This window comes from Loxodonta africana, chromosome X (assembly GCF_030014295.1).
Source record: "Loxodonta africana isolate mLoxAfr1 chromosome X, mLoxAfr1.hap2, whole genome shotgun sequence".
Taxonomy (NCBI): domain Eukaryota; kingdom Metazoa; phylum Chordata; class Mammalia; order Proboscidea; family Elephantidae; genus Loxodonta; species Loxodonta africana.
Window position 1 is genome coordinate 46740450 of NC_087369.1, and position 72089 is coordinate 46812538.

Here is a 72089-nt window from a genome sequence, read left to right on the forward strand (position 1 = left end):
GAGACTGAGCATCAAAATGAGTAAGTACTCCAGCTGATTGATAAACGTAAATTTTTTTTAATTCATGACTTCATAATAATACTAAAAATATTAAAACCAAAACTTCATTGGTCACTCTTGGAAGTTGTTTGAGTACCAATTCATTGTTCTGACAACTAGTTTAAAAAAGAGAGAAAGAAGTAAACATTTATCTTTATGGGAATTGGAGAAATTTGAATGTAGCCTGGGACTAGATTATATTAGGAAACTGTTGTTCATTTATATTATTTTCAGTGCCCAACATTTGTGGATAAAATGATATGATCTGGGTTTTGCTTTAAAATATTCTAGCAAAAAAAAAAAAGTTGGGTAGTGGATAAATAGAGCAGGATTTGCAAAATGTTGATAATTGTTGAAGCTGAGCGATGAGTACATGGAGGTATATTATACTCTTCTTTCTACATATGTAGATGTTGAATCTTTAAAATTTTCCATGATAAAAAAATTTGTAAATGAATGTTCCTTAAAGACAAGGAAAGACCAAGAAACATTCACAGAATAGAGGAGACAAAGGAGGCCTGATGACTAAATGCAATGTGGTGTCCTGGATTGGATCCTAGAAGAGAAAGGAAGGAAATCCAAAGTCTGTAGTTTAAATTTTTTTTTCACCAATTTTAATTTCTAGGTTTTGATAATTTTACCATGGTTATATAAGATGTTAACATTAGAGAAAGTTGGGTGAAGAGTATATGGGAATTCTTTGTACTCTCTTTGCAACTGTTCTGTAAATCTAAGATTACTTAAAAAACAAAATGTTAAAAATAAATATATATTCTTTACTCTCTACACATAAGTTTCTTTTTTTTTTACACATAAGTTTCCTAAAGTGAACTTATACCTTCACAGAAAATATTTATGCTTCTATTATTGAGTTATAGGTTTTAAATAATTCCTGAAAGATGAGTAAACTGGCCTGCTTATACTACTTTCCTTGTTTTTTCCTCTCAATCTCAGAATTGGACTATGATTTCTATCTATACTATCATGGTATGTATAACATTTACATGCTATTTTTGTCTATAATTACTCTAGCCTTTAATGGACCTCAATCATTTTCATTATTTGTTGGCTGAAGTTGATCAGATAGTTGTGTCTTCCAGAAAGACTCTTGGGAACTATAAAAGCATCTGTTTGTGCCATGAGAGTTGGATGGTGGTCTGGCTTGGCATATATTCTCTCTCCCTGAAGATTTGGTAGGCATTGCTGCTCCATCTTCTAATGTTAGATATTATTATGGAGAGGTTGGATGTCAGACAAATTTTTTTACCCTTCACAAATGGTTTATTTACAAGGTATGATGGTTAACGCTATGTGTCAACTTGGCTAAGCTATGATTCTCAGTGGTTTGGTAAACACTATATAACCATCTTATATTTTGTGATCTGATGTGAGCAGCCAATCAGTTGAAAGGGGAGTTTCCTTGGGGGTGGAGTCTGCCTCCAGTATATCAGTGAATGTTCTGGAAAAGCTTGCTCACTTTCAATCCTGCACTCTTGTTGTGACTTGACCTCCAGTTCTTTGGACTCGAGAAGCCTTCAGCCTGCCACTTCACCTGTAGGTTTTGTATTTGCCAGCCCCTGTAACCACATGAACCAGCAGAAGCGTTCTGCCTCTGCCAGGAGCCTTCAGCTTGCCGCCTGATGCACAGATTTGGGACTTGCCAGCCCTCACAAATGTGTGAATCGTTTCCTCACAATTATGTGAACCATTTCCTTAAAGTAAATTTCTATGTATCTATATGTGCTTCACTGGTTTTGCTCCTCTAGAGAACGCAGATTAAGACACAAGTATTCCCGTAGGGTTGTTTCTTTACATCTGAAGTCCAGTATCTTCACCAGGATATGTGTTGAAGTTAGTTGTTTTATGTTGATTTTTCCCTACGAAAAGTTTGCCCTTTCAAGCTGTAGATTCAAGTCTTATTTCTGGAAGCATTCTTGGATTATGTATTTGAACATTTTTGTTGAGGTGTTTCCATTTAATCTGTTCTTTTATTCAAAGACACCAATCATGCATATGATGGGTCTTTATTCTCTATACATGTCATTTTCTCCTTAACATTTTAAAACTCTTTGAAATCGTTTGTTATATTCCTATTCACTTTGCTCACTTTTCTTCAACCTACCTTCCTTGACCATGGCTGTTTTTTTAGCAATATTTATTTTCCTTTTTGCTGCTTTTAATATGGGCTTCATTTCTAGTCTCCTTAATTTCTGTGTGTCCTCCATTTCTTTCTTAAACTCCACCAGTTCATTTTTTTATCTCATCTTTTCTTGAGCTATTGTATCTTTGTTTAAGCTCCTGATTCACAGATTTTTATTAAGTTTTTTTTTTTATTCCTGTATAAACATTTGGTCATGATTTTCATTTGTTCCATGGCAAAATATTTCTGGTATATGTCCTTTGGCTTTCTCTTTGCCATGCTTGTTTATTCTTGAGTATATTTTTTGCATAGTTACTCTATTGGCTCCTTCTGTTATTACTAGTCTTTCAAAGATGATGGGTTTTCCTTGTAAGGTGGAGGGGACAGGGTTGAGCTCTAAGCAGCAAAGAGTATCCCTGATTCAGAATGTGAAGCACCTCAAGACACAAGATAATGTGTGAGAGTGCATTGGTTAAGTCTTTTCTTCTCCTCAATCAATAATGATAGACAGGTGCCAGGCCATTCACCAGTCTCAATCTCTTTTCCACCCTACCACAGCAACAGACTGCTTCCTGCAAAGATGGCTTATCATCAATTCCTGACCCAGTCTCACTTCTGAAACCACTCCTGGGTAGCACACTGGGGCAAGTCAAATGTTATCAATTTTTGCCCGCAATGGTACGCCACATACCCTAGAGAACAATGCCCTGCCAGGTGTGTCTGGGATCAGAAGGGCAAGCGTCAGGTAGAGTCCTTCCTGACCCTTATCGCATCCTCATTGTACTAAGCAGCCCTTCCACATGCATTGTTATTTGAGATTACAACTGCCTCCTTTTGTTGAAGGTGTAAGTTTCTGTTTTTCATTCTCCTTTTTGCATTTGGTTGTTTACATCACAATGATGATAATTACGAATATATTCTCTGGAGTAGGGCAGACCTGTATTTGAATCCAGGCTCTGCCACTCACTAGCTGTGTGAATTTAGACAAGTTTTGAAGCCACTTTAGACCTCAGTCATACTAACATAAACAATCAAACTGCTGAAAACTAAAGAAATAAAAAATCCTTATAGCAAACATAGAAAAACAATGCATTGCCTATAGGGGAACAACACTTTGAATGACTTCAGATTTCTTGGCAAAAACCATGTAGATAAGGAAATGGCACAAAAATTTTAAGTGTTGAAAGAAAAGAATAGTCAACATAGAATTCTATATCCAGAGAAACATCTTTCAGGAAACAAAGTGAAACAATGACATTCTCAGGCAAAGAAAACTAAGAGAATTGTTACCAACAGAACTGCTCTGAAAGAATTCAGAAGGAAGTTCTTCAGACAGAGGGAAAATGATAACAGAAGGAAACTTGGATCATCAGGAGTGAAGAAAACATAACAGAAAAGTAAATATCTGGGTAAATATAATAGTCTAATCTTCTCTCAAATTATTTAAAGTATGCTTGGCAATGGAAAGAAAAAAAATCTTGTTTGATAGGGTTTTAATGAATGTAAGTATATGATATAACACAACTATGACACAATGGGAGGAGACTAACGAGACCTATATGGTGGTAAGATATCTACATTCCACTTGAAGTGGTAAAGTATTGGTTCAAAGTAGACTGTGAAAAGTATGTATGTTGTCATCCCTACAGCAAGAAAAAAAAACTATACAAAGAGATACAGTCAAAGATATAATGGATAAAATAAAATTTTTAAATGTTAAATAATGCAAAAGAAGACAGGGAATAGAAACAGAACAAAAAACAGAGGGGAAAAAAATAAAATAGCAGACCTAAATGCAAACATATCAATCATTACATTAAATGCAAATAGTATACACATACCAATAAAAAGGTAAATTTTCAAAATGTATTAAGCAAAAATTGAGAGAACTAAAAGAAAAAAGTTACAATTATAGTTGGAGACTTCAATGTTTTGCTTTCAGTAATCAATACAAAGAAAATCAGCAAGGATGTATAAGAACTGAACAACACCATAAATCAACAAGTTCTAATTGACATTTGTGGAACCATCCCCCAAACAAGGACGGAACACACTTGTTTCAAATGCGTATGGAACAATCATCCAGATAGAGTGCATCTTGGGTCATAAAATAAACCTTAACAAATTTAAAGAATTGAAATCTTACAGAGTATGTTCTCTGACCATAATGGAATGAAACTAAAAATCAATAACAAAGATAACCAAAAAGTCTCCAATCAGAAATTAAACAACACATTCTTAAATATCAATGGATCTCAAAGGAAACTAGAAAATATTTTGACTGGAATGAAAACAAAAACACGTTTCAAAAATTTGTGGGATGCAGTTAAAGCAGTGCTTAGATGGAAATTTGTTGTATTAGATGTTGATAGTAAAAAAGAAGAAAGATCTCAAATCAATAAACTGATCTTCCACCTTAAGACTAGAAAAAAAAACAAAAGAAACCAAAGCAAGCAGAAGGAAGAAAATAGTAAAAATAAGAGCAGAAATAAATGAAACAGAAAGTGGAAAAAACAATAGAAAAAAATCAATGAAACAAAAAATTGGTTCTTTGGAAAGATCGATATAATTGATTAACCTCTAGCAAGACAAGGAAAACAAGAGAAGACACAAATTACCAATATCAGGAATGAAAGAGAATATCACTACGGACTTTGTAGACATTAAAATGTTGATAAGGAGATACAATGAATAGATCTATGGACATAAATTTGACAACTCAGATGAAATGGACCAATTCCTCAAAAAGCAAAGACTATCAAATATCACTCAAGATGAAACAGGTAATCTGAATAGTCCAGTAACTATTAAAGAAATTAAATTTATAGTTAAAAACATTCCAAAAGGAAAGCTATAGGTTCAGATATTTTCACTGGCAAATTCTACCAAATATTTAAAGAATAAATAATGCCAATTCTACAGATCTGTTCTGTAGAAGAGGAAGAAACACTTTCTAATTCATTTTATGAGGCCAGCATTACCATGACACAATAGCCAGACAAAGACATTACAAGGGAAAAAAACAACAACACTACAGACTACTATGCCTTATGACCATAAATGCAAACATCATCAACAAAGTGTTAGTAAATCAAGTCCAGAAACATATAAAGAGAATAATACACCACAATCAAGTGGGATTTATCCCAGATATTCAAGGTTGATTCAATATTCAAATATCAATATAATCCATCATACCAACAAGCTATGAAGAAAACCCACATGATCATATCAACTGATGCAGAGAAAGTATTTGATGAAAGTCAACATCCATTCATGAGTATAAAAAAAATTTTTTTTTCAGCAAACTAGGAATAAAAAGAAACTTTCAATCTGATGAAAGCCATCTACCAAAAAACCTACAGGGGCAGTGGTGGTTCAGTGGTAGGAATCTCATCTTCCGTGCAGGAGACCCAGGTTCAATTTTTGGCCAATGCACATCATGTGCAGCCACCGCCTATCTATCAGTGGGGGATTTCCTGTTGCTATGATGTTGGACAGGTTTCAGCAGAGCTTCCAGACTAAGACGAACTGGGTAGGAAGTCCTGGTGACCCACTTTCGAAGGTCAGCCAGTGAAAACTCTATAGATCACAACAGTCTAATCTGCAACAGATTGTGGCAATGACACAGGACCAGCTAGCATTTTGTTCCATTGTGCATGGGGTCTCCATGAGTTTGGGGCCAACTAAATGGCAGCTAGCAACAACAACACACACACGCACACAAAAAAACCTACGCAAACATCACTGTTAATGGTGAAAAGTTGGAAACAAAGGAAGCGGAAATACATTCCCACCACTCCTATTCAATTTCTGTCATGGATTGAATTATGTCCCCCCAAAAATATGTGTCAACTTGGTTAGGCCACGATTCCCAGTATTGTGTGGTTGTCCTCCATTTTGTGATTATAATATATGTTAAGAGGATTAGAGTGGAATTGTAACATCCCCCTTGCTCAGGTCACCTCGCTGATGCAGTGTAAAGAGAGTTTCCCTGGGATGTGGCCTGTACCGCCTTTTATCTATCAAGAGATAAAAGGAAAAGGAAGCAAGCAGAGAGTTGGGAACCACATACCCCCAAGAAAGCAGTGCCAGGAGCAGAGTGTGTCCTTTGGACTTGGGGTTGCTGCTCAAAGAAGCTCCTAGTCTAGGGGAAGATTGATGAGAAAGACCTTCCTCCAAAGCCCACAGAGAAAGAAAGCCTTCCCCCGGAGCTGATGCCCTGACTTTGAACTTTTAGCCAACTTTACTGTGAGAAAATAGACTTCTCTTTGTTAAAGCCATCCACTTGTGGTATTTCTGTGATAGCAGCACCAGATGACTTAAGACAATATCATAATAGAAGTCCTAGCCAATGCAATAAGGCAAGAAAGAGAAATAGACGTATACATAGTGAAAAACTGTTCCTATTCACAGGCAACATGATTATCTATGGAGAAAACCCCAAGGAATCCACACACTAAAAAATTCTAGAGCTACTAAGAGCATTTAGCAAGGCCGCGGGATTCAAGGTTGACGCACAACATTTCTATATACCGACAATTTGGCAATTGTGTTTTATATACTAGCAATCTAGAAAACAAAACAATTCTTGAATACCATTTACATAGCTCCAAAAAACCAAACCAATTACATAGCTCCAAAAAATGAAATATCTACGTATAAATCTAACAAATTTGCATTTGAAAAGACATGTAGAACCACCCTGAACTGCTGAAAGAACAGGAGATTTGCATTTGAAGGAAGGATCTGGGTGGGAGGGGAGAGTGACTGTTTTGCTTTTTGAATTTCGAGCAAGCGGTTTGCTGTTGGATACATTGAGGCAGGAAAAAGTCAGTGTCCATCCAAAAGAGTCCCCTTCCAGGACTGGAAGCTAAAGGGAGCCTGTGAGTAGACAGCTTAGTCTGCTCACTCGTGGTGACCACTTGGGTCTACTCAATGAGTGGAAGTGGGCAAGTACACACTCCACTTCCGGATCTGCTTTCTTGGCGGTGTCCCCTATCTCTCTGCTCACTTCTCTCTCCTTTGATCTCTTGTAAGATAAAAGGTGATACAAGTCACACCCCAGGGAAACTCCCTTTACATTGGATCAGGGATGAGACCTGAGTAAGGGTGTTACCTCCCATCCTAATCCTCTTTAACATAATCTGATCTTGCCTCATTAACCACAGGCAGAGATTAGGATTTACAATGCATAGGAAAATTACATCAATCACAAAATGGAGGACAACCACACAATACTGGAAATCATGGCCTAACCAAGTTGACACGTATTTTAGGGGGACACAATTCAATCCATGATAGTAGTTTAATAGTGTGTCATGTAATTTCCATATGTGTAGTTTCCAGGGTTTTTTCTGTTATTGATTTCTAGCTTCACTCTATCGTGGGCAGAGAAAATACTTTGTACAATTTCAATCTTTTAAAATTTATCAAGACTTGCTTTATGACTTAAAATGTAGCTATACGGGAGAATGATCCATGTGCACTGGAATAAAATGTATATTGTGCTGTTTTGGGGTGGAGTGTTCTATACATGTCTCTTAATTAAGTCTAGTTGGTCTATATAGTGTCACTCAGGTCCTCTGTTTCCTTGTTTATCTTCTTTCTAGATATTCTGCCCAATATTGAAAATGGTGTATTGAAGTCTCCAACTATTATTGTAGTATAATCTATTTCTCCTTTCAATTTTATCAGTGTTTGCTTTATATATTTAGGTGCCCGATGTTGGGTGCATATATATTTATGATTGTTAAATCTTCTTAATTAACTGACCCTTTTTTCACTATATAACATCCATTTTATCTCTTCTGACAGATTTTGTCTTAAAGTCTACTTTGTCTGATATTAAGATTGCCACCTCCGCTGTCTTTTGGTTATTATTTATATGGAATATTTTTTTTCCATCCTTCCACTTTCAACTTATTAGTGTCCTTGGGTTTAAGGTGTGTCTCTTATAAACAGCATATAGTTGGATTATGTTTTTTACCCATCCTGCCACTCTCTGCCTTTTGATTGGAGCGTGTAGTCCATTTACATTCACTGTAATTACTGATAAGAAGTGACTTACTTTGCCATTTTTTAATTTGTTTTTTTGTGTGTCTTAAGCCTTCTTTTTTTTTTTTGTCCTTTACTACTGCTTACTTTTGTGTTTTGTTGGTTTATTTGTAGTGAGCCTTTTTCATTCCCTTCCTCCTTTTTGTGTATGTCTTTTTGATACATTTTCTTAGTGGTTACCATGAGTATTACATTTAAGAGCTTGTATTTATAAAATTCTAGGGTAAATTAGTACCAACTTAAACTTCACCAACATACAAGAAATTCTGTATCTATGTCATTCCACTCCCCCCTACTTCTGTTGTTGCTATCATTAATTATGTCCTTATATTTCATGTGCCCTGTAACATTATTTTATCCTTGCCTTTTATATATTTGTTATTAAAAAATATGAAGGACAAAACATTTAGAATTATCAACCATGAATACCTTATTACTAGCTGTGATGGTTAAGATTGTGTGTCAACTTAGCTGGGTCATGATTCTCAGTGTTTTGGCAGTCATATAATGTTGTGATCACTTCCCTGTTGAGATTTGATATGTGATCACCCCCCTGATGTGATCTGCTGTGAGTAGCCAATGAGTTGAAAGGAAGTTTCCTTGGGGGTGTGGCCTGCATCTGAATATAATCAGATGTTCTGGCAAGGCTCAGGGCCTTTTGCTCATTCTGGATCCTGTAGCTGGATCCTGTTCATCTGAACTCTGGTTCCTGGAACTTGAGCTAGTAGCTTACCTGTGGTCTTGCCTTTTGATCTTGGCATTAGTCTTCACAGCCTGTGAGCAAGGTCCTGCTCTTTGACCTGCCAATCTTGGGTTCACCAGCCCCCGCAGCTATGTGAATCAGGAGAAGCCTCTATCCTGAACCACGGACTTGGAACGTTCCAGCCTCTACAACCACATGAGCCATTTTCTTGATATAAATCTCTCTCTAGGTATATATTTATATACTTTACTGGTTTTGCTTCTCTAGAGAACCCAGCCTAAGACACTAGCCCTTATACTTGTCCATTCATTTCCCTTTATTAGGGATCTTTCTTTTTATGCATAGCTTTGAATTACTTTCAAGTGTCTTTTCCCTTCCATATACAGAACTCCCATTGGTATTTTTTGTAGAATCAGTCTGGTGGATATGAACTCTCTCAGCTTCTGTTTTTCTGGGAATGTTTTAATTTCACCCTCATTTTTGAAGGATAGTTTCACTGGGTATAGTATTCTTGGTTGACAGTTTTTTTTGTTTTTTCTTTCAGCACTTTATATGTATCATTGCCTTCTGGCTTCCAATGTTTCTGGGAAAAAATTGGCACTTAATCTTATTTGGAATCCTTTGTATGTGACTGCTTTTCTTTCACTGCTTTCAGGATTCTCTCTTTATCTTTAATTTTTGAGAGCCTAACTCTGATGTGGAAACCCTGGTGGCATAGTGGTTAAGTGCTATGGCTGCTAACCAAAGGGTTGGTCTTGGAAACTCTATGGGGCAGTTTTACTCTGTCCTATAGGGTCGCTATGAGTCCAAATCGACTTGATGGCACTGGGTTTGGTTTGGTTTGAAGTCTGATGTGCCTTCATGTAGATCTCTTTGGATTTATCCTGCTAGGGGTTCTACAAGCTTATTGGATTTGTAGATTCATGTCCTTCATTAAAAAAAAAAATTAGATTAGGGAAATTTTCTGTCATTATTTCTTTGAATATTCTTTTTGTCCCTTTATCTCTCCATCTCCTTCTGGAATTCCCATGATGCACAGATTAGGTCTCTTGTTGTTGTCCCATAATACCATTAAACTGTGTTCAGCCTTCTTGAGCTTTCATTCTTGCTCTTCAGTGTCTGTAGTTTTAACTATCTTATCATCTAATTCGTTTATTCTTTCTTCAGCCTGATTAAACCTGTTAAGCCCTTCTATTGTGTTTCTCATTTCAGTTATTGTCCCTTTCAGTTGCAATATCCCTTTTTCAGATCCTCGTTTTGTTCTTGCATTGTTTTCCTTATTTCTTTTAGCTCTTTGTCTATGTTTTCCCTGAGTTCTTTAATTATGTTTAATGTTGTTGTATTATATTCTTCTTTTTTCTCATTATTTGGTCATCCCTAACATGACTTCCACTCCTTTTGTCATGCTTATTTGAATGGGCCATTGTTTCTCTATTCTTTGTGTGTCTTGTAATTTTTTGTTGGGGCATTGGAATGTTTGAGGGTGTTAACTTTCTCAGTTTTCCCCAGTGTCTTAGGCTGGGTTCTGTAAAGAAGCAACATCAAGTAAGCATATAAATATATATAGAGAGAGAGAGAGATTTATATCAATGAAATGGCTCACACAGTTTTAGAGGCTGGAATGTCCCAAGTCTGTGGGTCAGGCTGATTCATGTGGCAACAGGGGCTGGCAAACCCAATATCAGCAAGTCAGACAGCAGGGCTCTTGCTCACAGGCTGTGAAGACCAATGAATTCCAAGATTGGCAGGCAAGATGGTAGGTAAGGTGCTAGCTCAAGTCTCAAGAACCAGAGGTCAGATGAACGAGGGCCAACTGCAAGACCCAGAGTGAGCAAAAGCCCACAGACTTTGCCGGAAAGTCTATCTATATTGGGTGCAGGCCACACCCCCAAGGAAACTTCCTTTCAACTGATTGGCTACTCAGAGCAGACCCATTATGGAGGTGATCATATTATATCAAATCTCATCATGGAGGTGATTACATCATCACACAACTGCCAAACTACATCATAACTACCAAACCACTGAGAATCATGGCCCTAACAAGTTGACACACAACCTCAATGATCACACACAATATTTGGTGTTTTTGCCCACACTACTTTCTGCAAGAAACTCATGGGCAGGCAGAGCCTGTGGCCTTAGCTTACCATTTCCTCTCCTTCTCTGTAATAGCTCCTTCTCCCTCCCTGGTTTAATTAAGTGGGATTTGAAAGTTCCAGATCTCACTTTTCAACTTTCATTCTCTCCCAAACACATCAGAGAACACCTTGTGGTCAGTCTGTCCACTAGCAGATGCTGCCACTCAGGTGAGTTATCGCATATTAATCAATCTGATCACCAGGGGATGCAGTTCCCTCTCTCTGATTATTACTCCCTTCCCTTCTCTTTTTCTGCAATCGCATGTTTCAGTCAGAAAACCCACACCCAGTGAACCCGCTTCGGGGCTCAGTGTTGTCATCAGTTTTGCCCAAGATTTCCTTCCCTGCTCTGTGGGGCCTTTTTAAATCTGAGCTGGCATTCCGGGGAAGCTTAGGCAGACTTTTCTCCATTTTAGGAGGAGGAGAGGCTGGCATTCCCCATAAGGACCTCCAAGAGATCTGTCTTGGTTTCAGAGCCCCTGTGGCCCTTTAGTGGTTGGGGGAGCAGCCTCCACTTTGGTAATCTACCTCCTGACTCCACTGTATGGAACCTTCTGTAGTAGTTTGTATCAGTCCAGCAGCCAACAGTTACCAGTTGGGGGAGGGGTCGTCACACTCTGAATAGACCCCCAAGGAGGTCAGCTTTGTTGCTATCAGAGCCTACCTTGCAGTATGTTGGCTGTGGGTATAGCCTCCCCTCATGATGCCTGCTTCCTATCACACAGCAGTCTGTCAGAAGCCCTCAGCAACCCAACCCAGTGCCCTCGAGTTAATTCTGACTCATAACGACCCTATAGGGAAGCCCTCAGCACAGACTGTAAAGGCGGACAGACCTAAACTGATCCCCAGGGAGGTCTATTCTGTCAGTTTTATAGGCCTGAGCTAGGGGGTGCACAGGGAGGCAGGTGGAATGTTGACTATGGGAGCAGATCCACTGCGAGGGCCTTCTGTACCAATTTGCAACAGGCTGGCAACCAACAATTACCAGTAGGGGGACAGGGTTTCACACTCTGTTCAGATTCCCATGGAGATCTGCCTTGTTGCTATCAAAGTCCCCCCAGTACATTGTTGGCTGTGAATGCAGCCTCCACTCAAGACTCTTGCTTCCTAACACACAGCAGCCTCGGTCAGCAATTCTCAAAGCCAACTGGAAATGGTGGCAGACTAACCCTAATTGACCCCGAGGGAGGTTTGTCCTGTTTGTTTCAGAGGCCAAAGCTATGGGGTGCATAGGGAGGCAGGTGAGTGCTGACTATGGGAGCAGACTCCGCTGCAGGGCTCTTCTGTAACAATTCATAGCAGGCTTGCAGGTGACAGTGTCCAGGTTGGGGAGGGGCTTCAGGGGCTGTCATGCTCCAAACAGACCCCCAAGGAGGTCTCCCTCGTTGCTATCAGAGCCTTCCCTATAGTATGTTAGCTGTGGGAGTAGCCTCCACTAGAGGTGCCTGCTTAGCACAGAGCAGCCTCAGTACCAACCAAAAAGGGGGAGCAGACAGACCAGAACTGACTCCCCAGGAGGTCTGTCCTGTTGGTTTCAGTAGCTGAGCTATGCCGTGCACAGGGAGGCTGATAGAGTGTTGATTATGAGAGCAAACTCCACTGCATGGGCCTTCTGTAGCAATTTGCAGTAGGCTTGCAACCAACAGTGTCTGTGTGGGGAAGGTGCTGACACATTCCAAACAGACCCCCAGGGAAGTCTGCCTTGTTGATTTTAGGGTAGAAGCTTGGGATCCTGCTCTTTGTATGGGCAGGGGCTGTGGTGGTTAGGGAAGCAGTATCTTTTTCTGGTACCACTACCTCAGTTCACAGTAGCCAGCAGCTTACATGGCTGGGGGAGGGTCAGGGACAGTGGGGCCAGAGGTTTTCCTACAATATACAACTTGTTGATTTGTTGATTCTTGCCTATCTGTAGTTTCCCACTGCTTTCCTCTGCTCTTTAATTCAGAGTCCTTCAAAGCAGAGCACCATTTCCTTGTATTTCTTGTTTCATTTGTTAGCGGAGTTGGAAGAATGGTTTGTTCACCCCACTATCCTCCCAGAATTCCCTCAACAGATTTTTTTAAAAGGTACAAAAGCAATTCAGTGGAAGAATAGACTTTTCAACAAGTGGTGCTGGAGCAATAGGACCTCCATAGGAAAAAAAAAGTCTCAACCTGAGCCTCTTCGTATCTTCTTTTAAAATTGACTAAAATGGAACACAGATTTAAATGGAATTCAATGTAAAGTGCAAAACTATAAAACATTTAGAGTAGGAGAATATCTTTGGGACATAGGGCTTGATGTAGAGTTCTTAGACATGATACCAAAAGCATTATTCATAAAAGGAAAAAGTGATAAAGTGGATCTCATCGAAATTAAAAACTTTTGCTCTGTGAAAGACCCTGTTGAAAGGTTAAAGGGAAAAACTACAGACTGGGAAAAAATATTTGCAAGCCATATATCTGACAAAGAACTTGTATCTAGACTATGTAAGGAACTCTCAAAACTAAACAATGAAAAACAATCAATTAGAAATAGACAAAAAACACAAACATTTCACAAAAGAAGATATAGAGATGACAAATAAGTACATGAAAAGATGCTCACTATCATTAACTATTAGAGAAATCCAATACAAAATCCCAGTGAGATGTTACCACATACCTATTATAATGACTATTAAAAAAAAAAAACAAAACTGACAACCCTGACTAGAATGTCTATGATTTAAAAAAAAAAAATGGTGTTGGTAAGGATGTGGAGAAATTGGAACCCTCATCAACTGCTGGTAGGAATGCAAAATGGTATAGCCCCTGTGGAAAATAGTTTGGTGGTTCCTCAAAAGGTTAAACACAGAACTACCATAAGACCCAGCAATCCCAATCCTAGGTATATTCTCAAAAGAAGTGAAAGCAGGAATGCAAACAGAAACCTGTGTGTACACCGGTGTTCACTGCAGCACTATTCACGATAGTCCAAACATGGAAACAACTGAAATGTACATCAGCGGATGAATGGATAAACAAAATGTGGTATATACATACAATAGAATATTACTCAGCCATAAAGGGAAAGGAAGTCCTGATATATGCTACAACATGGTTGAACCTTGAAACATGCTGTGTGAAATGAGTCAGTGGCAAAACAACAAATATTGTATGATCCCACTTATATGAAATAGGCAAATTTGTAGAGACCAAAGCTTATTAGTGGCTACTAGGGGTGGGCAGGAGGGGAAAAAGGGAGTCGTTGCTTAGGGTGGAATGATGTTGATGATGGTGGAATAATTTGGAAAACAATAGCGGTAATGGTTACACAGCATGATGAACATGATGTCACTGAATTGTGAATGTAACAGTTACTGAATAGGCAATTGTTTTATTATATATATTTTACCACAATAAAAAAAAATACAATACCAAGTACTGACAATGATGTGGAGCAACTGAAACTCTTATACACTGCTGGTGGGAATACAAAATGGTACAGACACTCTGGAAAACAGTGTGGCGATTTCTTACAAAGAAAAGAATAGTTTTTACATTTTTGAAAAGTTGTTTAAAAAAGAATATGTGGCAGAAACTATATATGACGCCCGAAGCTTAAAAATATTTTATGCCTGTCCCTTTATAGAAAAAGTTTGCCAAACACTGCCCTAGGGAAATGAAAACATGTTCACACAAAAAAACTTGCACATAATTTTTATGGCCCCTCTATTCCTTTCGCCCCAAACTGGAGGCAACCCAAATGTCCTTCAATTGGTGAATGGATAAACAAATTGTGTGATACAGCCATAAGAATGGAATTCTACTCGGTAATAAAAAGGAATGCATTATTGATACACACAACAACTTGGGTGAATCTCAAAGGTATTACACTGAGTGATAGAAGCCAGTATCAGGAGTTTACATACTGCATGATTCCACTTTATGACATTCTAAAAAATATAGAGATGACAAATAGATCAATGGTTGCCAGGTGTTGGGGGATGAGTGGGTGTGAATATAAAGAGGCAGCATGAGGGAGTTTTTTGGGCCAATAGAACTGTCTGGTATTCCATTGGTTTAAAATTCATAGAACTGTACACCAAAGAAAAAAAAAGTCAGTTTTACTATATAAAAATATTAAAAGCAAAATAGTTAAAAAAGGGCTTTAAGTGGCCAAACACTTGCCAACAGGTAGCCCATTTTAAAGTGGCTCATGGAAGAAAATGAAATTTTAAATTGAGCTAACAGTGGTAATGATAGTAAAACAAAGGTAAGGGTGCTGATGTCATTCCAGGTAAAATTTAGGTTGGTTATTACCCTCTGTCAGGTTTTCCTTCATTATTGCAGACATTATACTATAGAATGTCGCTTATGCCAGCACAAGGAGATGCTGCAGTGGAAAGGTGGTGAATATCATGGATCTGGGAGAGACGGAGGCTCATTAGACATGCCACCAATACTAACACTGTTCTATAATACCAATGCCTCTGGAATGGCATTGCAAATGTAGGCATTTGAGCTTCATTGAGTATTTGGCACAGCTTATAGCAAAGGGAGGGAGCCCTGGTGGCGAAGCTTTTAAAGCACCTGGCTGCTAACTAAAAGGTTGGTGGTTCGAACCCACCAGCCACTCTTTGGGAGAAAGATGTGGCAATCTGCTTCCTTAATAATTACAGCCTCGGAAACCCTATGGGACAGTTCAACTCTGTCCTATAGAGTTGCTATGAGTCAGAATCAATGGCAACAGGTATGGTTGGTTGGTTTTTTGGTTTTGTTTTGTTTTTTAATAGAAAAGGGATACAAATCATTCCCAGAGAGGGTTAATAATATTTGGGTCAGTCAAATTTCAAAGGCCATAACCAATGTCTAAAGTATCACTGCAGAACTAAAAGTGGCTCAGCATTCGTGGGCAGGTGCCACAGGGAGTTGGGTTTCTCTTGGGTGAGTTTATCACGGACTTCGCAAGCTCAAGTACTTCTGTTAATGGAGCCCTGTGGTAATGAACATTCTAATATTACTTCCAGATGGTGGTGGTGTAGAAGAATAACTCTAATCCTTTCATCTAATTAAAGACTTCCCAGTCATGTCTTGCAAATCAACACGATATTGTCTTTCTTTGCTCTCCAAAGGCATATCTCTCCACCTACACTTTCAGGGTCCCTTTAAAATTTTAATTGAAATTAGACCCTTTCTAGATGAGAAAACGAAGAAAAAGAATACACTGATCACACATCTCAAAGTCCATCATACACTCTTTCCAACATGCCAACTATGGGCATCAAGAGAAGAAATGTATTTACCTTGATATCCACCTAACTGCAAGAGAGGCAAGGAGATATATTCTAGTAACGTGCCCAGGAAGAAGAAGAAAAAGGTTTGGTGAACACCCAGCCAGTCTTTGGGACAAATTTATAGTGGTAGAGGATAAACTAGAGAAACACCACTTGAACAACTTTCATGAAGGGTATTCACTGAGTGATCAATGTCAACACAGAGAGAAGACTATGAGGCCAAGTCACATTTTGATGTTTGTTTTTTTTTATGATCTATTTTATTTACTTTTGTTGTAGTTGTTGAAAATATACACAGCAAAAACATACATCAATTCAACTTCCTACACGTACATTTCAGTGACATTGATTACATTCTCCAAGTTGTGCAACCATTCTCACCCTTCTTCTCTGAGTGGTTCCATCTCCATTAACATAAATTCACTGCCCCCTAAGGTTCCTAGCTAATCTTTTGAGTTGTTATCGATTTGATCCCATATAAATAGTTCTTAAAAGAGCATAATGCTCAAGGCAGACCTTTTTTAGCTAAGCTAAACTATTGTCCAGTTTTAAGATAACTTCAGGGAATATTTTTGGTTTAAGGTTTAAAGATTGCTTTTAGGGTAAAAGTTTCAGGGATTCATTCAGCCTTCATGGCTCCAGAAGTCTGGAGTCCATGAGAATTTGATATTCTATTCTACATTTCCCCCCTTTTGATCAGGATTCTTCTATGGAATCTTTGGTCAAAATGTTTGATAATGGTAGCCAAACACCATCAAGTACTTCTGGTCCCATGGCAAAGGAGACAGTTGTTCATGGAGGCAATTAGCCGCACATTCCATATCCATTGCCATCGAGTCAAATTCTGACTCATAGCAACCCTATAGGACAGAGTAGAACTGCTCCATAGGGTTTTCAAGGAGTGGCTGACAGATTCGAACTGCTGACCTTTTGGTTAGCAGCTGCAGGTCTTAACCACAGCGCCAACAGGGCTCCACATGTTCCATATCTTCCTACTATTCCCGAATCTTCTTCTTTCTTTGTTGCTCCAGGTAAATAGAGACTAATTGTTGTGCCTTGGATGGCTGTTTGCAAGCTTTTAAGACCCTAGGCACTATACAATGAAATAGGAAGTAGAACAGAAGCACTAAACACGTTATTGGGCCAGTTAACTGGGACGTCGCATGAAACTATGACCATAAACCTTCAAACCAAGGAATCAAATCCCATGAGGTTTGTGGTTGTACATAAACAGCCTCAGCAGCTACACTTTTATTTTTGTCATTGTTGTAAATATATAACACAACTTTGCCAATTCAACTTTTGACAGGCGTACAACTTAATGACAGCAATTACATTTACTGGCTGTGCAAGACTACCCTTAATGCAATTTTCCCATCACTGTAAACTGAAACTCCATAAGCAATAACACCCCCTTTCCCCTTCCTCCCACCCCTGGAAACCATTAATAAATATTGTTCTCTATACATTTGCCAGTTCTTGTCTTTTTGTATAAGTGAGGTCATACAATATTTGTCATTTTGTGATTGACTTATGTCTTAGTTATCTAGTATTGCTATAACAGAAATACCACAAGTGGATGGCTTTAACAAAGAAATTTATTTTCTCACAGTCTAGTAGGCTAGAAGTCCAAATTCAGGGTGTCAGCTCCAGGGGAAGTCTTTCTCTCTCTGTCGGCTCTGGAGGAAAGTCCTTCTCATCAATCTTCCCCTGGACTAGGAGATTCTCCTCGAAGGAACCCTGGTCCAAAGGATGCGCTCTGCTCCCAGCACTGCTTTCTTGGTGGTATGAGGTCCCCCTGTCTCTCTGCTCCCTTCTCTCTTTTATATCCCAGAAAAACTGGCTAAAGACACACTACAATCTTTAGATTGAGTCATGCCTCATTAACATAACTGCCACCTATCCCCCCTCATTAACATCATAGAGGCAGTATTTATGACACATAGGAAAATCACATCAGATGACAAAATGGTGGACAATCACACAATACTGGGAATCATGACCCAGCCAAATCGACATATATACTTTGGGGGACACAATTCAGTCCATGACGATTTATTTCACTTAGCACGATGCCTTCAAGCTCCATCATGTATCAAGACCACATTTATCTTACTGGCTGAGTAGTACTCCATTGTATTTATGTACCACATTTTATTTATCCATTCATCTGTTAATGGGCATTTAGGTTGTTTCCATCTTTTGGCTATTGCGAACAGTGCTGCAATAAATATACGTGTGAAGTATCTGTTGAGTCTCTGCCTTCAAGTCTTTTGGATACATACCTAGGAGTGGAGTTGCTGGGTCATATGGTAGTTCTATTTTTAGATTTTTGAGGAACTGCCACACTGTTTTTCACAATGATTGTACCGTTTTTCAATCCCACCAGCAATGGACAAGGGTTCCAATTTTCCCACAACCTTGCCAACATTTGTTGTTTTCTGTTTTTGTTATTATTATTATTAATCTTAGCCATCCTAGCTGGAGTAAAATGGTATCCTACTGTGGCTTTGATTTGCATCTCTCTGATGCCTAATGATATTGAACATCTTTTCATGTGTTTGGTGGCCATTTGGATGTCGTTGTTGGTGAAACGTCTATTCAAGTCCTTTATGCATTTTATAATCGGGTTGTTTGTCTTTTTGTTGTTATGTTGTGGAATTTTTATATACATTTTGGTTGGATTTTTATCAGATGTATGGTTTCCAAAGATATTTGCCTAGTTGGTAGCTTGTCTTTTCACTTTTGTGGTAAAGTCTTTTGATGAACGGTTTTTAATTTTTATGAGGTCCCATTTATCTATTTTGTCTTCTGTTGTTTGTGCTTTGGTTATTGTTTTAGATAATCCATTGTTAAAAGGTAGGCTTGACAACATTGTCCCTTCATTTTCTTCTAAGAATTTTATGATTTTAGTTTAAACATTTAGGTCTTCAATCCATTTTAAATTTCTTTTTGATATGTTGTAAAGCATGAATCCTGTTTAATTTTTCTGCGTGTGGAAATCCAATTTTCCCAGCACCATTTATTGAAGAGATTCTTCTTTCTGCATCAAATGGACTTAGCACCCTTGTCAAAAATCATTTGACCATAGATGTGTGAGTTTATTTCTGCACTCTCAACTCTATTCCATTGGTCTATGTGTCTATCATTATAGCAGTACCAGGCTGTTTTGATTACTGTAAGCTATACGTCTTAAAATCAGGAAGTGTGAATCATCCTACTTTGTTCTTCTCTTTCACCATTGCTTTACCTATTCAGGGCCTCTTGCCATTTCATATAAAGTTGAGCATTGTTTTTTTTTTCATTTCTGTAAAGAAGGCTATTGGAATTTTGATCAGGATTGCATTGAATCTATAGATGACTTTGGAGAGTATTGACATCTTAACAATATTAAGCCTTCCAATCCATGAACATGAAACATCTTTTAATTTATTTAAGTCTTCTTTAATCTCTTTCAGCATTGTTTTATAATTTTCATTGTATAAGTCCTTCATTTCCCTGGTTAGATTTATTCCCAGGTATTTTAGTCTCTTAGATGCTACGGTAAATGGAATCATTTCCCTAATTTCCCTTTCAGATTTCTCATTTTAGGTGTATAGAAACCCAGCTGATTTTTGTTTGTTGACCTTGAACCCTGCAACTTTGCTAAATTCCTCTATTAGCTCTAGAAGTTTTCTTGCAGACTTTTTGGGATTTTCTATATATAGGATCATGTCATCTGGGAATAGAGATAATTTTGATTCTTCTTTTCCAGTCTGGATACCTTTTATTTCTTTTTCTTGTCTTATTGCTCTGGCTATGATTTTGATTCAATATTGAATAGAAGCAGTAAGAGCAGGCACCCTTGTCTTATTCCTGATTTCAAGGAGAAATCTCTCAGTCTTTCTCCCTTAAAGTATAATGTTAGCTTTTCATATATGCCCTGAATCATATTGAGGAATTTCACTTCTCTTCCAATCTTCCTTAGGGTTTCAACAAGAGAGGGTGTTAGATAAGATTTTTATTTTAGCCCTGTGTGTTAGTGAGGTCTTCCAGAAAGCAGATGCTATGACAGGAGTGGAAAGGTTTACTGGTAGGTAAAATCAGTTGCCATCAACTCAATTACTTCCCACGGTGACTCCGTGTGTGTGTCAGAGTAGAACTGTACACCATAGGGTTTTTAATGGCTGATTTTCCAAAAGCAGATTGCCAGGCTTTTCTTTCCAGGTGTCTCTGGGCAGACTCAAACCTTCAACCTTTAGGTTAGTAGCTGAGTGCATTAACTATGAAAGATAAAAAGAGGAGAAAACAGGATTGGGAAGGAAGGGCCTCAGACCTCAATGCAGATCTGACAAAGTCTCAAACAATACAAGAGGTAGCTCCAGAGCAAACACTTCCCATGAGAGTTCCACATTATGCAGTAATAGCCAAAGCCTAGCACCTCCACCACACTCAATTCTTGTCTGGGGGCTACGTAAGAAGAGTATGGCCTTGGTTTAAAAGCTGAGGCAGATGCTAAAGGCACTTACAGCTAAAGACTGTCATTGTAGCTGAATGGTAAGTTCTTTCTTGAAGATCAGAGTGGCACACTCCCATGGCTGCTGCACCTTGTCTTGCTCAACATTTTTACTAGCAGCGACTGAGATGAAGACATCTAATAGTAGATACTGACACAACTACAGATGGCTCACAATGTGAAGATAGCCACTGTGATAGGCCACCAAACTGAGTTTGAAAACTGTTTTGATTGCTAGGACAGGGCTAGACTGGCTCCAACAAGACGATATCCCATGCGGATTAATGAAGGATCTTCCATTTAGGTTCGTGATGACCAATTATATAAGCACTAATGGTAAAAATATTTTTCCATTCATATGCGAGGACTTGAAGGCTTTAATTAACTACAAGACTAAAAATGATGCAAAAATTGTCCTGTGGCTACTTAAAAAGCCAAAGAAGATGATGGCCACATTAATAAAAGCATAGCATCTACAACAAGGAGGAGTTATCCCATCTAAAGTAGGTGTTATCTTCTGTGCATCATATTTAAGAAGGACAAAGACACATTAGATGTCACTCAGAGGAAGAGGACCAGGAATGTTGAGGAACCTTGGTCTCGAGCTCTTTGATCTCAGCCACAAAAGCAAGATGATGAAGGAAATCTCATTGTTTGGGAAACATCACAATAAGACGCACACATTGTGTTGCTGATGTGGCTCTACGGACTAGCACCTTCAGAAGTCAACGTATAGCAAATGTGGCCTACCGCACCAACAGAAAGAGAAAAGGAGAATTGGAAGGCCAAGGCTAAAAGAAAAAATATGAGACATCTAAAAATTGTATACCACAGATTCAGGCAAGGATTCTGTGAAGGAACAACTCCTAAAACCAAGAGGGTAGCTATTGCAGCATGAAGTTCATTTTAAGAATTTAAGCTCTTGTTGTTGTTATTAGCTGTCATCATGTCAGTTCCGACTCATAGCAACCCTATGTACAACAGAACAAAACATTGCCCAGTACAGTGCCAGTCCTGTGTCATCCTCACTATCGTTGCTATGTTTGAGCCCATTGTTGCAGCCACTGTGTCAATCCATCTCATTGAGGGTCTTCCTCTTTTTTGCTGACCTCTGCTTTATCAAACATGATGTCCTTCTCCAAGGACTGGTCCCTCCTGATAACATGTCCAAAGTATGTAAGATGAAGTCTCATCATCCTCTCTTCTAAGGAGAATTCTGCTGTACTTCTTCCAAGACAGATTTGTTCGTTCTTCTGGCAAGTGCATGATATATTCAATATTCTTCATCGACACCACAATTCAAAGGCATCAATCCTTCTTCAGTCTTCTTTATTCATTGTCCAGCTTTTGCATACATATGAGCCAATTGAAAACACCATGGCTTGGATCAGGCACACCATAGTCCTCAAAGTGACACCTTTGCTTTTTAACACTTTCAAATGATCTTTTTGCAGCAGATTTACCCAATGCAATGTGTCGTTTAATTTCTTGACTGCTGCTTCCATGGGTGTTGATTGTGAATCCAAGTAAAATAAAATCCTTGACAGCTTCCAAGTTTTCTCCTTTTATCATGATGTTGCTTATTGGTCCAGTTGTGAGGATTTTCATTTTCTTTATGTCGAGGTGTAATCCATACTAAAGCCTGTGATCTTTCTTCTTCATCAGTAAGTGCTTCAAGTCCTCTTCAGTTTCAGCAAGCAAGGTTGTGTCATCTGCACATTGCAGGTTGTTAATGAGCCTTCTTCCAATTTTGATGCCATGTTCTTCTTCATATAGTCCACTTCTCGGATTATTTGCTTAGTCTACAGATTGAGTAAGTATGGTGAAAGATGCAATGCAGACACACACGTTTCCTGGTTTTAAATCATGCAGAATCCCCTTGTTCTGTTTGAACAGACTACCTCTAGGTCTACATACAGGTTCTGCATGAGCACAATTAAGTGTTTTGGAATTTCCATTCTTCACAATGTTACCCATAATTTGTTGTGATCCACACAGTCAAATGCCTTTGCATAGTCAATAAAACACAGGTAAACATTTTTTAAACATACTTCTGATATTCTCTGCTTTCAACCAGGATCTATCTGTCATCAACAATGATATCCCTTGTTCCACATCCTCTTCTGAATCTGGCTTGAATTTCTGGCAGTTCCATGTTGATGTACTGCTGCAACCATTTTTTAATTATCTTCAGCAAAATTTTACTTACGTGTACCATTAATGTTATTGTTTGATAATTTCCCCATTCTGTTGGATCACCTTTCTTTTGAACGGGTATGAATACGAATCTCTTCCAGTAGGTTAACCAGGTAGCTGTCTTCCAAATTTCTTGGCATAGATGAGTGAGTGCTTCCAGCATTGCATCAGTTTGTTAAAACATCTCAAATTGATATTCTGTCAATTTCTGGAGCCTTGTTTTTCACCAGTGCCTTAAGTACAGCTTGGACTTCTTCCTTCAGTACCATTGATTCTTGACCATATGCTGCCTCCTGAAATGGCTGAATGTTGACCAATTCTTTTTGGTTCAGTGACTCTGCATATTCCCTCCACCTTTTTTTGATGCGTCCTGTGTTGTTCATTACTTTGCCCTTAGAATCCTTCAGTATTGCAACTCAAGGCTTGAAGTCATTCTTCAGTTCCTTCAGCCTGAGAAATGCCAAGCATGTTCTTCCTTTTTGGTTTGCTAACTCCAGATCTTGCCATTTCATTACAACACTTGACTTCGTCCTCGAGCCAGCCTTTGAAATTTTCTGTTCAGCTTTTTTACGTCATCATTTCTTCGGTTTGCTTTGGCTACTCAATGTACAAGAGCAAGTTTCAGACTCTCTTCTGACATCCGTTTTGGTCTTTTCTTTCTTTCCTGTCTTTTTAATGACCTTTTACTTTCTTCATGTATGATGTCCTTTATGTCAACCCACAGCTCATTTGGTCTTTGGTCACTACTGTTCAATGTATCAATTCTGTTCTTGAGGTGGTCTCTAACGTCAGGTAGGATATACTCAAGGTCGTACATTGGCTCTCATGGACTTGTTTTAATTTTCTTCAGCTTCAACTTGCACTTGCGTATGAGCAATTGATGGTCTGTTCCACATTCAGCCCCTGGCCTTGTTCTGACTGATGATACTGAGTTTTTCCATCGTCTCTTTCCACAGATGTAGTCGAATTGATTCCTGTGTATTCCATCTGGCAAGGTCCACTTGTATAGTCACCACTTAAGTTGTTGAAAAAGGTATTTGCAGTGAATAAGTCATTGGTCTTGCAAAATTTTATCAAGGAATCTCTGGCATATTTTCCAATAGCCTTTGTTACTATAGTTACAAGATAGGAAGAATTTCTCCTCCCTGGTTTTAGTCCATAAAATTTTGAGCTGAATGCAAGCAGTTGTTCTAGTTTATATAAAACTAAGGTCAAACTTCTCATGATTTAAACTCCCTAAATTTCCTATATTGGTCTTATGGGTAAAATAACTTATCATTGTTTCCACAAAATGTTGAAGGTTACAAAATATAAAACGGTGTTTCACTTAATGAAATTTTAATGACAGATATCTTTTAAAAGGGTATGATCTTATAAGTTTCTTGTAACTCTACAGATCATAAGGGCTTAATGTCATAGCTAAAATTGCAATTTCTGGATGTTTGAATGAGCCCTGGTGGTGCAGTGGTTAAGCCCTCAGCTGTTCACCAAAAGGTCCGTGGTTCAAACCCACCAGGAGCTCCAAGGGAGAAAGATGTGGCAGTCTGTTCCGTAAAAAGATTTCAGCCTTGGAAACCCTATGGAGCAGTTCTACTCTGTCCTGTAGGGTCGCTATGAGTCGGCATTGACTCGATGGCAATGGGTTTATATTTCTTTGTTTCCAACTTTTGCATTCCAGTCACCGGGAATTATCAATGCATCTTGATTTCATGTTAGATCAATTTCAGACTGCAGAAGTTACAAGTCTTCAGTTCCTTCATCTTTGGCATTAATGGTTGGTACAAAAATTTGAATAATAGCCATATAACTGGTCATTCTTGTTGTTGTTGTTAGGTGCCATCAAGTCGGTTCTGACTCATAGCGACCCTATGCACAACAGGATGAAACACTGCCCCATCCTGCACCATCCTTACAATCGTTGTTATGCTTGAGCTCATTGTTGCAGCCACTGTGTCAATCCACCACGTTGGGGGTCTTCCTCTTTTCCGCTGACCGTGTACTTTGCCAAGCATGATGTCCTTCTCCAGGAATTGATCCCTCCTGACATGTCCAAAGTATGTAGGACGCAGTCTCGCCATCCTTGCCTCTAAGGAGCATTCTGGCCGCACTTCTTCCAAGACAGATCTGTTCGTTCTTTTGGCAGTCCGTGGTATAGTCAATATTCTACCCCAACACCACAATTCAAAGGCGTCAACTCTTCTTCGGTCTTCCTTATTCATTGTCCAGCTTTTACATGCACATGATGCAATTGAAAATACCATGGCTTGCGTCTGGCGCATCTTAGTCTTCAGGGTGACATCTTTGCTCTTCGACACTTTAAAGAGGTCCTTTGCAGCAGATTTGCCCAATGCAATGCGTCTTTTGATTTGACTGTTCACAATAGCAAAAAGATGGAAACAACCTAGGTGCCCATCAACAGACAAATGGATAAATAAATTATGGCACTTACACACAATGGAATACTACCCAACGATAAAGGATAACAATGAATCTGTGGAACATTTCATAAGACAGATGAATCTAGAAGGCATTATGCTGAGTGAAATTAGTCAGTGGCAAAAGAACAAATTGTACAAGACCACTATTATAAGAACTCAAGAAGTGGTTTAAACACAGAAGAAAACATTCTTTGATGGTTACGAGGGTTGGGAGGGAGGGAGGGGGTAACTAGATGAAAAGAAATAAGAATTATCTTAGGTGAAGGAAAGGACAGCACACAATACAGGGGAAGTCAGCACAAGTGGACTCAACCAAAAGCTAAGAAGTTTCCTGAATACAACCAAACACTTCGAGGGACTGAGTAGCAGAGGCCGGGGTTTAGGGACCATGGTTTCAGGGGACATCTAGGTCAATTGGCATAACAAAGTGTATTGAGAAATGTTCTGCATCCCACTTTGGTGAGTGGCATCTGGGGCCTTAAAAGCTAGCAAGTGGCCATCTAAGATACATCAATTGGTCCCAACCCACTTGGAGCAAAGGAGAATGAAGAACACCAAAGACACAAGGAAAATATTAGCCCAAGAGAAAAAAGGGCCACATAAACCAGAGACTCCATCAGCCTGAGACCAGAAGAACAAGATGGTGCCCGGCTACTACCAATGACTGCCCTGACAGGGAACACAACAGAGAGTCCCTGATGGAACAGGACAAAAGTTGGGTGCAGAACTCAAATTCTAGTAAAAAGACCAGACTTAATTGTCTGACTGAGACTAGATGGAACCCAGAAGACATGGCCCCCAGACTCTTTATTAGCCCAGAACTGAAACCATTCCTAAAGCCAATGCTTCAGACAAAGATTAGGCTGAATTATAAGACATAAAATGATACTCATGAAGAGAGTGCTTCTTAGCTCAAGTAGATACATAAGACTAAATTGGCAGCTCCTGCCTGGAGGCGAGATGAGAAGGCAAAACAAGGACTGGAGCTGGTTGAATGGACATGGAAAATCCGGGGTGGAAAGGAGGAGTATGCTGTCACATTATAGGGATAGCAGTGAGGGTCACATAATAATGTGTGTATAAATTTTTGTATGAGAAACTAGCTTGAATTGTAAACTTTCACTTAACGCACAACAAAAAAAATTACTGAGCAATATCATCAATATCACACAGAAAATTTTGCTGAAGATCATTCAAGAGCGGCTGCAGCAATACATCAACAGGGAAGTGCAAGAAATTCAAGCAGGGTCAGAAGAGGGCATGGAACAAGGAATATCATTGCTGATGTCAGATGGATCTTGGCTGAAAGCAGAGAGTATCAGAAAGATGTTTACCTGTGTTTCATTGACTACGCAAAGGCATTCGACTGTGTGGATCATAACAAATTATGGATAACATTGCGAAGAATGGGAGTTCCAGAACACTTAATTATGCTCATGAGAAACCTATACATAGACCAAGAGGCAGTCATTCAAACAGAACTAGGGGATACTGCGTGGTTTAAAGTCAGGAGAGGTGTGCATCTGGGTTGTATTCTTTCACCATACTTATTCAATCTGTATGCTGAGCAAATAATCCAAGAATCTGGATTATATGAAAAAGAATGGGGCATCAGAATTGGAGGAAGACTCATTAACAACCTGCATTATGCAGATGACACAACCTTGCTGTGAAGAGGACTTGAAGCACTAGCTGATGAAGATCAAAGACTACTGCCTTCAGTATGGACTGCACCTCAACATAAAACAAAAATCCTCACAACCGGACCAATAAGCAACATCATGATAAATGGAGAAAATATTGAAGTTGTCAAGGATTTCATTTTGCTTGGATCCACAATCAATGATGCCCACAGAAGCAGCAATCAAGAAATCAGATGACGCATTACACTGGGAAATCTGCTGCAAGAGGTCTCTTTAAAATGCTAAAAAGCGTAGATGTTACTTTGAGGACAGAGTTACACCTGGTCCAAGCCATGGTGTTTTCAGTCACCTCATATGCATGTGAAAGCTGGACAAAGAATAAGGAAGACTAAAGAAGAATTGACGCCTTTGAATTCTGGTCTTGGTGAAGAATATTGAATGTACTGTGGACAGCCAGAAGAAAAAACAGACCTGTCTTGGAAGAAGAATAGCCAGAATCCTCATTAGAAGCAAGGATGGAGAGACCTTGTCTCACATACTTCAGACATGTTATCAGGTGGGGCCAGTCCCTTGAGAAGGACATCATGCTTGCTAAAGTAGAGGTTCAGCGAAAAAGAGGAAGATCCTCAACAAGATGGATTGACATAGTGGCTGCAACAATGAGCTCAGACATAGCAACGATTGTGAGGGCGGTGCAGGACCAGTCAATTTTGTTCTGTTGTATGTAGGGTAGCTATAAGTCGGAATCAACTCGATGGCACCTAACGACAACAATGATCAGTGATGTCAGTGATGTCAGATATATTTTCATGTGCTTACTTGCTATCTGAATGAGTCCTGGTTGCACAACAGTTAAGTGCTCAGCTGCTAACCAAAAGATTGGCTTTCAAACCCACCCAGCAGCTCCACAGGAAAAAGATCTGTCAGTCTGCCCCCATAAAGATTACAGCGTAGAAAACCCTGTGCAGCAGTTCTACTCTGTCACATGGTGCCACTGAAAAAAAAATTTTTTTTTTTTTAGTAGAAATTGACTCAATGACACCTAATGACAACAGCAACTTGTTATCTGTATATCCTCATTGTGAAATGTCTCTGGATGTTTTTTTGCCCATTTTCTAATTGGTTTGCTTTGTTTTCTCTGTTGATTTTTGTAAGTTCTTTATGTATTCTAGATATGAGTCCTTTCCCAAATATGTGATTTGCAAACATTTTCTTCCAATCTATAGCTTTTATTTTCATCATATTGACAGGGTCTTTCACAGAGCAAAAGTCTTCAGTTTTGATGAGCCCCAATTTATTACCATTTTTTTGTGGATCATGCTTTTGGTATCATCTCTAGAACTCTTCATCAAGCTCTAGGTCCTGAAGACTTTCTCCTGTGTTATCTTCTAAAAGTTTTATGTTTAAATCTATGGTCAATTTTGAGTTAAATTTTGTATAAGATGAGGTTTAAGTCAGGGTTCAAATTTTGCATATGAATAACCATCGTTCCAGCACTATTTGTTGAAAAGCCCATCTTTCCCCCATTGTACTTTTGTAAAAAATTGTTTGGCTATACTTGTTGTGTGGGTCTATTTCTGAGTTCACTGTGTTCTGTTCCATTGCTCTATGTATCTATCCCCTACACCTATACCACACAGCCTTGATTCCTGACACTATATAATAAGGCTTGAAAGAGGGCAAAATTATTCCTCACAATATTCTTCTTTTTCAAACTGTTTTAGCTATGCTAGTTCCTTTGCCTTTCCATATAAATTTTAGAATAAACTCGTCTTCATCTACGAAAAAATCTTGCTGGGATTTTGGCAGGAATTGCTTTAAACCTGTATATCAACTTATGGAGAACTAACATCACGGTTATGTTAAGTCTTCCAATCCATGAGCATGGTATGTCTCTCTGTTTCTTTAGATCTTCTTTCATATTTTTCATCAGCATTTTGTAATTTTCAGCATACAAGTCCCGTTCATGTTTTGTTAGATTTACATCTAAGTAATTTCATTTTGAGTGCTTACAAATGGTATTCTATTTTTAACTTCAGTTTACACATATTCATTGATAGTACAGGCAGTCCCCATATTACAAATGAGTTCCGTTCCTAAGTCTGCCTTTAAGTCGGATTTGTACATCAGTCAGAATAGTTAGGTACAGTTTGTACCTAACGTCAGTTAGTCAAATTTTTGTCTTAGTATATAGTGTACGTTTCTATGCATAAAAAACATTAAAAAAAAACAATCCCAGAAACACTAAAACATCTTTAACATAATAATGCAGTAATAATAATAATGTTTTCGTGCACATTGCAAAGTAGCACCCATTTGTTATTACAGACCATTGTACATACTTTGAATTTTTAATATAATAGGCTTTATGGGGATTGGTTCATAACTATGGGTTGTACCTAAATCAGACGTTTGTAATCTGGGGACTGTTTGTACATAGAAATACAATTAATTTTTGTATATTATCATATATTCTGAGGTCTTGCTGAACTCACTAGTACCTTTTTTTTTTTTTTTTTGATTCCTTGGGATTTTCTACACAGACCATCATTTCATAAGCAAATAGGGACAGTTACATTTCTTTCTTTCAAATCTGTATGCCTTTTATTTCTTTTTCTTGCTTTATTCCACTGGCTAGAGATTCTAGTACTTTGTCAAATAAGAATGGAGAGAGTAGATATTCTTGACTTGTTCTCAGTCTTAGAGGGAAAACATTCAACCTTTCACCACTAAGGACAATTTCAACAGTTTTTTTTTTGTAGATGTTTTTTATCAAGTTGAGAAAGTTCCTCTCTATTTTTAATTTGCTGAGTTTTTGGTTTGGTTTGTATTGTTCTTGTTTTTTTGTTCATGATTGGGTGTTGGATTTTATCAAAATTTTTTCATCATCAATTGATGTGATTTTTCTTATTTGGCCTATTGATATGATGGATTGCATTGATTGGTTTGGCATTAATGAACCAGCCTTGCATTCTGGAATAAGGCCCATTTGGTTGTGATATATAATTCTTTTTATATATTGCTGAGTTTTATTTACTAATAGTTTGTTAAGAAGTTTTGTATGTGTATTCATAAGGAATATTGGTTTGTGGCCTGTTTTGTACTCTTTCTTTGGTTTTAGTATTGGGTAATACTAGCTTCATAAAATTGTTTGAAAACTGTTCCCTCATATTTTTCAGAAAAAATCTAGTGGAATTGATGTTAATTCCTCTTTAAAGAGTTGGTAGGATTCTCCAGTGAAAGCTTCTAGGCTGGAGAGTTCTTTTTCAGGAGTTTTAAGATTATGAATTTAATTTCCTTAATACTTATAAGGCCATTCAAATTATCTATTTCATATTGAGTTGTAGCTTTTGCTTTTCAAGGAATTGGTTCATTTTACCTAAGTTATCAAATTTATGTTTGTAGAGTTGTTCATAAAACCCAAAAAACTCATTGCCATCAAGTTGATTCCAACTCCTAGCGACCCTATACGACACAGTAGAACTGCCCCATAAGGTTTCCAAGGATGTAAATCTTTATGGAAGCAGACTGCAACATCTTTCTCCTATGGAGCAGCTGGTGGATTTCAAACCACTGGCCTTTTGGTTAGCAGCCAAGTGCTTTAATCACTGTGCCACCAGGGCTTCTGGAATTGTTTATAATATTCCTTTATTATCCTTTTTATGTCTACAGTGTTCATAGTTACATTCCCTGTTTTTTCTCTCATGATATTAGTAGTTTGTGTCTTCTCTCTTTTTTTCTTTATCATTCTTACTAGAGGATTGCATGTTTTATTGATCTTTTCAAAGAACCAGTTTTTTGTTTCATTGATTTTCTTCATTGTTTTTCTGTTTTCAATTTTATTGATTTCTTCTGTTTATCGTTTCCTTCCTTTTGCTTCATTTGGCTTTATTTTTGCTCTTCTTTTTCTAGGTTCTTGAGGTGGGAGCTTAGATTATTGATTTGAGGTGTTTCTTTTCTAATGTAAGCATTTTAGTGCCATAAATTTTCCTCTCAACACTGTTTTACCTGCATCCCCAAAATTCTGATAGAGTGTGTTTTCATTCTTATTCTATTCAATGTGGTTTTTTTTTTTTTTTTATTTCCCTAGTGACTTCTTCTTTAATCCATGGATTATTTGGAAGGGTATTTAATTTCCAAGTGTTAGAATATTTTCCTGTTGTCTTTCTGTTATGGGTTTCTAGTTTGACTCCATTGCATTCAGAGAACACACTCTATGATTTCAATTCTTTTAATTTTTTCAAATTTGTTTTATGCTCCAGGATATGGTTTATCTTGGTATATGTTCCATGAGCGCTTAAAAAAAATGTGTATTCTAATTGGTCTCAACCCACCTGGATCAAAGGAGAATGAAGAACACCAAGGTCACACGACAACTAAGAGCCCAAGAGACAGAAAGGGCCACTTGAACCAGAGACCTACATCATCCTGAGACCAGAAGAACTAGTTGGTGCCCGGCCACAATCGATGACTGCCCTGACAGGGAGCACAACAGAGAACCCCTGAGGGAGCAGGAGATCAGGGGGATGCAGACCCCAAATTCGCATAAAAAGACCATACTTACTTGTCTGACTGTGACTAGAGGAATCCCGGCAGTCATGGTCCCCAGACCTTCTGTTGGCACAGGACAGGAACCATCCCCGAAGACAACTCATCAGACATGAAAGGGACTGGACAGTGGGTAGGTGAGAGATGCTGATGAAGAGTGAGCTAATTATATCAGGTGGACACTTGAGACTGTGTTGGCATCTCCTGTCTGGAGGGGGGATGGGAGGATAGAGAGAGTTGGAAGCTGGCAAAATTGTCACGAAAGGAGAGACTGGAAGGGCTGACTCATTAGGGGGAGAGCAAGTGGGAGCACGGAGTAAGGTGTACATTAACTTATATGTGACAGTCTGACTTGATTTGTAAACATTCACTTGAAGCTCAATAAAAGTTAATAAAAAAAAAAGATATAAACATGCCAGCCAGCCCAACCACAGGATGCTGCCCGGGTAAATGCACTGAAACCGCACCTGCCACACCCGTCGATGTATGTGTGCCTGATCTACTCTGTGACCAAAGGACAATGGCTTTGTGCGGCTGAGACATGCACTGTGCAGAACCTTTACTACGATGCTCATTAACGCTCATGGTCGGATGTTAGAGTAATGGCCCAGTCTGCATTGTCCCTGCATCTCTGGCCTTGGCAAGCCCTCTTCTACCCACCCTGACTTGGTCATTCAACTCTCTTTGGCCACATTAATAATGGCAAAGGGACTATAGCAAACATGATGCAGGCAGAGGCTTTAAAACCATCAGCATCTTGGAATACTCTCTCTTGTGACTCTTGGAAACCCTGTGACCAAGCAAACAAGCCCGGGCTAGCCTGATGGATAAGGAGAGATGCCCAGCTGCCCCATCACCCCAGCCAACAACCAGCCAACCACAGACATGTGAATGAGCCTATGCCCGCCAGCTGAGCACAGGTAAGCCCAGGGGAGACAAGAACTGGCCAGCTGAGCCCGGCTTGAATGACCAGCATGCAGACTTGTGAGACAAATAAATTAGGAGATGGCAAATTACAGCCTGTGGGCCAAATCTGGCCCACCTCTTGTTTTTATAAATAAAGTTTTATTGGAACACACACACACAAAAAGAATGTGTATTCTGCTTTTGTTGTATGTTGTTTAAAGGCTATTGGTTAATGGTGTCTATGGAATTTTTCTCTGTCTTTGCTGATTTCTGTTTAGTTGTTCATAAATTGTTGAGTGAGAAGTGTTGAAGTCTCCATCTATAATTGTGGATTTGTTTATTTCTCCTTTCTGTCCTTTCAGTTTTTGATTCATATATTTAGCTGCTCTGCTGTTTGGTGCATAAACATTTAGGATTGCTATGTCTTCTTGGAATTCCAGGAATTGATGGAATATCAACTGAGATGTTTCAACAAACAGATACAGCACTGGAGGTGCTCACTCATCTATGCCAAGAAATATGGAAGACAGCTTCCTGGCAAACTGACTGGAAGAGATCCATATTTACGCCTATTCCCAAGAAAGGTGATCCAACTGAATGTGAAAATTATAGAACAATACCATTAATATCACACGCAAGCAAAATTTTGCTGAAGATCATTCAAGAGCAGCTACAGCAGTATATCTACAGGGAACTTCCAGAAATTCAGGCTGGTTTCCGAAGGGGAAAAGGAACTGGGGATATCATTGCTCATGTCAGATGGATCCTGGCTGAAAGCAGAGAATACCAGAAGGATGTTTACCTGTGTTTTCTTGACTTTGCAAAGGCATTCAACTGTGTGGATTGTAACAAATTATGGATAACATTGCGAAGAATGGGAATTCCAGAACACTTAATTGTGCTCATGAGGAACCTTTACATAGATGAAGAGGCAGTTGTTCAGACAGAACAAGGGGATACTGATTGGCTTAAAGTCAGGAAAGGTGTGTGTCAGGGTTGTATCCTTTCACCACACCTATTCAATCTGTATGCTGAGCAAATAATCTGAGAAGCTGGACTATACGAAGAAGAATGGGGCATAACGATTGAAGGAAGACTCATTAACAACCTGCGTTATGCAGGTGATACAATCTTGCTTGCTGAAAGTGAAAAGGACTTCAAGCACTTACTGATGAAGATCAAAGACCACAGCCTTCAGTATGGATTCCACCTCAACATAAAGAAAACAAAAATCCTCACAACTGGACCAGTGAGCAATATCTTGATAAACGGAGAAAAGATTGAAGTTGTCAAGGATTTCATTTTATTTGGATCCACAATCAACAGCCATGGAAGCAGCAGTCAAGAAATCAGAAGACGCATTGCATTGGGCAAATCTGCTGCAAAGGACCTCCTTAAAGTGTTGAAGAGCAAAAATGTCACCTTGAAGACTAAGGTGCCCTGGACCCAAGCCATGGTATTTTCAATTGCATCATATGCATGTGAAAGCTGGACAATGAATAAGGAAGACTGAAGAAGAATTGATGCCTTTGAATTGTGGTGTTGGCAAAGAATATTGAATATACCATGGACTGCCAAAAGAACAAACAAATCTGTCTTGGAAGAAGTACAACCAGAATGCTCCTTAGAATCAAGGATGACAAGACCGCATCTTACATGCTTTGGACAAGTTGTCAGGAAGAATCAGTCCCTGGAGAAGGACATCATGCTTGGTAAAGTAAAGGGTCAGCCTTCAACGAGGTGGATTGACACAGTGGCTGCAACAATGAGCTCAAGCATAACAACGATTGTAAGGATGATGAAGGACCGGGCAGTGTTTTATTCTGTTGTGCATAGCGTCGCTATGAGTTGGAACCGACTCCACAGCACCTAACAACAACAACAATAATATCTTCTTGGTAGAGTGACACTTTTATCTTTGTATAATGTCATTCGCTCCCTGGTAATATTCTTTTCTCTGAATTCTATTGTATCTGCTATTAATATAGCCACATCTGCTTTCTTTTGATTAACATTTGCACTATTTATCTCTTTCCATCCTTTTACGTTCAACCTATATATATGTCATTAAATTTGAAGTACGTTTTTTGTAGACAACATAAAGTTGGGTCATGTTTGTTCTGTTTGTTTGTTTTTTAATCCACTATGCTAATTTGTCTTTTAATTGGGGTATTTACACTACTTACATTTAATATAATTATTGATATGTAAGGGCTTAAGTCTGCCATTTTATTTTTTTCTGCTTTTTTTTATAAAAGAATGTTCTGTGGCATTCCTTTCCAAAGGTAGAGCTAGAACCAAGAGTGGAATGTACAAAGAAGCAGATTTTGTTCAATAGAAGGATTAGTTTTCTAACAATTAGAACTTTCTAACAGTGCAATGAAGTAGCAATTTTCCAGCCACTGGGAATATTCAAGCAGAAGTTGGATGACGAATTTTCTTGTAGGGTCAGATTGCAGGAGATTCCTATACCATTTGGAAGTTTTGATGAGTTGACGTCTATTCCATTGCTTCTCAAATATTAACCTTCCTAAAAATCACTTGACTATCTTGTTAAAATGCACATTTTGATTCAGTAAGTTTGGAGTGGATCCTGAGGTTCTACACTCCTAACAAGCTCCTCGGTGACGCTGATGTTGCTAGTCCATGGACCACACTTTGAGGAACAAGTTTGTCTGCCTCTCTTCTCAATGAATGTTCAAATCAAACAAAATAAATAACTGGTTTTCTGCATAAAAGAAACATTGACATCTGAGCTCAGTCTATAGATGGCTGTTCCTCTGCTTGCCTAAAATGCAGCATTCACACCACCAGAAAAAATTGCCTAATTTACATCTTAATTTTTATGTTTTAATTCTGTAGCTTGATCACCAAGTCCTTTCCGAAACTGTATACCCTGAGATGCCAGCCTTCTGCAGGGTGTTAGAGTTTCTTGAGGAAAAGGAAATCTAAGATCAATTGAATTTGAGAATCCAGTAGCCTGCACTTTTGGAAATTTACAAAGCCCATTAATTTTCTAAAGCCTATATGAGTACTGAAATGAAGAAACACGCTTCATTTCATTTATCTTAAGCTTATCTGAAGGAGCTCTGGTGGTACAGTGGTTAAAGTGCTTGTCTGCTAACCAAAAGGTTGGTGGTTTGAACCCACCAGCCATTCTGTGGGAGAAAGATGTAGTAGTCTGTTTTCATTAATAAAGATTTGCTGCCTTAGAAACCCTATGGGGCAGTTCTACTCTGTCCTATAGGGTTGCTATGAGTCAGAATCAACTTGACAGCAGTGGGCTGGGTTTGGTTTGGTTTGGTTTGGTACCCTTATTTGACCCCAAAATCTGATAACTCCTATTAACATTTTAAAGGCCAATAGAGTTCTAAGTGACCCAGGGAGGAACTGTTGATCACAGAGGATTTCGGTATTTTTCTCTCTCATGATATATTATACAAAGTATATTATTTAACACTTTGTCCAAAGCAGACACGTCTTCTCAGGAAAACAATTAAATTCTTAACCTTGTGTATGAGACGTCTTGTCTTAGTTTGGATTTCCCCAGAAGCAGACCACAAGACAGGGCTTTTGAGCACAAAAAAAATTTTTGAGAGGGACTGGTGATCCCAGAAAACACCAGCAGGGGAGTGGGAAAGAGACAGGGAAAAGAAGAAAGACAAAAAGGGTGAGTTATTGAGCAGGGTACTGTTATGGGCAACTGAGGCTTAATCCCACTGGGACCTCTGGGTGATAGCATAGAATATATTTCAAAATTGTCTAACCACGCCAGCCCTCATACCTCCATTCCTTCTTCCCAGAGAAGAAAGGCAACTAGAGTATTTATCTTAAAGTCCTCCTATCCATCTTTGGCTAAGGGCTGCTCCCAGGGGTGTTAACTCTCTCATACTTCCTGTCTGCACTGCCCGCAGCTGAAAGAAAGTGCTAGGCTGAGTGTCACAGTGCTTGCAATAGGAAGCCTTGTTCTTGGTGTCAAGGGAATATGAGTGGGGCACTGACACTGTCTGCCACATCTCTAAATTCTAAACTTTGTTTTTTTTTTCCCTAGTCCCTTCTTGGCTCCAGTGTAGTTAAATGTACAACCCTATTAATAAAATAATTTTGAGGTAGTCGGTGCAACTTCTGGCCTCTCAGCTTTTGGCTCAGAGGAGGCCTAGGTGCAACTTTCTTCAATTGTCCAGTGTCGGGGTTAATCCGGCACCAGCTGTCTCTTCCATGCCACTCAAGTTTGACCCCAACAAGATCAAAGTCACCTACCTGAGGTACACTAAGGGGGAAGTCAGTGGCATGTCCACCCTGGCCCCCAAGATTGGACCCCTGGGTGTGTCTCCAGAAAAGGTTGGTGATGACATTGCCAAGGCAACCAGTTACTAGAAGTGTTCAAGGATTATAGTGAAACAGGCCATTCAGAAAGATAGGCCCAGATTGAGGTGGTACCTTCTGCCTCTGACCTGATTCTCGAAGCCCTCAAGGAACCACCCAGAGAAACAAAGAATCAGAAAAATAGTAAGCAGGTTAAAAATATCACTTTTGATGAGATTGTCAACATTGCCCAACTGATGCAGCACCAATCTTTAGCCAGAGAACTCTGTGGAAATATTAAAGAAATCCTAGGGACTGCTACAAGGAAGGAACCGGCAGTCTACTTCAGAAAAGAATTAGCCAGTGAAAAATTTATAAATAGCAGCTGAACATTGTCTGATATCGTGCTGGAAGATGAGCCCCCCCAGGTTGGAAGACGCTCAAAAGATGACTGGGGAAGAGCTGCCTCCTCAAAGTAGAGTCGACCTTAATGACGTGGATGGAGTAAAGCTTTCGGGACCTTCATCTCCTGATGTGTCATGACTCAAAATGAGAAGAAACAGCTGCAAACATCCATTAATAATAGGAAAGTGGAATGTACATAGTATGAATCTAAAAAAACTGGAAATCGTCAAAAATGAAATGGAACACATAAACATCAATATCCTAGGCATTATGAGCTGAAATGGACTGGTATTGGCCATTTTGAATCAGAAAATCATATGGTCTACTATGCTGGGAATGAAAAATTAAAGAGGAATGGAGTTGCTTTCATTGTAAAAAAGAACATTTCAAGATCTGTCCTGAAGTACGACGCTGTCAGTGATAGGATAATATCCATACACCTACAAGGAAGACCAGTTAATACGACTATTTTTCAAACTTACACACCAACCACTGAGGCCAAAGATGAAGAAATTGAAGATTTTTACCAGCTTCTGCAGTCTGAAGTTGATACAACATGCAATCAGGAAGCATTGATAACTACTGGTGATTGGAACACAAAAGTTGGAAACAAGAAGAAGGGTCAGTAACTGGAAAATATGGCCTTGGTGATAGAAACGGTGCTGGAGATTGCATGATAGAATTTTGCATGACCAATGACTTCTTCATTGCAAATACTTTTTTCAACAACATAGATGGTGACTATACACATGGACCTTGCCAGATGGAAAATACAGGAATCAAATGAACATCCGTGGAAAGAGACAATGGAAAATCTCAACATCATCAGTCAGAACAAGGCCAGGGGCCAACTGAGGAACAGCCCATCAACCATCAATTGCTCGTAAGCAAGTTCAAGTTGAAACTGAAGAAAATTAGAACAAGTCCACAAGAGCCAAAGTACAACCTTGAGTATATCCCACCTCAATTTAGAGAACATCTCAAGAATAGATTTGACCTATTGAACACTAATGACCAAAGACCAGACCAGTTGTGGAATGACATCAAGGATATCAAACATGAAGAAAGCAAAAGGTAATTAAAAAGACAGGAAAGAAAGAAAAGACCAAAATGGATGTCAGAAGAGACTCTGAAACTTGCTCTTGAACAGCGATTAGCTAAAGCAAAAGGAAGAAATGATGAAGTAAAGGACCTGAACAGAAGATTTCAAAGGGCAGCTGGAGAAGACAAGCTTAAGTATTAGAATGACATGCACAAAGACCTAGAGATAGAAAACCAAAAGGAAAGAACATGCTCAGCATTTCTCAAGCTGAAAGAACTAAAGAAAAATCAAGCCTCGAGTTGTAATATTCAAGGATTCTAAGGGGAAACATTAAACGATGCGGGAAGCATCAAAAGAAGATGGAAGGAATATATAGAATCACTATAGCAAAAAGAATTTGTCGATGTTCAATCATAAGGTAGCATATGATCAGGAACTGATGGTACTAAAGGAAGAAGTCCAAGCTGCACTGAAGGCATTGGTGAAAAACAAGCCTCCGGGAATTGCCAGGATACCAAGTGAGATGTTTCGACAAATGGATGCAGCACTGGAAGAGCTCACTTGAAAATTTGGAAGACAGCTACATGGTCAACTGACTGGAAGAGATCCATATTTATACCTATTCCCAACAAAGGTGATCAAACTGAATGTGGAAATTATCTAACAATATCATTAACATCTCACTCAAGTAAAATTTTGCTGAAGAACATCCAAAAGTGGCTACAGCAGCATATAGACAGGGAACTGCCAGAAATTCAAGCTGGATTCAGAAAGGAATGTGGAACAAAGTATATCATTGCTGATGTCAGATAGATCCTGGCTAAAAATGGAGAATACCACAAAGATGTTTACCTGTTTTATTGACTATGCAAAGGCATTTGACTGTGTAGATCATAAGAAATTATGGACAACAGTGTGAAGAATGGGAATACCAGAACACTTAATTGTGCTCAGTTAAGAACCTGTACATAGATCAAGAGACAATCGTCCAAACAGAACAAGGTAATAGTGCGTAGTTTAATGTCAGGAAAGGTGTGCATCACGGTTGTATCCTTTCACCATACATATTCAACCTGTAAGCTGAGCAAATAATCCAAGATGCTGGACTATATGAAGAAGAACAGGGCATCAGATTGGAGGAACTCATTAAGAACCTTCGATATGCAGTTGACACAACCTTGCTTGCTGAAAGTGTAAAGGACTTCAAGCACTTACTGATGAAGATCAAAGATCACAGCCTTCAGTATGGATCACACCTTAACATAAAGAAAACAAAAATCCTCACAGCTGGACCAATTAGCAACATCATCATAAATGGAGAAAAGATTGAAGTTGTCAAGGATTTCATTTTACTTGGAACCGCAATTAACACCCATGGAAGCAGCAGTCAAGAAATCAAAAGACGTGAGGCGGGGCCAAGATGACGGAGTAGTCAGACCCTTCCACTGAACCCTCTTACAACAAAACCCCAAAAAACAAGTGAAAGGGTTATATTTATGACAAACTAGAAGCCCTGAACATCAACGGCAAAGATAGAAAATGAACTGAGCAGCATGAGGAGGGAGAGATGGTTCAGAAGTGGAGAGGAGCTGCTGGACCTGAATCCCTGGGATCCCTCAGGCTGCACTAGGCTGGTGGTAGCGCTTGGCCGCAGTTTCCTCCAGGAGGAACAGCCAGACTCACAGCCTACTCACACCTCCGGAACCAGAGAAGAATGATGCTCTCCACAAAAGCTAAGTACTTGGGTATATTTTACTGCACCCCCAGGCCCCAAGCTGGCTTCAGTGGCTGTCAATTTTCCTGGGCCTGAGATAGGTCCTGTTGCACATCCTGAACCATTCTCTCCAACTTAGAGAAGGAATAAATTCAAAATTGGGGAAAAGATAATCTGTCAGCTCCACTAACCTGAGGAGCTCAGGATAGAAGCAGCTCCTGTCCAGGCATAAAAGGTCCATGAACTTTGAATATCTTTCCCCCCTGCATGTACCTGTGTGGGCCCATTTCGGGAGAATAGGCCCTTGTTGGCAGACTACAACTGTTTCAGCTGTACGGTGGAGAGGTGGGTGTTTGATGTTTGACACTGCTTTGCCTATTAAACAGGGTCCTCACCTACCCACATCAGGGGCCTAAGGACTCGTGGCTCCACTCAGGTCACACAGCCACCTGTGACAGGGGTCTAAGGATAACTGGTGCCTCCCAGTCCTTGCAACCAAAAGCACTGGGTACCCAAGGTCCATCTGCAGCACCCACCTACCTGTGCACTCTAGAAAACAGGGATGCCCTTTCCTCACAGGCACTCAGAGGATGGTTGTCAGCTCCCTGCCTTGTTCAGAGCATGACACCCTGCTGCAACCAGATACTGGTACCTACATCAGTCATCCCTGCCCCTCTAAGACTGTAGGACAGAGCCTGTACCACACACTTCATGACCAACTACCTGGACACCTGAGCTGAATCCATACAAGAAAAGTGAATGGACTCCTAGACTCATATACCTGGTAACAGCTCTAGCCATCTGGTGACAGGACATCAGAGCATCAAAGGCAAAAATAAGCAAGTTCACTCAAGCAGCCTATTAGGACATATCAAAACGAAACAAAGCAAGAAGCTAGGATATAGTAAGCAAACATAAAATAAACTAACACAATAACTTATAGATGGCATGGAGATAACAGTCAATATCAAATCACATGAAGAAGCAGACCATAATTGCGTCAACAAGTTCTCAAAACAAAGAATCAATGGATCTTCTGGATGAAGGTGCCTTCCTGGAATTACCGGATGCAAAATACAAAAGATTAATATACAGAACTCTTCAAGATATCAGGAAGGAGATCAGGCAATATGCAGAACAAGCCAAGGAACACACAGATAAAGCAGTTGAAGAAATTAAAAAGGTTATTCAAGAACATAATGAAAAATTTAATGAGCTGCAAGAATACATAGAGAGACAGCAATCAGAAATTCAGAAGATTAACAATAAAATTAAAGAATTAGACAACTTAATAGAAAGTCAGAGGAGCAGAATTGAGCAAGTGGAAGGCAGAAGTGATGAAGAAAAATCAGATAAAAGGATTTTTTAAAATGAAAAATGTAATCAGATAAAAGAATTTTAAAAAATGAAGAAATCTTAAGAATCATGTGGGACTCTATCAAGAGAGAGAACCTACAAGTGATTGGAGTACCAGAACAGAGAGGGATAATAGAAAATACAGAGATAATTGTTGAAGATTTGTTGGCAGAGAACTTCCCCGATATCATGAAAGATGAGAAGATATCTATCCAAGATGCCCATCAAACTCCACATAAGGTAGATTCTAAAAGAAAGTCACCAAGAAATATTATAATCAAAAATGCCAAAATGAAAGGTAAAAAGATTTCAAAAGCAGCTAGGGATAAACAAAAAGTCATCTACAAAGGACAGTCAATATGAATAAGCTCATACTACTCAGCAGAGGGAATACTGGTGGTGTAGTGGTTAAGTGCTACGGCTGCTAACCAAAGGGTCAGCAGTTCAAATCCACCAGGCGCTCCTTGGAAACTCTATGGGGCAGTTCTACTCTGTCCTATGGGGTCGCTATGAGTCGGAATAGACTCAATGGCACTGGGGTTTTTTTTTTTTTAATGCAGCAGAAACCATGCAGGCAAGAAGGCAATGGGATAACTTATATAAAGCATTGAAGGAAAAAAATTACCAGCCAAGAATCATATATCCAGCAAAACTGTCTGTCAAATATGAAAGTGAAATTAGGACATTTCCAGATAAACAGAAGTTTAGGAAATTCATAAAAACCAAACCAAAACTACAAGAAATAATAAAGGGAGTTCTTTGGCTAGAAGATCAGTAATATCAGGTATCAACCCAAGACTAGAACACTGGACAGAGCAATCAGAGGTCAACTCAGACAGGGAAATCACAAAAATAAATCAAGATTAAAAAAGGTTCACAACAGGAAAACAGCGATGTTATTACATAAAAGGAGACAACATTAAAACAATAAAGAGGGACTAAGAAATGTAGTCATAGATCTTTCATATGGAGAGGAAGACAAGGCAATATAAAGAAAGACAAGTTAGGTTTAAACTTAGAAAAATAGGGGTAAATATTAAGGTAACAACAAAGGAGACTAACAATCCTACTAATCAAAATAAAATACAAGAAAAAATAGAAAGCAGAAACAAAATCAACTATGATGAATAAGAGGAAAAGACAATATATAAAGATAAACTATTCAGCACAAAAAATTAAGTGGGAAAAAGAAACTGACAACACACAAAAAAAGACATCAAAATAAAAGCACTAAAATGCACCAATAAAGAGGCAGTGAGTGGCAGAATGGATTAAAAAATACACAATCCATCCATTTACTACCTACAAGAGACACACCTTAGACTTAGAAACACAAACTAAAACTCAAAGGATAGGAAAAAAGTATATCAAATAAACAACAATCAAAAAAGAGAAGGAGTGGCGGTCTTAATCTCTGACAAAATAGACTTTAAGGTTAAATCCACCACAAAGGACAAGGAAGGACACTATATAATGATTTAAGGGACAATACAGCAGAAGGACATAACTATATTAAATACTTATGTACCCAGTGACAGGGCTCCAAAATACATAAAACAAACTCTTACAGCATTGAAAAGTGAGATAGCTCCACATTTATAGTAAAAAAAAAAAAAAAAGCAGGAGACTTCAACACACCACTTTCAGTAAAGGACAGAACATTCAGAAAGAAGCTCAGTAAAGACAGGGAAGATTGAAATGCCACGATAAACCAACTTTACCTCACAGACATATACAGAACATTCCACCCATCAGTAGCCAAGTATACTTTCTTTTCCAGTGCACATGGAACATTCTCTAGAATAGACCACATATTAGGTCATAAAGCAAGCCTTAGCAGAATCCAAAACATCAAAATATTACAAAGTATCTTCTCTGACCATAAGGTCATAAAAGTAGAAATCAATAACAGCAAAAGCTGGGAAAAGAAATCAAACACTTCGAAACTGAACAATACCCTGCTCAGAAAAGACTGGGATATAGAAGACATGAAGGATGGAATAAAGAAATTCATAGAATCTAATGGAGAATGAAAGCACTTCCTATCAGAGCCTTTGGGACACAGCAAAAGCAGTGCTCAGAGGTCCATTTATGTCAATAATGTACACATACAAAAAGAAGAAAGGACCAAAATCAAAGAATTGTCCCTACAACTTGAACAAATAGAAAGAGAGCAACAAAAGAAACCCTCAGGTGCTAGAAGAAAGCAAATAATAAACATTAGAGCAGAATTGAATGAAATAGAGAACAGAAAAACAATTGAAAGAGTTAACAAGATCAAAAGCTGGTTCGTTTGAAAAACTTAACAAAATTGATAAACCATTGGCCAAACTGACAAAAGAAAAACAGGAGAGGAAGCAAATAACCCAAATAAGTAATGAGATGGGCGATATTACAACAGATCCAACTGAAATTAAAAGAATCATTGTCAGATTACTATGAAAAATTGTACTGTAACAAATTTGAAAACCTAGAAGAAATGGATGAATTTCTAGAAACACACTACCTACCTAAACTAACACAAACAGAGGTAGAACAAATAAATAAACCCGTAACAAAAGAAGAGATTGAAAACGTAATTAAAAATCTCCCAACAACAAAAAAAAGCCCTGGCAAGGACAGCTTCACTGCAGAGTTCTACCAAACTTTCAGAGAAGAGTTAACACCACTACTGCTAAAGGTACTTCAGAGCACAGATAAGGACAGAATACTCCCAATCTCGTTTTATGAAGGCAGCATATCCTTGATACCAAACCCAGGTAAAGACACAACAAAAAAGGAAAATTATAGACCTATATCCTTCATGAACTTAGATGCAAAACTCCTCAACAAAATTCTAGCCAATAGAATTCAACAACATATTAAAAAAAATTTCACTATGACCAAGTGGGATTCATACCAATATGCAGGGATGGTTCAACATTAGAAAAACAATTACTGTAATCCATCATATAAATAAAACAAAAGAGAAGAACCACATGATCTTAAGTATTGATGCAGAAAAGGCACTGGACAAAGTCCAAAACCCAGTCATGATAAAAACTCTCACCAAAACAGGAATAGAAGGAAAATTCCTCAGCATAATAAAGGGCATTTATACAAAGCCAACAGCCAACATCATCCTAAATAGAGAAAGTCTGAAAGCATTCCCCTTGAGATCAGGAACCAGACAAGGATGCCTTTTATCACCACTCTTATTCAACATTGTGCTGGAGGTCCTAGCCAGAGCTATTAGACTAGATAAAGAAATAAAGGGCATACAGATCGATAAGAAAGAAGTACAAGTATTCTATTCGCAGATGACATGATCTTATACACAGAAAACCCTAAAGAACCCTCAAGAAAACTACTGAAACTAATATGAGAGTTCAGCAGAGTATCAGCATACAAGATAAACATACAAAGATTAGTTGGATTCTTCTACACCAAAAAAAAGAACATTGAAGAGGAAATCACCAAATCAATACCATCTACAATAGCCCCCAAGAAGGTAAAATACTTAGGAATAACTCTTACCAGAGGTATAAAATACCTATACAAAGAAAACTACAAGACACCAAAAGAGACATACGTAAGTGGAAAAAAAATACCTTGCTCATGGATAGGAAGACCTAACATTGAAAAATATCTATTCTACCAAAAGCCACCTATAGATACAATGCAATTCCGATCCAAATTCCAACATTTTTTAATGAGATGGAGAAAAAAATCACCAGCTTCATATAGAAGGGAAAGAGGCCTCAGATAAGTAAAACATTACTGAAAAAGAAGAATGAAGTGGGACGCCTCACTCTAACTGATTTTAGAACCTATTATACTGCCACAGTAGTCAAAACAGCCTGGTACCAGTACAACAACAGTTACACAGACCAACGGAACAGAATTGAGAATCCAGACATAAATCCATCCACATATGAGCAGCTGATATTTGACAAAGGCCCAAAGTCAGTTAAATGGGGAAAACACAATCTCTTTAACAAATGGTGCTGGCATAACTGGATATCTATCTGCAAAAAAATGGAACAAGACCCATACCTCACACCATGCACAAAAATGAATTCAAAATGGATCAAAGACCTAAATATAAAATCTAAAACAATAAAGATCATGGGAGAAAAAATAGGGACGACGTTAGGAGCCCTAATACATGGCATAAACAGTACATAGAGAAACTAGATAACTGGGAGCTCCTAAAAATCAAACACCTATGCTCAGCCAAAGACTTTACCAAAAGAGTAAAATGATTACCTGCAGACAGAGAAAAAGTTTTTAGTTATGACATTTCTGATCAGCATCTGATCTCTAAAATCTACATGATACTGCAAAAACTCAACTACAAAAAGACAAATAACCCAATTAAAAAACGGGCAAAGGTTATGAACAGGCACTTCACTAAAGAAGACATTCAGGCAGCTAACAGAGACATGAGGAAATGCTTACGATCATTAGTCATTAGAGAAATGCAAATCAAAACTAAAATGAGATTCTATCTCACTCCAACAAGGCTGGCATTAATCCAAAAAACACAAAATAATAAAAGTTGGAGAGGTTGTGGAGAGACTGGAAAACTTATACACTGCTGGTGGGAATGTGAAATGGCACAACAACTTTGGAAATTGATTTGGTGCTTCCTTAAAAAGCTAGAAATAGACCTACCATACGATCCAGGAATCCCACTCCTTAGAATGTATGCTAGAGAAATAAGAGCCTTTACACAAACAGATATATGCACGCCCATGTTCATTGCAGCATTGTTTGCAATAGCAAAAAGATGGAAGCAACCAAGGTGCCCATCAAGGGATGAATGGATAAATAAACTATGGTATATTCGCACAATGGAATACTGCACATCAATAAAGAACAACGATGAATCTGTGAAACATGTCATAACATGGAGGAATCTGGAAGGTATCATGCTGAGTGAAATTAGTCAGTTGCAAAAGGACAAATATTGTATAAGACCACTATTATAAGAACTCGAAATATAGTTTAAACAAAGAAGAAAATACTCTTTGATGGGTACGAGAGGGGGGAGGGAGGAAGGGAGGGAGGGAGGGAGAAGGGTTTTCACTAATTAGATACTAGATAAGAACTATTTTAGGTGAAAGGAAATACAACACACAATAGAGGCGAGGTCAGCACAACTGGACTAAACTAAAAGCAAAGAAGTTCCCTGAACGAACTGAACACTTCAAAGGCCAGCGTAGCAAGGGTGGGGGTTTGGGGACCATGGTTTCAGGGGACATCTAAGTCAATTGGCATAATAAAATCTATTAAGAAAACAAATATGCATCCCACTTTGGAGAGTGGCTTCTGGGGTCTTAAATTGCTAGCAAGCAGCCATCTAAGATGCATCAATGGGTCTCAACGCACCTGGAGCAAAGGAGAATGAAGAACACCAAAGACACAAGGTAATTATTAGGAGCCCAAGAGACAGAAAGGGTCACATAAACCACAGACTCCATCAGCCTGAGACCAGAAGAACTAGAGGGTGCCCAGCTACAACCGATGACTGCCCTGACAGGGAACACAACAGAGAACCCCTGAGGGAGCAGGAGAACAGTGGGATGCAGATCTCAAATTCTCCTAAAAAGACCAAACTTAGTGGTCTGACTGAGACTAGAAGGACCCCGAAGGTCATGGTGCCCAGACCTTCTGTTAGCCCAAGACAGGAACCATTCCCAAAGCCAACACGTCAGACAGGAATTGGGCTGGACTTTTTTTTTTTTTTATGGTGTAGAAAATGATACTGGGGAAGAGTGAGCTTCCTGGGTCAAGTAGACACACGAGACTATGTGGGCAACTCCTGTCTGGAGAAGAGATGAGAGAACAGAGGGGGTCAGAAGCTGGCCGAATGGACATGAAAAGAGAGAGTGGAGGGAAAGATTGTGCTGTCTCATTAGAGGGAGAGCAACTAGGAGTATATATCAAGATGTATGTAAGTTTTTGTATGAAAGACTGACTTGGTTTATTCATTTAAAGCGCAATAAAAGTTAAAAAAAAAAAAAAAAGAAATCGAAAGACGCATTGCTTTGGGCAAATCTGCTGCAAAATACTTCTTTAAAGTGCTGAAAAGTAACAAGATGTCACCTTGAAAACTAAGATGCGCCTGACCCAAGCCATGGTGTTTTCAATTGCCTCATATGGGTGTGAAAGCTGGACAACGAATAGGGAAGACTGAAGAACTGACACCTTTGAATTGCGGTGTTGGAGAAGAATATTGAATATGCCACAGACTGCCAAAAGAAAAAACAAATCTCTCTTGGAAGAAGTACAACTAGAATGCTCCTTAGAAGCAAGGATGGTGAGAGTTTGTCTCACATGCTTTGGACATGTTATCAGGAGGGACCAGTCCCTGGAGAAGGACATCATGCTTGGTAAAATAGAGGGTCAGCAAAAAAGAGGAAGACCCTCAATGAGATGAACTGACACAGTGGCTACAACAATGGGCTCAAGCATAACAATAATAGTGAGGACGGCGCAGGACTGGGCAGTGTTTCGTTCTGTTATACATAGGGTAGCTATGAGTAGGAACTGACTCAACGGCACCTAGCAACAACAGGGACTGCTCCATCTGTTGTCTGCAATCTTGATGGCCACCACCTTCATGACATCAAATATAGCATCAACAGTGGTGCAATGGAATGCCCAGCTAGCTAAGAACTACAAAGGAAAATGTTTCAATAAAGGATCATTTGATAAACAAATAAATAAAAATAATAATTTTGAGAATACTGAAACATCCATCCCCAAACCTTCTTCTGGGGCTCTCACATTCTCTCTTTCCTTCCTCCACTGCTCCCCACTCCTTCCCAGGCCTTCGGAGCACTTAAAAACAATGAGCAGCAACATGATGAGTGTAACGTATCACGGAATTGTATATGTAAAAATTACTGAATTGGCGAATGTTTTATTATACATATTCTTACCAGAATAATAATTTTTTTAAAAAACAGTGATCAGGATCCTGCCTCCTGGCCTTGAAAGGTTGCTGACTTTCAGGATGGGAAATTATGGGAGCCAACCATTCCTGTAACAACATCCAAAGCCTCTGTCCTCTGTAATTGACCTTGATGGAGTTTATGTATTTGCACGTGATTCAAAGGGCTCTATTTTTTCAATATTCAAAATCATCTCTCCTTGAGTTTTTCTGTTTGCATAGTGTTACTATCCCTTTCTTCCCTTTCCCTTCAGATGACACTATGCATCTCTATTTTGGTCGGTTTCCTGTTAAATGTGCTTCCTTTCCTCTTTCTATTCCAGCTCCTTATTCATCTCCTCCCCCCACCCCCCGCTCGTTTATTTGCTGTTATTATTTTACCCTGAGTTTGACCTCAGCCTTCTACTGCCATGCCCCGTCCTCCCCACACCACCCACAATAGTTGGACCTTTTTATTTCTATTGACCACATCACCAGCTCTCTATTGCTTGTGACCCTTTCCTTACCCTTGTTTCCTTTTTGTTTTGTTTTGTTTTTAGTCCTTCATTACCCAGAATTCCCTGGCAAATGTCCAAGACAAGACTGCATATTTTTCTAAGCCTTCCCTCTCTTTAAGTTCTTCTTTCCTTTCTCCCCTTTGCCTCTGGCTTCCTGAAAGTCTGCCTCAAAGATCCATTTTATGTCTTTGTTTATGCAAATAACAAATACTTCATTTACTGTTTTGAATCAATGGTGCTTTTCAGCTAATTGAGAACTTGTTTCTTCTTTAAAACACTTGTTACTTCTCTGAAAACACTGTATTAGAAGAATCAGATAAACCTATCAGATGCTTTATTGAAATATTTCTGCACTCTCATTGCAGAATTCCAAATATGTGGCATCATGCATATTTGGAGCCAGACTGCTGACAAGATGCCCTCAATCACCCACAGTCTCTTTATGTGTTTTTCCATCAAATGTGACTTCAGTTATTAAGATGTCCCAAGTAACTAGACTTGCCAACAGCCTCCTAAATACTCGGCTGAGGAAACCTGATATTGTCAGGAGAGGCTGTTTGGGGAAGATTACTCTGCAACGGCAAAGTCAGAGGCCTGACATCTGGAGAACTTTGTTCTCATCTCAAAAATACTTTGACAACGTGACACAGAAAAACCGCTAAATCTCTTTGTCTCTCTCCAACTGCAATATGGAGGCAACAATACCACATTGCAGGAGTTTTGAGAGAAAATAAATATTACAAAATATTATCACAATGCTTTGAATTTTTTGTTTATTTTACCACATTAGATCTAGCAAATTGCCATACTCAGTCGGTCATTCTGGGGCACAGAACATTTAGGAGTGATAAGACCACTCAGAGGGCAGCCTCAGGAAGGGATAACACCCTTTGTGAACCTGCTGGGGGAGGGGCAGGGGCAGAATTTGGGCTGTTACAGTAATATTTTATTAGTATTAATATTTTACTTGGCTAATTATTAATCATTTTTTAACTTGCTAATCTTATAGGTAACAAAGATGTGGCAGTCTGCTTCCATAAAGATTTACAGTCTTGGAAACCCTTATGGGGCCATTCTACTCTGTCCTATAGGGTCACTATGAGTCAGAATCGACTCAGTGACAATGGTTTTGGGTTGGGAATCTTATAGATAAAAATTGCCTCTAAGATGATTGTCCTAATTTGGCTTTTCAAGGCTGAATGTGTTTTTGTTTTGTTTTGTTTCAGTATTTTGCAATTTGTAGTCCTTTTAAGGAGCACTGGTAGTGCAAAAGTTAAGTGCTTAACTGAAAGGTTGACTGTTCAATCCCACCCAGCAGCTCTGCAGGAGAAAAACCTGCTTCCATAAAGGTTACTTCCAAGAAAACCCTGTGGTGCAGTTCTACTCTGCTCATGGGGTCTCTTTGAGTCGGAATTGACTGGACAGCACCCAACATGTTCCTTTTGTGAGTTTAATGTTCCTGTTATTTGCCTTTTTAATTAATACGGTTATATTTTTAATTGATTTGTATGGCCTATTTATATGGTATGATATTACCCAGTGTCTATCATACCAAACCAAAACCAAACCCAGTGCCGTTGAGTTGATTCTGACTCATAGCGACCCTATAGGACAGAGTAGAACTGCCCCATAGAGTTTCCAAGGAGCACCTGGTGGATTCGAAATACTGACCATTTGGTTAGCAGCTGTAGCACTTAACCACTACGCCACCAGGGTTTCCTGTCTATCATGGATACTGAAATCACTTTTCTCATTTATTTTTGTTGTTGTTGAAAATATACACAGCAGAACATATACGAATTCAACAATGAAATTACTTTCCTTAAGGGCTTGTCTTTTAATATCAGTGGTGTTGCTTTTCATTTGCTTGTTTTAATTTCTCCAACTTTTCCAAATAGAAAATAACTTCAGAGGAAGGGCCAAGATGGCAGAGTAGTCAGATGCTTCCAGTGGTTCCTCTTACAACAAAAACCTGAAAAAACAAGTGAATTGATTATATATGACAATCTAGGAGCCCTGACCATCAAAGACAAAATTGAGGAACTGGACTGAGTGGCAGGGGAGGGAGAGATGGTTCAGAAGCAACCAGGAGTTGCTAGACCTGACATGGCAGGAACCAGCATCCCACAGGCCAGATCTGCTGGTATGAGCATGGTTAAATGAGCAGGGGCATTCGGGACATGTTTTCCACATCGGGAGAGACCAAGCAGTGGAGAGTTCACTCATGCCTCCAGAATCAGTGAAAAGCGGTGCTCTCGGCATAATACTTGCGTCTAATCTACCATGAAAACCAAAATATACCCCTTTGGAAAAAAACTCTCTCCCATTTATCTGACCCCTCCCTGCTTTGCACCGGGTCCCAAGCCAGCTTCCGTGATAGCTGCTTTCCCTGGGCTGGAAGTAGGATCTGACACGTGCCCAGAGCCATCCTCCCAGCCTTGGAGAAGGAACAAATTAACAAAAAGGGGGAAAAATAATCTGCTGGCTCCTCTAAGCTGCAAATTCAGGGCAGAAACAGCTCCTTTGTCTAGGCACAGGCATAAGTGGTCCACGGACTTTGAATGCCTTTCACCCCTTCATCGACCTGTGTGGGCCCGTTTCAACAGCCTAGAGCCTCCTTAGCACAGTACAACACGGTATATACCTGAAGTCTAACTCCAACTGTTTCAGCAATATGGTGGAGAAGTAGGTTCATGAAGTTTGACACCACTCTGCCTATTAAGGAGGGTTATCACCTACTCACATCAGGGGCCTGAGGACTGGTGGCTTCACCCATGCCACCTAGCCACTCTCAACAGGGGTCCAAGGATAAGTGGTGCCTCCCAGTCCTCATAGACAATAGCATTAGGTGCCCATAGTCCGGGTGCAAACCCTATCCACATAGGCCCCCTAGAGAACAGAGACATGCTTTCCTCACACACACTCAGGGGCAGGTGTCAGTCCCCACCTTGCATGGCACGGTACCCCCTACTGCACCCAGATACCTGTGCCTACACCAATCACGCCTGCTCGTCAAAGACTGTAGGTGAGAGCCTGTACCTCACACTTGAAGACTAACTACCTGGGCACCTGAGCTGAATCCATAAAAGTAAATGGACTCCTGAGGGAGCACGAGACCAATGGGATACAGACCCCAAATTCTCATAAAAAGACCACACCTAATGGTATGATTGCAACTAGAGGAATCCCAGTGACAATGCTCCCCGGAACTTCTGATGGCACAGGACAGGAACCATCCCCGAAGACAAATCATCAGGCATGAAAAGGACTGGTCAGTGGGGGGGAGAGAGATGCTGATGAAGAGTGAGCTAATTAAATCAGGTGGACACGGGAGAATGTGTTGGCAACTCTTGACTGGAGGGGGGATGGGAAGATAGAGAGAGAGGGAAGATGGCAAAATTGGCACGAAACGAGAGACTGGAAGGGCTGACTCAATAGGGGGAGAGCAAGTGGGAGAAGGGAGTAAGATGTATGTAAACCTACATGTGACAGACTGATTGGAATGGTAAATGTTCACTTGAAGCTTGATAAAAATTAAAAAAAAAAAAAGAGACTTTCACAACCTGTCTCCAACTAACTGATGCTCAGACTAACTTCCCCTCTAAAAGCACACTTACCCATGAATACTAGCGGCTTGTAAACTACTCTAGAATGCCCACACACTTGTGTTCTCACCAGTTGTGTTGTTTGTTTACCAATAATTAGAGTTATTTTGTTCCCCCCCCAAAAAAAAAGTAAATGGACTCCTGAGCTCATATACCTAGTAACAGCTCTAACCACCTGGTGACACGATGTAGAGCTTCAAAGGCACCAATAATCAAACACGCTCACTCGAGCAGCCTATTTTAGAACATCAAAACAAAACAAGAAGCTAGGACACAGTAAGCAAACATAAATAAATACAATAACTTACTGATGGCTCAGAGACAACAGTCGGTATCAAATCATGTAAAGAGGCAGACCATAATGTCTTCAGCAAGCTTCCAAAACAAAGAATCAAGAAATTTTCCAGATGAAAATAACTCCCTGGAACTACCAGAGGTAGAATACAAAACATTAATATACAGAACTCTTCAAGGAATCAGGAAGGATATCAGGCATAATGCAGAACAAGCCAAGGAATGCACAGATACAGCATAAGAGCAACTTAAGAAGATTAGAGAAGAGCACAGTGACAAATTTAATAGACTAAAAGAAACCATAGATAAAAAAAAATAGCAAACAGAAATTCTGAAGATTAACAATAAAATTTCAGAATTGGACAACTCAATAGAAAGTCATAGGAGCAGAATTGAGGCAATGAAAGTCACAATTGGTGATAAAGCACTTACAGCAACGTATTTGAGGAGAAATCAGATAAAAGAACTTAAAAAAATGAAGAAACCCTAAGAATTATGTGGCACTCTATCAAGAGAAATAACCTACGAGTGATTGGAGTACCAGAACGGGGTGGGGGGGCTAACAGAAAATACAGAGAGAATTGTTGAAGATCTGTTGGCAGAAAACTTCCCTGATACCATGAAAGATGAGAAGATATCTATCCAAGATTCTCATCAAACTGTACACAAGGTAGATCGCAAAAGAAAGTCACCATGACATATTATATTCAAACTTGCCAAAACCAAAGATAAGAAAGAATTTTAAGAGCAGCTAGGGATAAATGAAAAGTCACCTACAAAGAAGTTAATAACACTAAGTTTGGACTATCCAGCAGAAACCATGCAGGCAAGAAGGCAATGAAAACACATGTATAAGGCCTTGAAAGAAAAAAATTCCAGCCACGAAATTATATACACATCAAAACTGCATCTCTCATATATATATAAAAAAAAAAACAGTGCCATCAAGTCTATTCTGACTCATAGCGACCCTATAGGACAGAGTAGAACTGCCCCATAGAGTTTCCAAGGAGCATCTGGTGGATTCGAACCATTGACCCTTTGGTTAGCAGCCATAGCACTTAAACACTATGCCACCAGAGTTTCCATCTCTCATATATGAAGATGAAATTAGGACATTTCCAGATAAACAGAAGTTTAGGGAATTTGCAAAAACCAAACCAAAATTACAAGAAATACTAAAAAGAGTCCTCCAGTTAGAAAATCAATAATATCAGATAACAACCCAAGACTAGAACACAGGACAGAGCAACTAGATATCAACCCAGATACGGAAATCACAAAAATAAATCAAAGCTAAAACAGTCAAAACAGGGAAACAGAGACGTCATTATGTAAAAGATGACAACATTAAATCAAAAAAGAGGAACTAAAAAATGTAGTCATAGATCTTTCATATGCAGAGGAAGTCCAGGTGATATAAAGAAATAAAAGTTTGGTTTAAACTTAGAAAAATAGGGGTAAATATTAATATAACCACAAAGGAAACTGACAATCCTACAAACAAAATAAAACACAAGTAAACACAAAAACTCAGCAAATACAAAAGAAACAAAAATGAAAAAAGAGGAAAAGACAATATATAAGAAAAACTACTCAGCACAGAAAATTAAGTGGAAAAAAGAAACTGTCAACAACACACACACACACAAAACATCAAAAGGACAGCACTAAACTCATACCTATCAATAATTACACTAAATGTAAATGGACTAAATGCACCAAAAAGAGACAGAGAGTGGCAGAATTGATAAAAAACACAATCCATCTATATGCTGCCTACAAGAGACATACCTTAGACTTAAAGACACAAACAAACTAAAACTCAAAGGGTGGAAAAAATATATCAAGCAAACAACAATCAAATAAGAGCACGAATGGCAATATTAATTTCTGACAAAACAGACTTTAAAGTTAAATCCACCATGAAGGATAAGGAAGGACACTATATAAAGATTAAAGGGTCAAGAAGAAGCTGTCCTGGTTGAAAAACTGTATCCTGAGTCATTCCTGTTACTTCCAAGTTGATCTTCATCCTGAATTGTAACCTGTTACTTCCTTAAAAAACTCCATAATCGTGAAAAAAAAAAGAAGATAAGGACCAGACCACCAAGGCCTTTGGATTCCATGTTTGGTTTGCATTCTGAAGGCTTTTAGGCAGGAAAGTGATCTGATAAGATCTCTATTTCAGAAAGAGAAGAGCTCTGGTTATAACAGGAACGGTAAATCAGATTTTGGAATTAAGAAGCTACTGGCAATGGCATCAGTTGTTTAATGCTACAAAAATACTCGGTAACATACAAAACATTACCAAAAATGACAAAGAGAAACCAGATAACTGGGAGCTCCTAAAAATCAAACACCTATGCTCATCTAAAGACATCACCAAAAGAGTAAAAAGACCACCTACAGACTGGGAAAGAATTTTCAGCTATGACATCTCCAACCAGTGCCTGATCTCTAAAATCTATCTGATTCTGTCGAAACTCAGCCACAAAAAGACAAACAACCCAATCAAGAAGTGGGCAAAGGATATGAACACCCACTTCACTAAAGAAGATATTCAGGCAGCTAACAGACACATGAGAAAATGCTCTCGATCATTAGCCATTAGAGAAATGCAAATTAAAACTATGATGAGATTCCATCTCACTCCAACAAGGCTGGCATTCATCCAAAAAACACAAAATAATAAATGTTGGAGAGGCTGCAGAGAGATTGGAACTCTTATACACTGCCGGTGGGAATGTAAAATGGTACAACCACTTTGGAAATCTATCTGGCGTTATCTTAAACAGTTAGAAATAGAACTACCATACAACCCAGAAATCCCACTCCTGGGAATATACCCTAGAGAAATAAAAGCCTTCACACGAACAGATATATGCACACCCATGTTTATTGCAGCTCTGTCTACAATAGCAAAAAGCTGGAAGCAACCAAGGTTTTCCATCAATGGATGAATGGTTAAACAAATTGTGGTATATTCACACAATGGAATACTACACATCGATAAAGAACAGTGAGGAGTCTGTGAAACATTTCATAACATGGAGGAACCTGGAAGGCATTATGGTGAGTGAAATTAGTCAGAGGCAAAAGGACAAATATTGTATAAGACCACTATTATAAGATCTTGAGAAATAGTATAAACTGAGAAGAACACATACTTTTGTGGTTACGAGGGGGGGGAGGGAGGGAGGGAGGGAGAGGGTTTTTTACTGATTAGTTAGTAGATAAGAACTACTTTAGGTGAAGGGAAGGACAATACTCAATACATGGAAGGTTAGCTGAACTGGACTGGACCAAAAGCAAAGAAGTTTCCGGGATAAACTAAATGCTTCAAAGGTCAGCGGAGCAAGGGCGGGGGTTTGGGGACTATGGTTTAAGGGGACTTCTAAGTCAATTGGCAAAATAATTCTATTATGAAAACATTCTGCATCCCACTTTGAAATGTGGCGTCTGGGGTCTTAAATACTAACAAGCGGCCATCTAAGATGCATCAATTGGTCTCAACCCACCTGGATCAAAGGAGAATGAAGAACACCAAGCTCACACGATAACTATGAGCCCAAGAGACAGAAAGGGCCACATGAACCAGAGACTTACATCACCCTGAGACCAGAAGAACTAGTTGGTGCCCGGCCACAACCGATGACCGCCCTGACAGGGAGCACAACAGAGAACCCCAGAGGGAGCAGGAGATCAGTGGGATGCAGACCCCAAATTCTCACAAAAAGACCAGACTTAATGGTCTGACTGAGACTAGAGGAATCCCGGCGGTCATGGTCCCCAAACCTTCTGTTGGCCCAGGACAGGAACCATTCCCGAAGATAACTCATCAGACATGAAAGGGACTGGACAGTGGGTAGGAGAGAGATGCTGATGAAGAGTGAGCTATTTGTATCAGGTGGACACTTGAGACTGTGTTGGCATCTCCTGTCTGGAGGGGGTATGGGAGGGTAGAGAGAGTTGGAAGCTGGCAAAATTGTCACGAAAGGAGAGACTGGAAGGGCTGACTCATTAGGGGGAGAGCAATTGGGAGTATGGAGTAAGGTGTATATAAACTTACATGTGACAGACTGGCTTGATTTGTAAACTTGAAGCTCAATAAAAAAAAAAAATACTCAGTAACAAACTACCACAAAACCCCAGGAATACACAACAAAGTTGACCACTCACATGTCTGGTAGCTGGAGGACAGGTAGGTGACCCTGCTCAGCTTGGCAAGGCTCATTCCCACGTCTGCGAGTGGTAAACTGATCTAGGCTTGTCTTGGCTGAGGTGACTGGGATGACTCGGCTCCGTTCCAGGTGTCTCTCTCTTCCAGCCGGCACATTCTCATGACACTAGCAGAAGTGCAAGAGAGAGGGCAAGCCAAATTGTGCAAGCACTTTTCAAGCTTCTCCTTGTGTTGCACTTGTTTACCTCCTATTTGCCAAAGCAAGTCACACAGCTGAGTGCAGAATTAAGGCTTGAAGCCGAATACGCCCCACACAGTGGGGGGACATTGCAAAGGAGAATGGTTTAGTCTTAGAAAAGACACACTTCCTCTGAGACTGACGAAAGGATGAGTCAAAGTGCAGGTAAGTTTTTTTGTTTTGTTTTTCCTGCAGCAAATGTTTTCTTACTTTTTTTGTTTGCTTTTGAATTTGTTCAGGATGTTTTTAGCAGATGCCTTTTCATTTTTTATTTATCCTTTTATTGTGGTGAAAATATGCATAACAAAACATAGGCCAATGCAACAATTTCCTTATGTACAATTCAGTGATATTGATTACATTCTTCAAGTTGTGCAACCCTTCTCATTATTGATACAGGTAAGTTTTAAAGTAGAGCAGGAGGAAGTTCAAGAGATTCATGCCTGATGACCCCAATTTTCTCAACAAAGTAGAGGGCAAGGGCAGAAACTATTATTTTATTTCTCTCTGCATGCCCAGTGTCTAGCTCGGTGGATTTTTTTTAATTGAACTTAACCTATTAAAGAAACATCTCAAAATATAACGTAAGAGGGTGTTCTGGCTTGTTCTGGTTGAGACTACCCTTCAAAAAAATTTTTAAAGTGATATTTTTAAGCTTTAAACAATTATTCTGTTTAAAAAAAACAAACCCATTGCGGTCAATTCCAAATCATAGAGACCCTACAGGACAGAGTAGAACTGCCCCATAGGTTTTTCAAGGAATGGCTGCTGGATTCAAACTGCAACCTCTTGGTCAGTAGCCATAGCTCTTAACTGCTGTGCTACCAGGGCCCCATTCTGTTTAAAGGCAGGGGCTATATTAATGGGAAACCATTCTTTAGGGGAAATTCCTTAATAGGCCTTTTGGTTATGCAAAGGCTCAGCAGGGGGTTTTATTCTGAAATGGGGGATGAGACAATGAGTTGCTACCTGTTCTGCGAAATGATTTGCAAGAATGCTTTACAGTAAATAGGGCACTGCTCTTAAGAAGTGTTTCTTTTGAAGAAAACTTTTGCTTTTTCCTCTTGGGAGAGAGAGATCCTGTGCAGAGAGAAGAGAAGGGAGGCAGTTAAGGTCTAGACACCAGACAGGAATGACTTGTCCACGGGCACTCCAGTAGGCATGAGGGGGATGGGGCCATCCTGCAACATGGTGGCTGGCAGAGGCTTGACCTGATTTTTGCATGTAATTCCTTCTGCTGTCTACAAACTTAGTTAAGTTGGTTTCAGCTGTGCTCTGAATAGCTGTGTGGTACAAATGTTTGTCCTTAAATACTAACCTAAAAGTTGATGGTCCAAACCCACCCAGTAGCCATGGAAGAAGGGCCTGACAATCTGCTTTTGTAAAGATTAAAAAAAAAAGATTACCACCAAGAAAACCCTATGGAGCAGTACTACTCTCTTAACACATGGGGTCGCCATGAGTCAGAATCAACTTGAGGACAGTGGGTTTGGTTTGGTTTTGATGATTTGAATAATGTTCACACTTTGGGCCAAATGGTACTGAACACAGCAAAAGCATGAGGAAATACCATTTCAGGCCAGCAAAAAGGGACCGCAGCAGCCACCATTCCTGGGGGATTTCCCTGAAATATTAGGGAGGGGAGCTGGGTAAAACGTTAGACATCCTAAGATCAATTGGGAAGGGATTTGAAAGAAGTTGTGGGCTGTAGGGGCTGGAGAAGACTGGAATATATGGGATACACACTGAAATTGTTACAACCAGTTGTTGGGAGGCAATTGTCCATGAGTCTCTGCATTTCAGCATGTCTTGTGAGTGGAGACATTGACTGCCTTTGTTCTGGACTATCTTTCCAATGGTGTTTGTACAGATAACAGCCTCATAAGATAGAGATAGTGTCTGCCTCCAGAACAAAGGGGAAGCATGCTTGTGGTTGTTGTTAGCTGCCCTGGAGTCACCCCTGACTCATGGTGACCCCATACACAATGAAACAAAACATTGCCCCTGTCCTGTGCCATCCCCATGATCAGTTGCACATCGGACCCTAGTGATTCACTGGCTGACTTTTGGAAGTAGATCACCAGGCCTTTCTTCCCAGTCTGTCTTAGCCTGGAAGCTCCACTGAAATCTGTTCAGCATCCTAGCAGCACGCAAGCCTCCACTGACAGATGGGTGGTGGCTGCACATAAGGTTCATTGGCTGGGATTTGAACCCGGGTATCTTGTATGCAAGGTGAGAATTCTACCATTGAATGACCAATGCCTCATCAGGCATACTTACCACCTATTATAAAAGATTTAGGTTGCACAAGCTTGGATTTTTTTCTCCTGTAATGCAATCCACTGTGTGCATAGGTACCCATCTGAACCATCCACATAGTCCTCACGGGACTTGGGGGATAAGGGGAACTGACACAAATATGCTGATGCTCATGCTATTTGTTGTGCCATGAGTAATAAGGTCCTTTGTCTTTGACTCAGGAGTTTCATGTCTTCTGCCAGCATCCATGAAACCGTGGCAAGTTAACTTATTAGCTTGCAAGTAGGGTAAAATCTCAGACCCTTCACAATTCTTGACGCCAGTCTGTTTTCCCCACGCAACCACTGGATCCATGAGGACTTTCACAGCCATCTTCCCAGTGCTGGGCACAGGACTTGGTATATAATCAGCACTTTACAAATAGTTGTTGTATGAATAAATTAGTCATAATTTATTTACTCTTTATTTTCAACAAATACACTTGAAAATACCATTTTACTTGACATGGCCATCAATCTCCTGTCATTGTTACTCTAAGAAGCTTCCCCCCACACTCCCCGTACTCGTTAAGACAGTGGTATCACAGCACAGGAGTACTTGGGTGCATTGTAGTTTTAAGGCATCCTGGGGCAGTGCTCTGATGGAGGGCCTCCTTACATCAAAAATAGTCATACATTGGCTCTTAAGGATGTTGCTCCTATGTTTCTGAAATTTATATACATGTGGGCTTTGATTTCTTCATGAACTTTTTTCCAGTAGACTTTAGAAAAGAAACATGTAATGTTTCCATGTGTACTTGTAAGTTGGGTTCCCAACTATTTGTCCAACTGAGTGAGTAAGCCAGGAGGGAAAATGGGGAGGAAAAAAAATAGGGAATCAACTGACTCAAAAGGAGAGAAACGGATAAAGGTTAGAACAACGTGCTCATTCAACTGTATTATGCAACTTTTACGCAGCTGTCTGCTCAGCTGCTGAAGTCTGGGTCAAAGTTCAAAGGGAAGCTCTACATGCACATTTCTAATTAAAAAAAAATCAAGTATTTGAAATTCAAATATTTTCATACATTAAAAATCCAATGATGAATTTTAATGAAGCATATGTGCGAGATAGAAGAAATTCAGCTCAGATATAAACACCATCAATGTTTAAACTGTATTAGTTTTGAAATCTCAGGCCTGGCACACTTGTAGAGCCTCCCTCCTCCTGCTGACTCTGGCAGCAATCTCTGGGCTAAACGTGAGTCATAACTTGTGACCATACAGACAGCATCTGTGAGGTGGGGCGTTTCACTTCTCACTTGGGCTCCTGTGTGCTTGTGCTGAGTGGAAAGTTGAAGACGTAAGAGGAAATCAAATGTCAGAATGGGGTTTTCCTAATTTCATTCAGAAGTCTCTGGGCTAGAACATACTTAAAGATTTTAAACAAATGAAGAGATGAGACCATTTGAATTTCAATAATGATAAAAAATGCAATGATTCCAACAAGAGAAGAATGAATAAACAAAGTGTGGTACATATATACAAAGGACTATTACTCGGCCATAAAGAGAAATGAAGTTCTGATACATGCCATAATGTGGATGAACCTCAAAAACATTATGCTGAGTGAAAGAAGTCAGTCACAAAAGGACAAATGAAATAGGCAAATGTCCTGGAGGATTTTATCTTAAGAATAAATAGATCCTCAAGTTTGTTATGTATAAGCTCATGTAGTTTATCGTAAGGTAGTCATAGCAAGTCACGCAAGTAAGACCCCAAGACATTCTTTTAACATTGGAGAATCAGAATTAACAATTACAATGTTAGTTCAAATGTTAGAGTCCAAATCTTTAGGCTTCAGGCTTTTACCTTTAATGAGTGGTCTCAGGGAGGAGACTTGACCACCCCTTGAACACAGACGGGGTATCCCCTAGCTAGGGTTTGAGGTCGGTTGTGACGAGCAATATCTCAGCAGGCTTGTCAGTCTTCAGACAGAGAGTCAGAGAGATCTTTTGCTCCTGTCTTCTCCCAAAATGAGCAGAAATCCACCGGTTTATATATCCTGTGTGCTGTCATTTTCAACTATAATTAGATGTTTTATGGCCAGTTAAGAGATTGTTATATGACATATGTATGTTTTATTAATTTATACTGTGGTTTATTGCTATTAGGAAATTGCTATATGACATATTTATATTTTTGTATACTACATGTCAAGTTAATTAATTAAAAATTATGGAAATTGTTTAGTGACATATTTATGTTTTGTTAATTTGTACAGAAGTTGGATTAATGTTACATTTCATTATCAACAGGGGCACAGCCCAGTTTCAGAAAGTTATTTGTGACCTACTTCAAGGTTAGAACAACTTTCTAACAGCTTATAATTTAATGGTTAAAGAGCATTATAGAAGTATCTATATATTTCTAATTCTAAGTTCAGAAATTCTCTGTTTAGAACTCCACATTAGGAGGCAGGGCCAAGATGGTGGAATAGACAGACACTTCCGGAGAACCCTCTTACAACAAAAACCCGAAAAAACAAGTGAAATGAGTATATTTATGGCAAGCGAGGCACCCTGAACATCAAAGGCAAAGTTAGAAAACAAACTGAGCAGCAGGGAGAGGAAGAGATGGTTCAGAAGTAGAGAGGAGTTACCAGAACTGAATCGCCGGGAGCCCTCAGGCATCATTCCTGGGAGTGGCTGCGGTGGGCTCGTATTAGCATTCGCCTGCAGTTTCCGCAGGGAGAAGCAGCCAGCCACACAGCCTACTCACACCTCCGGAATCAGAGAAGAAAGGCACTCTTGGCAAAAGCTAAGTACTTGTGGCTCTTGATTTCTCTGGGCCTGAGATAGGCCCTGTTGAGCGCCTAGAGCCATCCTTCTGGCCTTGGAGAAGGAATAAATTCACAATCAGAGGAAAAGATAATTTGCCAGCTCCACTAACCTGGGGAGCTCAGGACAAAAGAAGCTTCTGTCCTGTCCGTGGCCTTTGAGTACCTTACCCCCCTGCATAGACCTGTGTGGGCTTATTCCAGTAGAATAGGCCCTTGTTGGCAGACTACAACTGTTTCAACTATACGGTGGAGAGGTGGGTGTTTGATGTCTGATACCACTTTGCCTATTAAACAGAGTCCTCACCTATTCTAAGGACTTGTGGCTCCACTCAGGACACCTAGCCACCCACGACAGGGGTCCAAGGATAACTGGTACCTCCCAGTCCTTACAACCAAAAACTTTGGGTGCCTATGGTCTGTCTGCAGAACTCACCCACCTATAATCTCTAGGGAAGAGGGATTTGCTTTCCTCAAAGACACTTGGGGGACAATTCTCAGCCCCCTGCCTTGTTCAGAGCATGACCTCCTGCTGCAACCAGATACCGATACCTACACCAATCACCCCTCCCCCTCTAAGACTGTAGGACAGAGCCTGTGCCACAAACTTGTTGATGGACTCCTGAGCTGAATTCATACAAGAAAAGTGAATGGACTCCTAGACTGATATACCTGATACCAGCTCTAGCCATCTGGTGACAGGACGTCAGAGCTACAAAGGTGAAAATAATCAAGCTAGCTCACTCAAGCAACCCATCTGGGTATACCAAAACAAAACAAAGCAAGAAGCTAGGATACAGTAAGTAAACATAAAATAAACTAATACAATAAATTTTAGATGGCTCGGAGAAAACAGTCAACATCAAATCACATAAAGAAACACACCATGATCGCTTTAACAAGCTCTCAAAACAAAGAATCAAGGAATCTTCTAGATGAAAGTGCCTCCCTGGAATTACCAGATGCAGAATACAAAAGATTAATATACAGAACCCTTCAAGACATCAGGAAGAAAATCAGGCAATGTGCAGAACAAGCCAAGGAACACACAGATAAAACAGTTGAAGAAATTAAAAAGGTTATTCAAGAACGTAAAGAAAAATTTAATAAGCTGGAAAAGTCCATAGACAGACAATAAAAAACAGCAATTACAAATTCAGAAGATTAACAACAAGATTACAAAAGAAGACAACTCAATAGAAAGTGAGAGGAGCAGAATTGAGCAAGTGGAAGGTAGAATTTGTGAACTTGAAGAGACAGCACTTCGTAACAATATATTTGAAGAAAAATGAGATAAAAGAATTAACTAAAAATTAAGAAACCTTAAGAATCATATAGGACTCTGTCAAGAAAAATAACCTACGAGTGACTGGAGTACCAGAACAGGGAGGGATAACAAAAAATACAGAGAGAATTGTCGAAGGTTTGTTGGCAGAAAATGAGAAGATATCCATCCAAGATGTTCATCGAACTCCACATAAGGTAGATTCTAAAGGAAAGTCACCAAGACATATTATAATCGACCTTGCCAAAACCAAAGATAAAGAGAGAATTTTAAGAGCAGCTAGGGATAAATGAAAAGTCGCCTACAAAGGAGAGTCGGTAAGAATAAGTTCAGACTACTCAGCAGACACCATGAGGCAAGAAGGCAATGGGAAGACTTATACAAAGAATTGAAGGAAAAATTCCTATCCAAGAATCCTATATCCACCAAAACTGTCTCTCAAATATGAAGGTAAAATTAGGACATTTCCAGATAAACAGAAATTTAGGAAATTCATAAAAATCAAAACTAAAAGAAATACTAAAGGGATTTCTTTGGTTTAAAGATCAATAATACCAGGTATCAACCCAAGACCAGAATACCAGACAGAGAAATCAGAGGTCAACCCAGACAGGGAAATCATAAAAATAAATCAAGATAAAAAAACTCTCAAAATAGGAAAACAGTGATGTCATTATGTAAAAGAAGACAACATTAAAACAATAAAGGGGGACTAAGAAACGTAGTCATAGATTGTTCATATGGAGATGAAGACAAGGCAGTATAAAGCAACAAAAGTTAAGTTTAAATTGAGAAAAATAGGGATAAATATTAAGGTAACCACAAAGGAGACAAACTATCCTACACATCAAAACAAAATACAAGAAAAAAATACAGACTCGGCAGAATCAAAATCAACACCAACAAAGAAGAGGAAAAGACAATACATAAAGATAAACTACTCAGCATGAAAAATTAAGCGGGAAAAAGAAACTGTCAACAACACAAAAAAAGACATCAAAATGACAGCACTAAACTTATACCTATCTATAATTACACTGAATGTAAATGGACTAAATGTACCAATAAAGAGACAGAGAGTGGCAGAACGGATAAAAAACATGATCTGTCTATATGCTGCCTACAAAAGACACGCTTTTGACTTAGAGATACAAACAAACTAAAACTCAAAGGAAGGAAAAAAACATATATCAAGCAAACAGCAATCAAAAAAAAGCAGAAGTGGCAGTATTAATTTCTGACAAAATAGACTTTAAAGTTAAACCCACCACAGAGGATAAGGAAGGACACTATGTAATGATTAAAGGGACAATATACCAGGGCAATAAAACCATATGAAATATTTATGCACCCAATGACAGGGCTGCAAGATACATAAAACAAACTCTATCAGCATTGAAAAGTGAGATAGACAGCTCCACAATAGTAGTAGGAGACTTCAACACACCACTTTCGGTAAAGGACAGGACATTCAGAAAGAACCTCAATAAAGACACAGATGATCTAAATGCCACAACCAACTTGACCTCATAAAAAAAAATAGACATATACAAAACATACAACGCAACAGCAGCCAGTATAATTTCTTTTCTAGTGCACATGGAACATTCTCTAGAATAGACCACATATTAGTCATAAAGCAAGCCTTAGCAGAATCCAAAACATCAAAATATTACAAAGTGTCTTCTCTGACCATAAGGCCATAAAAGTAGAAATCAATAACAGAAAAATCAGGAAAAGAAATCAAACACTTCGAAATTGAACAATACCCTGATCGAAAAATACTGGATTATAGAAGACATTAAGGATGGAATAAAGAAATTCATAGAATCCAATGAGAATGAAAACACTTCCTATCAGAACCTTTGGGACACAGCAAAAGCAGTGCTTGGAGGTCAATTTATATCAATAAATATACACATCCAAAAAGAAGGGCCAAAATCAAAGAGTTATCCCTACAACTTGAACAAATAGAAAGAGAGCAACAAAAGAAATCCTCAGGCACCAGAAGAAAGCAAATAATAAAAATTAGAGCAGAATTAAATGAAATAGAAAACAGAAAAACAACTGAAAGAATTAACAAGACGAAAAGCTGGTTCTTTGAAAAAATTAACAAAACTGATAAACCATTGGCAAACTGACAAAAGAAAAACAGGAGAGGAAGCAAATAACCCAAATAAGAAATGAGATAGGCGATATTACAACAGACCCAACTGAAATTAAAAGAATCATTGTCAGATTACTATGAAAAATTGTACTCTAACAAATTTGAAAACCTAGAAGAAATGGTAATCAAAACACTCTCAACAAAAAAAAAGCCCTGGCCCGGACAGCTTTACTGCAGCGTTGTACCAAACTATCAGAGAAGAGTTAACACCACTATTACTAAAGGTATTTTAGAGCACAGAAAAGGACGGAATACTCCCAAACTCATTCTATGAAGCCACCATATCCTTGATACCAAAACCAGGTAAAGACACCACAAAATAAGAAAATTACAGACCTATATCCCTCATGAACTTAGACGCAAAAATCCTCAAGAAAATTCTAGCCAATAGAATTCAACAACATATCAAACAAATAATTCACTATGACCAAGTGGTATCCATACCAGGTATGCAGGGGTGTTTCAACATTAGAAAAACAATTAATGTAATCCATCATATAAATAAAACAAAAGACAAGAACCACATGATTTTATCAATTGATGCAGAAAAGGCATCTGACAAAGTCCAGCATCCATTCATGATAAAAACTCTCAGCAAAATAGGAGTAGAAGGAAAATTCCTCAGCGTAATAAAGGGCATTTATACAAAGCCAATAGCCAACATCATCCTAAATGGAGAATTTCTGAAAGCATTCGCCTTGAGATCGGGAACCAGACAAGGATGCCCTTTATCATGACTCTTATTCAAAATTGTGCTGGAGGTCCTAGCCAGAGCAATTAGTCTAGATAAAGAAATAAAGGGCATCCAGATTGGCAAGGAAGAAGTAAAAGTATCTATATTTGCAGATGACATGATCTTATACACAGAAAACCCTAAGGAATCCTCAAACAAATAGAACTACTACTGCTGAAACTAAGAGTTCAGCGGAGTATCAGGATACAAGATAAACATAAAAAATTGGTTGGATTCCTCTACACCAACAAAAAGAACATGGAAGAGGAAATCACCAAATCAATACCATCTACAGTAGCCCCCAAGAAGATAAAATACTTAGGAGTAAATCCTACCAGAGATGTAAAAGACCTATACAAAGAAAACTACAAAACACTACTTCAAGAAACCAAAAGAGACCTACATAAGTGGAAAGACATACCTTGCTCATGGATAGGAAGACTTAACATTGTAAAAATGTCTATTCTACCAAAAGCTATCTATACATACAATGCAATTCCAATCCAAATTCCAAAGGCATTTTTTTTTAACTTTTATTGAGCTTCAAGTGAACGCTTACAAATCCAGTCAGACTGTCACATATAAATTTAGATACGCCTTACTCCATACTCCCACTTGCTCTCCCCCTAATGAGTCAGCCCTTCCAGTCTCTCCTTTTGTGACAATTTTGCCAGCTTCCAACTCTCTCTATCCTCCCATCCCCCCTCCAGACAGGAGATGCCAACACAGTCTCAAGTGTCCACCTGATACAAATAGCTCACTCTTCATCAGCATCTCTCTCCTACCCACTGTCCAGTCCCTTCCATGTCTGATGAGTTGTCTTTGGGAATGGTTCCTGTCCTGGGCCAACAGAAGGTTTGGGGACCATGACCGCCGGGATTCCTCTAGTCTCAGTCAGACCATTAAGTCTGGTCTTTTTGTGAAAATTTGGGGTCTGCATCCCACTGATCTCCTGCTCCCTCAGGGGTTCTCTGTTGTGCTCCCTGTCAGGGCAGTCATCGGTTGTGGCCGGGCACCAACTAGTTCTTCTGGTCTCAGGGTGATGTAAGTCTCTGGTTCATGTGGCCCTTTCTGTCTCTTGGGCTCATAGTTATCATGTGAGCTTGGTGTTCTTCATTCTCCTTTGATCCAGGTGGGTTGAGACCAATTGATGCATCTTAGATGGCTGCTTGTTAGCATTTAAGACCCCAGACGCCACATTTCAAAGTGGGATGCAGAATGTTTTCATAATAGATTTATTTTGCCAATTGACTTAGAAGTCCCCTTAAACCATAGTCCCCAAACCCCCGCCCTTGCTCCGCTGACCTTTGAAGCATTCAGTTTATCCAAGAAACTTCTTTGCTTTTGGTCCAGTCCAGTTGAGCTGATCTTCCATGTATTGAGTATTGTCAAAGGCATTTTTTAATAAGATGGAGAAACAAATCACCAACTTCATATGGAAGGGAAAGAGGCCCCAGATAAGCAAAGCACTACTGAAAAAGAACAAAGTGGGAGGCCTCCCTCTACCTGATTTTAGAACCTATTATACCACCACAGTACTCAAAACAGCCTGGTACTGGTACAACAACAGATACATAGACCAGTGGAACAGAATTGAGAATCCAGACATAAATCCATCACCACATGAGCAGTGATATTTGATGAAGGCCCAAAGTCAGTTAAATGGGGAAAAGATAGTCTTTTTAACAAATGGTGCTGGCATAACTAGATATACATCTGTAAAAAAATGGAACAAGACACATACCTCATACCACGCACAAAAACTAACTCAAAATGGATCAAAAACCTAAATATAAAATCTAAAACAATAAAGATCATGGGAGAAAAAATAGGGACAACATTAGGAGCCCTAATACATAGCATAAACAGTATATAAAACATTACTAACAATGCAGAAGGAAAATTAGATAACTGGGAGCTCTTAAAAATCAAACACCTATGCTCATCCAAAGACTTCAGCAAAAGAGTAAAAAGATTACCTACAGCCTGAGAAAAAGTTTTTAGCTATGACGTTTCTGATCAGCATCTGATCTCTAAAATCTACATGATACTGCAAAAACTCAACTACAAAAAGACAACCCAGTTAAAAAATGGGCAAAATATATGAACAGGCACTTCACTAAAGAAGACATTCAGCTAGCTACCAGGTACATGAGGAAATGCTCATGATCATTAGCCATTAGAGAAATGCAAATCAAAACTACAATGAGATTCCACCTCACTCCAACAAGGCTGGCATTAATCCAAAAAACACAAAATGATAAATGTTGGAGAGGTTGTTGAGAGAGTGGAAAACTTATACACTGCTGGGAGGAATGTAAAATGGTACAGCCACTTTGGAAATCAACTTTGCGCTTCCATAAAAAGCTAGAAATAGAACTACCATATGATCTAGCAATCCTATTCCTTGGAATATCCAAAAAAAAAAAAAATTAAACCCACTGCCTTCGAGTCGATTCCGACTCATAGCGACCCTATAGGACAGAGTAGAACTGCCCCATAGAGTTTCCAAGGAATGCCTGGTGGACTTGAACTACCGAGCTTTTGGTTAGCAGCCATAGCACTTAACCACTACGCCACCAGGCTTTACCCTTGGAATATATCCTAAAGAAATAAGAACCTTTACACGAACAGATATATGCACACCCATATTCACTGCAGCACTGTTTACAATAGGAAAAAGATGGAAGCAACCAAGGTGCCCATCAAGGGATGAATGGATAAATAAATTATGGTATATTCATACAATGGAATACTATGCATCAATAAAGAACAGTGATGAATCTGTGAAACATTTCATAAAACAGAGGAATCTAGAAGGCATTATGCTGAGTGAAATAAGCAGTTGCAAAAGGACAAATATTGTATAAGACCACTATTATAAGAACTGGAGAAATAGTTTAAACTGAGAAGAAAATATTCTTTGGTGGTTACAAGATGGGGGAGGGACGGAGGGAGCGAGAGGGGTATTCACTAATTATATGTAGATAAGAAGTATTTTAGGTGAAGGGAAAGGCAACACACAGTACAGGAGAGGTCAGCACAAGTGGACTAAACCAAAAGCAAAGAAGTTTCCTGAATAAACTGAGCGCTTCGAAGGCCAGTGTAGCGGGGGCAGGGGTTTGGGGACCATGGTTTAAGGGTCATCTATGTCAATGTCAATTGGCATAATAAAATCTATTAAGAAAACCTTCTGCATCCCACTTTGGAGAGTGGAGTCTGGGGTCTTAAACGCTAGCAAGCAGCCATCTAAGATGCATCGATTGGTCTCAACACACCTGGAGCAAAGGAGAATGAAGAACACCAAAGAGGCAAGGTAATTATGAGCCTAAGAGACAGAAAGGGCCACATAAATCAGAAGCTACATCAGCCTGAGACCAGAAGAACTAAATGGTGCCTGGCTACAACCAATGACTGCCCTGACAAGGAATACAACAGAGAATCCCTGAAGGCTCAGGAGAGCAGTGGGATGCAGATCTCAAATTCTCGTAAAGAGACCAGACTTAATGGTCTAACTGAGACTAGAAACGCCCCAGTAGTCATAGGCCCCAGACCTTCTGTTAGCCCAAGACAGAAACCATTCCCAAAGCTAACTCTTCAGACAGGGATTGGACTGGACTATGGGATAGAAAATGATACTGGTGAGGAGTGAGCTTCTTGGACCAAGTAGACACATGAGACTATGTTGGCATCTCCTGTCTGGAGGAGAGATGAGAGGGTAGAGGGGGTCAGAAGCCGGCCGAATGGACACAAAAGTAGAGAGTGGAGGGAAGGAGTGTGCTGTCTCATTAGGGGGAGAGCAATTAGGAGTATATAGCAAAGTGTATATAAATTTTTGTATGAGAGACTGACTTGATTTGTAAATTTGCACTTAAAGCACAACAAAAAAGAAAAAAAGAACTCCACATTATAGGTGAGCTATATAAAAAAAAAAAATTTAGGCGTTTAAAAGCATTATAAAAATATTGTAACAGTGTGAAAAGCAGTATAGAAGCATACATAATGGCAACTTACACATATATTTTTAAAAACATTGTAGAATCAAATCTGATTTGAGAACATACAAAAAACTTACATAACAACAACCGTATAGAGACCAAAGCGTATTAGTGGTTACCAGGAGTGGGCAGGAGGGGGGAAAGGGGAGCCATTGCTTATGAGGCACTGAATTTCTATAAATGGCGGTGGGATAGTTTTAAAAAGGATAGTGGTAACGGTTGCACAACATGATGAACATAATCAGTGCCACTGAATTATACATGTAAAAATTGTTCAATCGGCAAATGTTTTGTCGTATATTTGTTTTAACCACAATTATGAAAACAAACAAACATAAAAACAGGATAGTGGACATGGAGGGGTTTCCAGGGTGACTGGCAAAGTGCTACTCCTTGACCTGGGAAGTTAGGAAGGTGTGGTCTTATAATAAGTCACTAATCTATACAGTTGTTTTGTGTGGTTCTCTTGTGGTTTACTTTATAATAAAAATATGTGTAAGTGGGGCATCCAGGGTGAACTGTAGCAGGGTGAGTCACTCAGGACTGCCAAGTCGATGTGGCCAGCTGCTCAGAGAGAAAGCTGATGAGAGAACTGGCAAGCCGCCAGAGGCCACCTGAGGGCCAAGAATTTGCCCAGTTACATGTGGGCGGGTGGTAACGGAATTGTATGATGAGTTTGGGCCAAGACGGAGTTTTGAGTTTCTGGCAGAAATGGATGGGAAAGGGCTGGGAAGTTGTTTTGAGCAACCACACTTTAGTTCCTGGAGCAATTTTGTTCTCTGGGCAGCATAGCTTAGGCCAGTCAATTGCCAGCAATAACTTGAACTTGCACCTTCAATACTGCGTCGTTTGAGGGCTGTACACTAGCTCTAGACACCCCCATTTAATTGCAGAGAAACATCGAAGCATCCTTATCAGCAGTGCACAATGTGCCTAAAGCTATATCCAAGGCTGCAGCCAGCCTTCTTTCCACTCAGAAATCAAGAGAAGATGAGAAACACATTACTTAAATGATGGCAAAATGCCCAGAGGTAACTCCCCTGGGAAACACAGTGTAAAATGTCAGAGCAAAAGCGGCAGTGTGTTCTACCCTAGATACTATTTAACAACAATGAAATACCACTCCCTGTTTATTAGAATGTTAAGATCAAAAAAACCAACAGTACCAAATTGCTGGTGAGCATGCGGAGTAATAGAACTCTCATTCATTGCCGGTGGGAATGCAAAAATGATGCAGGCACTTTGGAAGACAGTTTGGGAGTTTCTCACAAAGCTAAACATAGTCTTACCATACAATCCAGCAATCATGTTCCTAGGTGTTTACCCAGCTGATTTGAAAGTTATGTTCACACAAAAACCTGCATGCAAATGTTTATGTTATTGTTGTTAGTTGCTGTCTAGTCAATTTCAACTCATGGCAACCCCAAGTGTTACAGGGTAGAACTGCTCCATAGGATTTTCCCGGCCATAATCTTTATGGAAGAGTTTGCCAGGCCTGTCTTCTGTGGTACTACTGGGTGGGTTCAAAGCGCCAACCTTTAGATTCACAGTCAAGTGCAAACTGCTTACACTACCTAGGCACTTCTGTAAAGGTTTATAGCAGCTTTTAGCAGCTTTAAAATTCAGAATTGCCCCCGGTGCTCATGGCCCCCAGACCTTCTGTTGGCCCAGGACAGGAACCATTCCCGAAG

At 39.3% G+C, this 72089-nt stretch overlaps 2 pseudogenes; both read left to right on the plus strand.

The window, feature by feature from the left end:
* Positions 1 to 21464: 21464 nt before the first annotated feature.
* On the plus strand, positions 21465 to 21742 carry LOC111752778 (large ribosomal subunit protein eL37-like; annotated as a pseudogene).
* Positions 21743 to 36700: 14958 nt separating this feature from the next.
* Positions 36701 to 48045, plus strand: LOC100671689 (large ribosomal subunit protein uL11-like; annotated as a pseudogene).
* Positions 48046 to 72089: the final 24044 nt, after the last annotated feature.